Source organism: Chenopodium album, chromosome 12 (genome assembly GCF_948465745.1).
Source record: "Chenopodium album chromosome 12, dcCheAlbu1.1, whole genome shotgun sequence".
In the NCBI taxonomy this organism is placed as follows: Eukaryota; Viridiplantae; Streptophyta; class Magnoliopsida; order Caryophyllales; family Amaranthaceae; genus Chenopodium; species Chenopodium album.
In genome coordinates this window covers 16,699,742-16,770,089 of record NC_137845.1, presented here as the reverse complement: position 1 = coordinate 16,770,089, position 70,348 = coordinate 16,699,742, and the positions used below count along the sequence as shown (strand labels likewise).

At 39.1% G+C, this 70,348-nt stretch overlaps 1 protein-coding gene and 1 long non-coding RNA gene across 2 annotated transcripts; both read left to right on the top strand.

The window, feature by feature from the left end:
* The first annotated feature begins 44,168 nt into the window (after positions 1 to 44,168).
* LOC145572157 (uncharacterized) lies at positions 44,169 to 46,600 on the top strand. Its single transcript, XR_014096694.1, has 3 exons — positions 44,169 to 44,270; positions 45,231 to 45,327; positions 46,515 to 46,600. It is a non-coding gene; the product is annotated as an uncharacterized LOC145572157 (long non-coding RNA).
* Positions 46,601 to 49,977: 3,377 nt separating this feature from the next.
* LOC145572156 (uncharacterized) lies at positions 49,978 to 52,074 on the top strand. The gene is made up of 3 exons (XM_081631176.1): positions 49,978 to 50,077; positions 51,328 to 51,401; positions 51,704 to 52,074. Exons 1-3 carry the CDS (start codon positions 50,020 to 50,022, stop codon positions 51,983 to 51,985), a joined length of 414 nt encoding a protein of 137 aa, XP_081487302.1. The 5' UTR covers positions 49,978 to 50,019; the 3' UTR covers positions 51,986 to 52,074.
* Positions 52,075 to 70,348: the final 18,274 nt, after the last annotated feature.

Below are 70,348 nucleotides of genomic sequence, written 5' to 3'. Positions count from 1 at the left end.
AAGATCACACTCACAATTAATATAATCACAAGACATAATTAACTTAAACAATAAGAATTAAGAAAAGATTAATTACCTTTGATGCGTGCTTCGCTCGTAACCCGAGCTCTTACTTGGGAAAGCTTTTAGTCTCGAACGCGCGAAGACCTCCTACGGAAATCCACCCGCAACTCGACCCCGACAAGGTCCAATGCGTAGAGGTTAGCTAAGCTCGGCCTAATACTCGAGTAATTATATGTGTTTAAAGGTTTTCTCAATGGAGATGCCTTTTCTAACACCATACTCACGTGATTTTTCCCATACCCCAACTTGGGTATTTATAGGGAAAATCATGAGTGAGATTTTCTCTTCCATCAATGTGGGAGAATTGATTATTCCTTTTATTTTTAAATCAAAAATAAAATTAAATATCAAACAACTAATTAATCAATAAGTGGCACATTTAGGAGAAGGGTTAGGTGAGGACCACAATGAGGGGAGGGGACCAAACTTGATCCCCAAGGAGCTCCCTAAGAGCCGGCCACCTACACCCTTCAACCACCAATTGGTGGCTGCCACGTGGCACCCAAAATTGGGCACCAAGGCAGCCGGTTGGGCTGCTGCCAAGGCCCAACTAGCTGCTGCCTTTGCGCAACTTGCGGCTGCAGCCTCGGCCCAACTAGCTGTTGGGCATGGCTTGCGACTTGCGGCTGCAGCCTTGACCTAGCTAGCTGTTAGCCTTGGCTTGCGGCTGCTGCCTTAGCCTGGCTTCCGTGGCTAACACCATGCTAGCCATGGTGCACTAGCACGCACCAGCCAGCCTAGGCTCGACTTGGTGCGTTTGTTAGCCACCTCGGCCATACCAAATGCCCCTAGGCATCGGTTTGCTCGGGGCATTCCGATCCTAGGGGTATTCCGGTAAATTATTGATTAATTAGTGATGTTACCGTCTCGTCTTTTATTATTTCGACTCGACTTCCGACGCTCGGCTTCGGCGTCCAAGCTCGAAATTCCGACGTCTAAATATTAATTACTTGAGTGACTCATTAATTCCTTCCGAATTAATTCGTCGTGTCAGTTCGTTAGTTGCTTTGGTGTGACCCGAAAGGTTCAGTCAAGATTAAGCTGTAATATTATAATTAATATTACTAATCGGAAGCGACCTCCACCTAGGCATTCCGATTACTTGATCTCACTGAATATTTAATAATTTCGAAACCTCTATTGGAATAATACACTTGTTCGAAGGACACCATTCCTATTAGAAACCGTTCCAGAGATGCCACAGTATACCCAGAGCAAAATAAGCCAATTCCAGTTGCAACAAACACCTGTGATTGGGTCTGTTAAAGAAGAAGAAGCTCTAATTGAGGCTTATTTCAACAATTGCACAGACGCAATTATTGGCAAAGATAGAAAATTTGCTGACCTTTGGAGAGACATACATCGAGAATATCATGCGGCTCATCTATCTTGACCACACGAAATTCCAGAGCGGAACAAGAACATGTTGAAGACTCGTTGGAGGAGGATGGCTGCCGACCTACTCATCTGGGCAAGTGTTACGGAAGAAGCTGGTAAAATAACAGGAAGTGGGTACAATGATAGTGATGTGGTAAAAAAATGCCCATAAATTGTTTCGAAGGTCTTGTCAAAATTCACCAAGGAATTTTAAATTTCAATATGTGTGGGGAAAGGTGAACGAATATCCAAAGTGGAGGAAGTTCATGAGGTGGGGTTTGAGTAAGGAAGAAAGAATGAAAGTTGATGTTGAACACAAAGCGGAAAAAGAACTTGAAGAGAGCAGCGGTAGTGGTAAAAGAACTAGAGACGATGCTACTAGTTGCTTTAATTTGCATCTGGAGGTATGAGTCGCCCTGATGGTGTTAAGAAAGACAAAGCCAGAAGAAAAGGTAAAGGGTTAGCATCAGAAGATTTGAATGTTGTTGGTGAACAGATGAAATTTTACAATGATAAACGCGATGCTGAGGTTAGCCTTAAACAAAAGAAACTTGATTTTATAAAAAAGGAAATGAGGAAGCAAAGACAACTGGAGTTGGAGGAAAAAAATCTCCAAATGCAACAAGAGAAGATGGAGGCAAATAAACTTAATCGAAAATTCGATACATTGCAAGTCTTGTTGTCTTAAGACATCGCTTAACGAAATGGAAGAGAAGTTTAAGCAGAAATTACTCCAGAAACTGTACGGGTAAAAATGTACACTTAGTATTTTGTCTTGGCATTGTGTAGTATTGTTTTTTATAGTACCGTGTAATTTTATTTATGGCATTATGTAGTCTTGTTTGTGACATTATGTATCTTAATTATGACATTTGTTTTGGGTGTTTTTGTCCCTTGGGAGAGTTACAACTCGAAGACTGGTCCGGAGGGCTTCTGTACCTGCAAAATCAATGAAGACACCGTTTGGGTGGTGCTCCGCCTCCAACGCTCAAGTTAGTAACTTGAAGGAGAGTAAAAAGTGCGGAATTTAAGGTGGGGATCTGCTTGGATTCCAAGCTCAGGAGTTCTCAAATGAGAGAGAAAATAGGATGTAATAAATGTTTTGTGAATATCTGAATGTCCCCCATTTTGGGGGAATATCTCCCTATTTATAGGGTCCTTGGGAAAGGTGCCCTCCCCTAGGTCATCTGACCTAGGACAGATGGGCTGCGCCGCAATCAATGCGTTTGGGAAATTGGGCCTCTGAAAGCCGCCATTCTGAGAATGTATCTGGGAAGGCCACGTGTCAACTGGGGATAGGTCAGAGGTGACCTGCCAGCCCTTGACACGTGGCAGCCCCTCATTGGTCCACGCAGCTAGGGTAAAAAATCCCCTAATCATTTGCCCCTCACAGGTGCCACGTGGCAGGCCACGCGGTGCCTGTGACACGTGTCACCCTGTGAGGTGAACAGTAAAAACGGCTAGGGTTAACGGTCATTTTTCCGTTTACCCTGCCTATAAATAGGAGTTTACCCCCCCCCCCCCTTTTCTCTTCTCTCACTTCATTCATCATTTTCATTTTCTAGAGAGAGAAGGAGAAGTTTTTAGAGAGAGGTGCTCTAACTCCGACTGTGTACTTACCATTTCAAGATTCCCGCGTGCTCACTCAAGAACACCCGGTCACCGGCTGTAGCTACTTTCAGATTTTTCAGAGCTTTTTTCAAAGTAAGGTAACTATCCGTTTCCTTCCTTCAGTTTTCTTTTACTTGTATACATTCTTTTTTCAAAACAAAATAAATGGACTCTTCATCCACACACACGGCACGGCCTAGGACTCTCAGCCGGTCTCCTGGTACGGCTGAGTCTAGAACCGGGGGTGCCCTTTCCAGACAATCAGATCTCCTTTGCTCATCCCCAAATCCATCCCTCCCTCTCTGTGTCTGTGCAGGACACAATGGCCAGAGTTAAACAAACGGCTATCAAGCCGAGACACCGGCGCGCTAGAAGAGTGCGCGCTGACGAGGTTTCTAGGGAGGAGGGCTATGAGAGTCCGGATGAGCCGGAGATTTCTGAAAGTGGCGCCTCCTCACAAGAAGTGGGTGAGTCAGGCGGCGAAGAGGCCGCCTCATCCTCTGAGCTAGAGGAATGAAATGGGTCAGGCGGCGAAGAGGCTGCTGAGAGATCAGGGTCGGAAGCTTCCGGCTCTGCACAAGAGAACTTCGCGGCCGACTATCAAGTGCCGGCGAAGACTGCATATAAGCCTGACCCTAGAAAAATAAGAATGCTGCCGGCTGACAGGGCCCTACTAAAGAGCAGCTTCAAGGTCTTTAAAGAAAAGCATCCATTTGGGAACGGGTGGTATGTGACGGTTCCGCCTGCGGACGCCGTTATGGCCTGGAAGGATGATATCCCAAATGCAGACAACTACTTCGTCTACTACGAGGCGGTTATTGAAGTCGGCCTCCGATTCCCCCTCCATACTGGGATCAGGAAGATCCTCAAGGGGTATGATCTAGGGGTCTGGCAGTTAACTCCGAATTCGTGGGGGAATATACTCGGGTATATTGCCACCTGCGAATTTCAAGATATAGAGCCTAGTTTTTCGGCCTTTGCTCATATGCACTATTTGAGCAGGGCCCCAGGCGGTCATGGGGCTTGGTATACTCTCACAACCTTGCCCCAATATCAAATAACTTTGGACAAGGTGTCCAAATGGGCTGGATGGAGGGAAAGGTTTTATTTGATTTCCTCTCCATCCCTTGAACACAACCGGACACTGCGCCGGTACAATCAGGAGCCGGCACTCCTAGGCAGGAAATGCGCTCTCCCGGAGCTTTCTCCACGAGCCCGCCGGCAGATCATTGATCCTGGTTTCTTTGAAACCACCACGGCGCACATGGACGACAGGACGGAGATAATTGTCCCTAAGAATTGGATCCCCCATCCGGATTTTTTCAAGGATGAGAGGTTCCTATCTGCCTGTGGGCTTAGCACAATGTTTCCCCAGGGTAGATCCCTATACTTGAAAAACTTTGCCTTGCTTTCAATAATAATTTCTCTTATGTTTTTCTGTGACTGATATTCCGTCTGACTTTGCAGCCGAAGCTAAAAGGATGGTGGATCCAGCAAAGACTCCGGCTAAGCCTGCTGCCCAGCTGCGCAAGGAGCAGCTGATGGCTAAGAAAGCGTCCTTGGAGGCCAAGGATGCAAAGAGAGGCGGGGTAAGACCGCATGCCCCAATGTTCATTTTAATGAATTTGCTCAAGTATTTTGCCGGCTACTAACATTTTGTTTTCCTTGCGGCAGGGCACCAACAAAGTTATTCCACGCTCCTTCACCAAGCACGTAAAAAGGACTGGTGAGGAGCTCAAGACCCCGGCTGCCAAGGTCAGGCGGACCCCTTCCCAGACAACCTCCACTGCCAAACCAGATCGTCCTACGACTGGTGGCAAGTCTCCCTCCAAAGTACAAGCTTTGAGCGAAAGCTCAAAGAAGACGGAGGAGAAAATGTCGGATGCCTCAGAGGAGGCATCGAAGAGTGGCGTGCCACTCAATGCTGCAGCCGGCACTGCAGCGGCTGGGGAGGGTTCCATTCCACAGCCCAGAACTCAAGGTAAGGCTACCATTGAAATCCCTTACCCACTTGACTTTATGAGGGTTAAGACTAAGGTAGACCCATCCGGTGGCTCAGTGAGCAGCTGGGGACGGATGAATGCTGCCTATGCCGCTTCCCTCTCACCAAGTACTTCTTTTGGTGCAGATGCTACCTCCGGGGCACCTGAATTTCCGGGCTTTGCCAAACGGATGGTGAGGACCCTCACCCGGACAGAGAAAGCCTCAGTACCTGATTTACAGGTAGTGGACTTTGACCGGATAATGGGCCAGCTGGCGGAGGTAAACTGTCTTAACTCTTAGGCTTATATTTTCGTTTCATTGTGTTAAGTGCTAACTTTCCCGGCTGGCTTACTCAGGTAATGCTGAGAGTAGACGGGCTCCGAGTGCCCTTCAGGCGGAAGCAAGAAGAGGTAAATGACGCCAAAAGAAGGGCAATCGAAAATCTCAACTCTGCCGAACATGCATATTATATGTCTGAACTTTCAATTAAATTAGTGGAGTTTAAACAGGAGGAGCTGATTCAGACCCTGACAGCTACTAACGAGGCTGCGAACAACCGGGCCAACGACCTTGAGCAGAAATTGAAGACTGCTGAATCTAGCCTCAAGGCGTTGGAAGGTGCTGATACTGAAAATACTCGACTCCGGGCCGATAACTCCCGGTTGGTGGTGGCGCTGGCCAACCAGAAGACTGAGCACCAGGATGAGCTTGCCAAGGAGATTGCCAAGGAGCAAGCCCGTCTGGTCCAGGAGAATGAGAAAGACACAGAAGCCCGCCTGCGGCTAGCCTGGAAACTCCTCAACCCAGAAGTGGACTTCGAATATTACAAGCTGAGGTACGATTATGCCACGGCTGTGTATGATGCTCAAATTCTGGGAGAGGAAGCACCGCCTCGCTTCAAGGTTTGGGCTGATGAGCAAGGATATGATGTCTCCGACGAGGAAGAGGAGCAGGCGGGGGAGCAGGCAGAAGGTCAAATCGAAGAGAACCAGCCTGAAGAGGCTGTGAATGCTGAAGCATACCTTCCCCCGGCGCAGGACCAACCGGAACCCCAGCAGCCAGCGCAGCAACCAGAACAGCAAACTCCCCAAGAATAATCAAACTCTTGGATTCAGCGGCAGTATGCCAACCAATCAAACTTTAATTTTCTTTTGAATTTCCGACCTGCGTGCCGAGTAACTGATGTATCCTTTACCGATCACGGGGTCGGGTAACAATGGTTTCTCTTCCAGATGTATTTCCGGGTAACAATTATTTTGGCCTTTTGAGCCAATTCTATTTATGAAGTATACCGACTCAGTCGGTTTTTCTTATACTTGCAATTTTTCGGTTTTCTCAATTTTTCACTTTTGCATATATACTCAATATATACTTGTGATTGTGAATTTGTCTATCTTATAAAAAGCATGCGGCAGGCACATATCCGGCTGTCCTTGCCCCTAGACGGCTGTGTGGTTGGTTTAATCCAAACAAAGAGAGGATTGATTGCCTTGGAAACTTCTCATACTTAAAAGAGTATGGGATGTTTGTAAGGCAATCAATCACAATGGTGATTGCCCCAAACCAAGTACACAGCCGGCCAAATAACAGGCATGCAACCTCTGCCCCAGTCGGTATCAAACCGTCTGAGTATGCTTTATAGCCATTACGCAAAAAAGGGGTTTGTCCCAAAAGTACGTAACTTGAGGAAAATTTCTCTAAGTAAAAGACTTTCGATGTTATTCCGGCTGATTCTTGTAGACAGCCGGAAAATTCTTAACCAAAAATTACTTAAGAGAAGCAATATGGACAGATAGCTATGAGTTGACTGTTTTAGCCACTCAATTGTTGCCACCGGCATGGGCTTATAGAACAAGCATGGTGGCTGTTCTCTGCGACGATTGCACCCGGAGGGGTGTCGCCGGACGCCTATAGCCATGTTGGAATAGACGAATTTTGAGAAAATGGACAACCATCTGGCCCTTGGCCTCAGGTCTAGCTGTTAGACCGGCTGATAGCTACTAAATGGTTTTGTGCTTAGTTTTAGGATCCGGCTGTTAGCCTCTTGTCACTATGGACTTTTGATTTCATATACTAAGTATCAAACTTAGTTTTTATCTGGCCATTGGCCTCAAGTTATTCACACGTTAAATTTACTATTGTACTTTTTCAACATTAGTATGGGTAAACCCAGACGGAAATAAAAAGACAATACCTGAAACAAAAGCATTTCTCATTAATACTTCTTGTTACAAAAAACTTACAATACTCAGAAGTAGTACTTTTTTAAGTTGTCTACATTCCAAGTTCTAGGCAGGCGTCTACCGTCTGGGGTTTCCAGGCGGTATGTGCCATCCCTAACTTCTTCATAGATCCGGTAGGGGCCTTCCCAATTAGGAGTTAGCTTTCCAAGCTCATTGGCCCTACCGGTTGCCTCCATTTTCCGTAACACAAAATCGTCCACTTTCAAAGGGCGTTTGTGCACTCTTTTGTTGTAGGCTCGCGTCATTCTCAGACGGTATATCTCATGCCTGCGTTCCGGGAGGGAGTCCAATGCCAGCCGCATGGCCTCCCAATTTGCCTCTTCATCATAGAGCATCACTCTGAGCGTAGGCTCATAGTGTTCAATGGGTAAAACGGCTTCAGCCCCGTATACCATGAGAAACGGGGTTTCTCCGGTTGACCCCTTAGCAGTTGTCCGGATGGCCCATAACACATGAATTAACTCTTCAGCCCATAGGCCACCGGCTCTTTCAATTTTCTTTTTGATTCCGTCTGAGATGAGTTTGTTGAATGCCTCAACCTGACCATTTGCTTGAGGACGGCCGACTGAGGCAAAATAACTTGAGATGCCCTGATCTCCTAACCAAGTCTTGAGCTGAGGCGTTTCAAACTGAGGACCATTATCAAACACCATAGACATAGGTACCCCAAACCGGGTGATAATATTCTTCCATATGAAAGAGATGACATCCTTTGTCTTGATATTCTTAACTACCTCCGCCTCCACCCATTTGGTGAAATAATCCACAGCCACCAAAATATAGCGCTTTCCGCCTAGAGCAGGCGTATATGGACCTAATATGTCCATGCCCCATTTAGCAAACGGGACTGGGCTGTGGATTGCCGTCAGATCAGTAGCCGGGCGATGTATTAGCTTGCCAAACCTGTGGCATTTATCACATTTCTTCACAAATTCCTTGGCATCTACCTCAAAGGTAGGCCAAAAAAAATGCCGCCTGGCTCTGACGGCTAGGGACTTGCCGCCTATATGGGAGGCGCAAAATCCCGCATGCAGCTCTTCGAGTACCTCCTTCCCCTTTTCTGGGGTAACACATTTCAACAAGGGCTTGAGAAAACCAGCCTTGAAGAGTTTTCCGTTTCTCAACTCGAAGTTTGCTGCTCTCTTTTTCATGACGGCTGCTTCCTGAGGTGAATCAGGGAGCGTGCCGTCTGCAAGATACGCCCGGATGCCATCCATCCAAGTAGAACTTCGATCCAGAATTCCAATGGGCTCTTCATAAATACTTCGTTTTTCAAGAACTTCCCAAAAGACTGACCGAGGCGTATCATGGCAGGCGGATGATGCCAATTTTGATAGTGCATCCGCCGGGTGGTTATCTGACCGGGGCACTTGATTCAATCTGAACTCCTCAAGTGTCCCAGCCTCATCTTTGACAACCTGAAGATATTTGATCATTGCCGGATGGGTCGCTTCATAAGTGCCCTCATACTGGCTAACAACCAACTGAGAATCAGAGTGGGCGTCAATCTTTGTTGCCCCTGCTGCCTTACACATGCGGATTCCGGCTAGCAAGGCTTCATACTCCGCCTCATTATTCGAGGCCTGAAACTTGAACCGTAGTGCATACTCATATCTATCTCCTTCTGGAGATTCACAAACTATGCCTGCACCACACCCGTTCTTTGTAGAGCTCCCGTCTACATACACCTTCCAAACCTGATCAACATTATCCGGGAGAACCGGACGAGTCATTTCAACAATGAAGTTGGCAAACGCCTAACCTTTCACTACTTTCCTTGGTTCGTAGGAGATTTCAAGACTTTGCATTTCAATAGCCCATTTCAGCATTCTGCCGGATGACTCCAGAGTGGACATTGGCCGCTTGAGGGGCTGGTCGGTGTAGATTACCACCGGATGTGCCAGGAAGTATGGTTTCAACTTTTTGAAGGTCATATATAGAGCAAGACCAAATTTTTCCACCATGGGGTACCTGAGTTCAGCATTTTTTAACACATGGCTAATGAAATATACCGGGAGCTGTGTACCGTCTCGTTCAGCAAGGAGAACGGCACTGAGAGCATGGTCTGAGACGGCTAGGTACATGTACAACTTTTCTCTTGGCAAAGGACTAACAAGTCTTGGCAAAGAGTGCAAGTGTTCTTTCAACTTCTGGAATGCCGCCTCAGCATCATCCCCCCATTCAAATCTAGTCTTCTTCCTGATTTCTTGGAAGAAATAAAGGCATTTGTCACCTGACCGGCTGAGGAACCTCCCCAAGGCGGCCAGGCAACCGGTGAGTCTCTGAACTTCCTTGACAGTGCGGGGTGACTTCATGTCAATTACCGCCTGTATCTTCTCAGGGTTAGCCTCTATCCCCCTTTGATCAATCAGGAATCCGAGAAACTTCCCAGACTCAACACTAAAGACGCATTTCTTAGGATTTAACATAACCTTATTCCGCCTGAGTGTGGTGAAGGTTTCTCGGAGATCAGCAAGATGATCCGCCTGCTGCTTGGATTTGACTACCATGTCATCAATATACGCCTCTACATTCCTCCCAATTTGATTAATCAAGACTGTATTAATCATCCGTTGGAACGTAGCCGGCGCATTCTTCAAGCCAAACGGCATCACAGTATAGCAAAATAACCCCTGATCAGTGACGAAGGTCGTCTTTTCTTGATCTTTTTTCCACAGAGGTATCTGATGGAAGCCGGAGTAGGCATCCATAAAACTCATCAAGGCATGACCGGCTGTTGAATCGACCAAACTGTCAATTTTTGGAAGCGGATAACTATCCTTTGGGCATGCCTTGTTGAGATCTGTGTAATCTACACACATCCGCCAAGTACCATTCGGCTTCTTTACAAGCACAACGTTTGCCACCCAGTCGGGGAAATTACAAGGCCGAATGAACCTGGCATCCAACAGCTTTTTTACTTCGGCAGCTGCCGCCTGACTTCTTTCCTCACCGTGGTTTCTCTTCTTTTGCCGGATGGGCTTCATTTTTGGATCCACAGCGAGTTTGTGGACAGCAAGATCCGGGTTGATGCCTGTCATCTCTTCCACTTCAAAGGCAAACACATTTTTGAACTCTTTCAGCAGGAGGTGCAAGTCTGCACCCAGAACAGCATTAGCAACCGTCCCAACCTTAACAGTTCGCTCTGGACGGCTGTCGTCCAGAACAAGATCAATACTTTCACCAGCCGGTTGGGGACGGAGCTCCTCTGACCGTTCACCGGTCAGTGATTGCTATTTCTTTTCTTTCTTCACCACCACCAGCTCTGCGGCTTTTCTCTTTTTTCCAAGTGCTGGTGGAGGTGAAGGAGCATCCTTGACGTTGTCAAGGTCTATTGGTTCCTTCCCTTGGCCGTCTGCGGCCACAGTATCCTTAACGGCTGAGAGGTAACACTCCCTGGCCGTCTTCTGATCCCCGTTCAGGGAACCAACAGAACCATCATCCCTCTCATACTTGATGAGCATGAGAGAATGGATGATTACAGCCTTGGCTTCGTTGAGGGTTGGCCTGCCAAGAATGATGTTGTAGGCGGTCAACTCCTCAACGACCAAGAATCTGACGACTATATGTCGTCCTTGGCCCTTCTCACCCAGCCGGATGGGTAGGTCAATTCTTCCGGCTGGATAGACCATCCCACCCCCAAAACCAACCAAGGGGTGGGTAACCGGATGCATGCTGCTGGAGTTGTATTTCAGCTTCTGCAAGCACCGGAGACTGATGATGTCCGACGAGCTGCCGGTGTCAATAAGGATACGCCCAACTAACTGGTTGGCGACCTTGCATTCAATGACAACCGGATCGTCATGCGGGCGGCGGACGCTGCCCCTGTCCTTCTCAGTAATGAGGACATTCGGAAAAGTGGAGCTGGCAGACGCCTGCTCCTCATCATCCTTATCCATCTTTCGAAGATGGCTTTTGGTGCCCCAGATGGTAGGGCCACCACAAGAAAATCCGCCTGCTATGGTGAAGACCGGATCCCTGTCGGTTTCCGAACTACTTGCAGGCTGGGAGGCAGCCTTAGAGGACTGACTCTTGTTCTTCTTTTTAGCCCCGGCTGGGGACTTAGAAATATAGGACTTCAAATGTCCTTTGTCAGCCAGACGGTCCAACGTCCGCTGTAAACTGAAGCAGTCGTTGGTGTCATGGCCAACCTCCTCATGGAATTGACAATATTTGTTCTTGTTCCGGGATTGGACGGAACTCTTCATTGGATTCGGCTTCTCAATGGACAGCCGGTCCTTTACCTCCATGAGGATGGAGTTACAATCCTTGTTAAACTCGTACCGGGGAACGTACGGTTTAAACTCTTTTTTCTTTTTCTGGGACGGCTGCTCAGAATCACTGACCGCCCAAACTTCTTTTCTTTTCTTGCTCTCTTCTTTTTTCTTCGCCGGCTGAGCAGACCGGCTCTCTCTTTGTTTGTCAGACTTCTTGGAGTCTGACTGGTTACCAGGCGTACAGAGGTCGGTTGCTTGTATATAGCTTTCCGCCTCCCTCAGGGCCGCCTGTAGCGTGAAAGCCCCTTTTCTGACAAGGTCAAACTTAAAAGTCGACCCGTCTCTCAGACCCTTGAAAAAGTCTGTAAATGCTACCTCGTCAGACAGCCCCTGGATCTGAATTCTGACCAGGTTGAACCGCCTGACATATGAGCGTAGCCCTTCTCTCTCTCCCTGCTTAATGGTGCTCAAGTCTAAACTTGTCTTCTTAGCAGGGATGTTCATTGAGAAGTTGGTGGCAAACAAGAAGGCTAGCTTCTTGAAGCAATCAATAGATCCGGCTGGCAAGTTGCCAAACCATTGCTGGGCAATGCCCTTCAATGTAGCCGGAAAGCAGCGGCACCAGGTGGCATCATCCCAACCTTGTAAACACATTAGGTTGGTGTATGCCATCAGGTGATCTTCAGGGTTGGTGGTGCCATCATAAGCACCAACCAAAATGTTTTTAACCTTGGCCGGCTGAGCCGCCTCGGTTATATTGGCTGCAAAGGCAGACGACTGTTCGCCTAGCCTCATCAGCCGGAGCTGCCAGTCCAGTGACTGGGCATTAGTATATGCCGCCTGACCTCCGAATGGAGGTGGTTGCATGAATTGGAGGCCATATTGCCCATACTGCGCCTGGGGTGCGTATGGCATAGACCCTATCATCAGCTGAGGTTCGGTGTTGACGGATTTACCGCTTGTCCGACTCTCATGCAAGGACATAGAGTTCCTTGCGGAAGCTTGCTTGAAGCTGTCTGGAAAGCTTGAGGTAGAAGCTGACTCAGACTGCTGCTGCCTCCTTCGATTGATGACTTCTCTAGCATCGAAGGTGGACATATTTCTAGCCTCCGGCTGGGGTCGCCGGGGCATCAGAATCTTAGACCAATCAAGTGTTGCGGCTGCCTTCTCCTTTGGGTGGGGAGTTGGCTGCCTGTCCTTGACCGGCTTCTTCTTCTTCCCATCATTGGGAGTCTTTTTAGCCGGCTGACTCTTGGAAGAGCCTGCCTTGTTGTTGATCATCTTCTTGATTTCACCCTTGAAGGAGTTCATGAATTTCATGAGCTCGTTCCGGGTGACTGGAGCTTCTCCTCTGGTCTTCCGGGTTTCCCCATCTGACCTCCCAGTGGGCCGGCTGCTAGGGCCTGCCTGATCCAGATTTCGTTCCAGCTGATCTCTGGAACGGATGGATTTAGAGATGAGAGAACCATCCCTAGAGATGTAAGTCTCAACATCATTGTCTTCTTCTTCATCCTCCTCCTCAGCGAATACCTCTAGCTGAGGCTGAGGTGGAGGCTGGGGGATTTCAAATCCTACTTGCTGAATAACCGGTTGCAAGTCTTCCGGGTTACCCGACTGAGTACCCGGACATAGAGAGGTAGAATTGTGAATCGGTACAGAATTTTGAACCATCTTGAGGCACTCTCCCCACAGACGGCGCCAAATGTTTTGGGTGTTTTTGTCCCTTGGGAGAGTTACAACTCGAAGACTGGTCCGGAGGGCTTCTGTACCTGCAAAATCAACGAAGACACCGTTTGGGTGGTGCTCCGCCTCCAACGCTCAAGTTAGTAACTTGAAGGAGAGTAAAAAGTGCGGAATTTAAGGTGGGGATCTGCTTGGATTCCAAGCTCAGGAGTTCTCTGATGAGAGAGAAAATAGGATGTAATAAATGTTTTGTGAATTTCTGAATGTCCCCCATTTTGGGGGAATATCTCCCTATTTATAGGGTCCTTGGGAAAGGTGCCCTCCCCTAGGTCATCTGACCTAGGACAGATGGGCTGCGCCGCAATCAATGCGTTTGGGAAATTGGGCCTCTAAAAGCCGCCATTCTGAGAATGTATCTGGGAAGGCCACGTGTCAACTGGGGATAGGTCAGAGGTGACCTGCCAGCCCTTGACACGTGGCAGCCCCTCATTGGTCCACGCAGCTAGGGTAAAAAATCCCCTAATCAACATTATGTAGTCTTGTTTATTGCATTGTGTAGTCTTGTTTCTGACATTATGTAGTCTTTTTATGTCATTATGTAGTCTTATTTATGTCATTGTTTAGTCTTATTTATAAAATTGTGTAATCTTTATGGTACTCTGTCATTGTGTAGTCTTATTTATGTCATTTGTTGTCATTATGTAGTCATAATCACCTTAATAACATTGGAAATTTCTAGACCAACTTTTGGAATCGTATTATATGAACAAATGTGCATCATTCATCCTATATAAAGACTATGTGAATGGTTTGCAATACACATTGAAAACATCATCCACATAAATTTACTAAAATTAACACAAATGTTGTTTCAAAAAAGCTCTTCAAGCTCAAGTTCTTCATCTAATAGTAATGAAGAATTTCACCAAGTTATTGACGACCTTGTCAATAATCACTTACCATCTAAATTGTACCCAACACCTCCACCTCAAATCAACATGATAAAACATATGCTCATGTTCGGGTTCAAATGGATATAAATCATGAACAAGGGCAAAACCAATTGTTCAACGACTACTTTGCGTATCCTCCTGTATATAATGAAAGTCAGTTTTGCCTGAGGTTTCGGATGAAATGACCTCTATTTTGTAAGATTGTGAATAAGATTGTGGAAAATGATGAGTTTTCAGCAAAGGCGAAATGCATCTTGGAAGTTGGGGTTGTCTGGACTCCAAAAATGCACGACATCGATGAGAATGTTAGCGTATGGAGTGTCTCCTGACGCTGTTGATGAGTATCTACATATGGTCAAACAACTGCACGGAAATGTCTAAAAAATTCCTGTGAAGGGGTAATCAAGGAATTTGAAGCTAAATATTTACGAAGCTCGACGGAGGAAGACCTACGAAAGATCCTGTATAGAAATGACCAATGAGGTTTTCCAAGGATGATTGGTAGTATTGATTGTATGCATTGGGAGTGGAAGAATTGCCCAAATGCATGGAAAGGTCAATATTGCGGACGAAATAAGAACGCAAACCTCATTTTAGAAGCAGTTGTAGATGAAGATATATGGATATGGCATTCTTTTTTCGGTATTCCAGGTTCTTTTAATGACCTTAATGTACTTTACCGTTCACCAGTTTTTACTGATGTGTTGCAAGGTCGAGCACCTCTAGTGAAGTTTAATGTCAATGGCCATGTATACAACATGGCTTACTACCTAGCTGATGGTATTTATCCGAGTTGGGATACTTTTGTTCAAGGATTTACCAATCCTCAAACGCATAAGCATATGATTTTTGCTGAACGACAAGCTGCTGCACGTAAAGATGTTGAACGTGCATTTGGTGTCCTACAAGAGAGGTTTGCAATTGTACGGTAACCAGCTCTTGCTTTTGATGAAGATGTGCTAGCTGACATTATGAAGGCTTGTATAATAATTCATAACATGATAGTAGAGGATGAACGAGATACTTATAAAAATGCTGAAGTAACAAGAAGATACTATGAAACAGATCGCCCAATGTCGCGTTTAGGAGGTGAAGCTAGTACAAGTGGTACTCCAAATAATGATGAGACATTTCAGTTTCAAGCAGGACGTCCTATCGACATTAATAAATATTTGGAGATAAGGGACGCTATGCGTAATAGACGAACTCATTAATCCTTGAAAGATGACTTGATAGAGCACATTTGGGAAAAGTTTGGTGACAATAATCCTTAAAATCTAATGACGCTTTAATCATCATGTGTCATAATCATATTTCAGTTTTTATTAATGTAACGCATTTCTAGTTTTATTACTTACTATGTCTTCCAATAATTATTATTATTAAATTAGTTCGTAATTAATTAAAGTCACAATTTTAATTAATTACAATTTAATTATTGTCAAGTATATGGGTAGGAAGTATTATGGATAGTAGTTATTATAAAAATTGAAAATAAGTAAGAGAGAGAATATAGTGGGGTATAGTGAAAAGTAAGAAAGAGAGTGTTGAGGGAATTTTTTGGTTTATTGTTGGTGGGATGAAAAAAATTCTTTCTTTAAAAATCTGATGTGGAGGAGAGGGAAAGTTAGAGAGAGAGTGAAGAGGGATTTTTTTCCTCTGCTGATAATGCTCTTAGCGAAGTTAAGTAAGTGTTTTGCTGGTTTGCATGTTTGGTTGCAAAAGGTTTCAATGATACGAAAACAAAATAAGAATAAGGAAAAGATGCCATCAAGCATTCATGAATAGGGATGTTAATTGGGGGGGGGGGTGGGGCGGATTTTGGCCTTTCCATTCCCATCCCCACCTAAAATTTTCATCCCCATCCCCACCCTGGCAGGTACAATTCCAAAACCATCCCCACCCCACCCCTACTTGGATATCCATCCCCGCCTAATCCCCACATGGGACCCGTCTAACCCCCACCTCCCAATACACAATCCAACATATTTAATATAAATCACAACAAAAAAATTATTATTATTATTATTAATATTACACACTTTTTTAGTTATAAAATTAGTGTATTATAAATTATTATATCTACTATTTTATTTTACATATTTTTTTTATTTAAAATAGTATAAAAGTATATTATTTTGTTTTTAAATATATATAGATGTGGGTGTGAGGTGGGATGAGGCGGGTACAAAGTGGGGAGGGTGGGAATGAGGCGGGTACAAAGCGGGGCGGGTGGAGTAGGGCGGGGATGGGGAGGGTACAATGTAAAATCCACCCCCACCCCATCACCCATGGAGGTTATGATTTTTGTCCCCATCCCCGCCCCGACCACCCACAAAACTAAGACTCATGCCCGCCCCACTGGGGCGAGGATGGGGCGGGTCTTTTACTTGACCCGCCAGAAGACCCGCCCCACTGAATTCCTGTTCATGAATATGTAACGGTTGATTTTAGCCTCTTAGTTTAATTCTTTGTTACAATTAAAAATTAATGAAGGTAATCTTGCGAAAAAAAAAGGTACTATGCACTTAAAAAAAAAAATTAAAGTGCAAGATTAAGGTATGTTCTGTTCACCTTATTTCCACTTATCTTAGGGTTAATAAGTTCAGACAAGGGTTAATAAGTTCAGATAAGATAAGTTCAGAATTAGTTTCGTTTCATGCGGCACATATTTTTTTTATTAGTTCATCAGACCATCTCCAATGGTGAGACTCAAATTTGAGTAGTGAAATACAAAATGAGCTGTTTTTTTACCTCCAATGGTGATACCATACTCACTTCTCAATTTAGCAACTCATGTGAAGCCTAATTTCCCAATAATGAGACTCTCTAAAATATACAAATGTCACTTTCAATTTATGGCTAACCAAATCCATTCTTTTTTTATTATCAAATATTGTAACATTAAAAAAAAGGTTAAAACTTAAATAAATTACAAAATATATTAGAATATTGACAAGGGGCCCACACTTTATGTCAAATGAGACTCAAAGTTGAGTATCTAAACTTAGCAACTTTTTTTTGGAGTTGCTAAGTTTAGATACCAACTTATTGGTATACATTGCAAAAAATACTCTCTCTCTCCTAAAAATAGTCACTTGAGTCTCACCATTGGAGAGGGTCTCATAGGAAGGAAATTATGAATTTTGGTACCTCAAAAATGATCCTCTTTTGATTTTTGCACCCGTTTAATTTTTTTTTTTTAAATATTGGTACCCATCAAATTTTAAAACTGTAGCTTTTGGTACCTCCGTTAGTTTTCTGTCCACTTCTTCGTTAGTGGGCCCCACAATTATAACTTACCTCCTTTTACCCTTTCTCATTCTTCGATTCTAATTACCTTCCCTCCTTTTTAACCCTTCTCTCTCTCTGCCTTATTCCACCATACTCAAATCTCCCAACTAATTCATTAACTTCATTGATGAATCTCAACCACAATTTCCTTCTCTCTCTCTTGTCAATTTGAAGCCCTTAATTTTTTTTTTAATTTTTTTATACTGTACTATCTCCAGTTCACTAAAGCTGGAGTGTATTGACTGGAACAACACATCAGCAATTGGGAAAGGTTGGAGCTTGGAGTCGCCATCTCCATGGACAAAAGTAGGATATTCTTCAGACAACGACCAGGTATGATTCCTTCAACTATTTGTAGTGGTCCAATAATGGTGAATTTTGCAATTGTGTAGAAAAGTTTGGGTATTTTTGGAAACTAAAGAAGTAAACCCTAGATTACTGTGTTTAGACTAATTTATGCATTTTACTGTAATTGATTAATAATTCATGGTCATAGAAGCATGTTGTAGGGTAATTGTGTCGGTGAACTTAGTATATGTGGTGCTTTAGTGTTTTGAATTAGGATAAGTTGTTACATGCTTTATTTGGTTAAGTATTAAACACTTGTCTTAGTGTGGATTTATTACTTGATTTGTAGATTACACAAATGGATGAACTTGATAAAAAACTTGATAACGCTGTTGGCATAAAGCTAAGACTGTTTGGGGGTTTTTTGTTCAAGAAAAGAAAGGGGAGTGAATATCAAGTGTATGAGGTTGGTTTTGTGTATTGGAGGTTAGGTGTGCCTGTGTCCTTCATTTCACTAAACCATTTGAGATTTTTATGTGGGGAAGGGTTTAGGGACATGGGGTGGGAAGTGCCTTACATATACAGCATATGGTACAAAGAGAAGGGACATACATGGATGACTGGGAAAAGGAGGATACAGAGTGAGGATGATGTAAAGGGGTTCGTTGAGGCCAAACACAGAGATGGGAACCTAGAGTTGTTCTGTATTGTAGGTGAAGATGGCCTAGCCCAAACTGATCCAGTTCAAACAAAAAGCCCAACATAAAACCAAAAAACTACCCCACCCAAGAACAATGATAATCTCTCTAAGGTGAGCCAAAAATCTAGCCCACCACAATCTACAGTTTCTAAGAAACTTTCCAAAGCCCCACTTCAAACAAGCCCTGCTAAACACACTCCAAAACAAGCATGTAGTTCAATAGCTAAGAGGAGACCCAGGTTAAAATTAGGCAACTTAAGTGAAACTGGAACAACAGTCAGTGAGCCAATAGTTAGGAGGAGTCCTGGGTTTTCAAAGCTATGTGATAAGAAGGTAGGAGTGTCAAAGGAGAAGGTGAAACTTGCAATTGACAAAGGGAAGGGGAAACTGACTGAAATAAACGAGAGATTGAAATCAGAGGGGAAGGGAAAGGGTAAGTGTCAAAAGAAGCTATTCATTGATGAGGACTCTGAATTTGGATCTTCAAGTGAAGATTTAAGTGATATAGATATAGGCTGGTTTCCTGGAAAAGAGGAGGAGGGTGCTTCTGAAGATAAGGATTGGGGTCAGGGTAATGCTGAGATTCTAGGAGCAGTAGAAAACAGTTTGATATAGTGCAGCATACTGGTGTTTTAGGGTAGGGAACAGAGAGGAGTAAGGACAAGTTGGATCAGCTAGTCAAAGATCTTGGTGATAATGAATTTGAACTTAAGGAAGAAAGTAGTGATGAAGATGATTTAAGGAGTTTGCATGGGTCTGATGAAGAGGAAGATGACAACCCATGGTTCAGAGAGGAAACAGATTTCAAGAAGCCAGTGGTGTTTTTGAAGAACCAGAAGTTCAGTAACATTATTGTGCTAAGGAAAGCATTAAGAACTCATGCCATAGAGAATAGATATGAGTTCTATTACCTTCTCAACAATAAGGTAAAAGTGAACACTTTCTGTAGGAGGAGGTGTGGGTGTGAATGAGATTCAAAGAGGAGCAAGCTGCCTATGTGTAAATGCATTGAGGAAGTGAGGAGGTGCAGCTACAAGGTCATTGCTAGGTGTAGGGAATATTTCAAGCATCCTATTCTTCAGCCCCACTGTGATCATACACTTAAGTATGGTGGCGTCCAAAGGGAAGGAAGCTAGAGCAAAAGAGTTGCCAACAAGTTTTAGGAACTTGTAAACCGTTCACAGGGTGAAGGTTACACCCCTTCACGATACATGAGATCGCTAACTCCATAGTGGTCTGGAACCATGACTGGATATTTGGGGATGAAGGTACAAATCTAATCTAAAAGAAATTGAACCTGCCCTAAAAATAGGCCTCTACTTTATTCTTCTCATATTCATGTGCGCTTTCTGACTAACATACAATCATTAGATTAACCCTAAAACCTGTCTAATCTATGTTGGTTGATATTAATTCACAAACAAAACTATTATAGGTGATCACTTAAATTAAAATCATATTAGCCTAAATAAAATTATTAATTATCTTATTAAGCATGATTTCAAGTACAAATTTCCTTTAAACCTGCAAGAGAGGGCGTGATCAAGCAATAACATAATAATATATCAAGCAACATAATATTGATACAACAAATCATCATCATCATAATAATATTCTCATCAAAACATAATATTAGCAAGATCTTAGGCATGATACTGTAGACACCTAAAAATGTCTCCCTAAAACCAAACCCGATTATGAACAACCTTTCACCACCATTATTGGTCGAGTTGAAAATTTAATCTTGGAGTGCTTAAATCTATATTCAATCCCAATACATTTCATAAACCAACCCAATTCCTATCCTATTCCCCCAAACCATAACTCATTTTCCTCTTTTCGTGCCTTTAAACCCAAAATAATTCATTTCGTGTCCCTTAAAATCATTCATTTCAGGTCCTTTTTATAAAACATTTAGACCAGTTTATTTTGGTCCATAATCTGGGTCCAATGACTGAATAGTTGGATAGTTCTTGAAAATATCTTTCCAACAATATATTATAATCCCAAATCCGAGTTATAACAAATAAGTTATGGTTAGAATACTAAACTGAGCCTAAACCGAACCTAAGCCCACCTTACCTACGACCCAATGATCACGTGGAGGGTCCAAAGGATTTAATCCCATTCCTAAACCAATTAAGATTAATTAGAAGCTTCTATAAGTTTCTAAAAGATCTTAATTATATTTTTTGAAAAGATAAGATTAAAGAGTTTGAAATTAAATAAAACTCCACTTTTTGAAAGTCCTAATTCTATTCGAATTGAAAGATGTTCAAAGATAGTAATATATTATTTTCTTAGCTCATATTTTATATCCAAATCTTAGATTTTTGGATATCCCTTGAAATTATCTTTCCAATGATATATTATAATATTAATTCCGAGCTATAACGAAAATGATATGAATGAAATATCAAACTATATCCAAAACTGACATCGTCTCACTATTTCGGTCATATCTTTTATTTTACAAAATATTTTAATCTGATTCCAATTGGATTAGAAATTAGACTTCAAGAGATTTCTAACGATATATTATTTAACTTATTCCAATTTCTGGATCAAAAGATATGATAAAAACAAAAATCGCAAAAACTGCTGTCTATCGCAAGAGTTTTATTCTGATTCGAATTCGGATCTTATCTTAATTCTTTGACCCTTATTTTTTCTTTATAAATAGAAGTCATATCACCCCTTTGTCAATCATCAACAAGATTGTTCAAAAAATCATTATCTTCTCCCTCTTTAGCCTAAACACTAGCCTCCTTATTCTTTCATAATACTTCCCCTAAGCACTCCAAGGAGTTCATACTTGACCAGAAGTTCTTTACTTAAACCAAGGCGTGAAAAGTAGAATTAATTGAGGGTTTGGACCAAATCAACTCTATTTTTTTATTTAATTTAATTTCAATTTGATTTATATCTTTATTGAAGTTACTAACAATTTATTCATGTTGTAGCAATTTAAAGGAGCGCTCGAAATGTGAGTAATTAATTAATTTAATTACTTATTTTATTTTAATATTGCTAGTATCATGATTAGGTTTATTATTATTATTTGATTTGACTAACCATATTATTGTTAAATTGCTTCCAATATTGATGTTATTCTATTATTATTTATGATCACCATATTTCATGTTTAAAAGGAATATGTAATTGAATATCACGCTTAATAAGATAATTTGGACAACCGGTTTAGGTTCCTTTTTAATTTTGTTGTTTAATCAAGTGATCACGATATTTTAGAATTGTGTGTTGAATTAATATTAAACCAATTTAGCATAATAATAGTTTGGACCAAATTGAATCTTTGTTTGCATGCCTTTGAGTTTGCAAGAATCACTTTTCATTATAAGAATCGAGTAGAGGCCAATACGGGCGAATGTGACTCCATGACTCACTTTGTACCATCATCCCCGATCCTCCTTTCGTGGTTTCGAACCATATGGAGTAATCTCATGGATTATGAATGGGGTGTAACCTTCACGGGTCAATCGTTGTTGCCTATCGTGTCCCTTAATCGTGGTTGCCTTAAATGATCCGTGAACAATTTACAAGTTCCTTAAAAACTTGTTGGCGGCTCCCTACTTTCCTTGTCCCTAATCGTTGTCCCTAAACGTATATGTCATATCCCGCTTCCTATGAGTGCCAAGAATATTCATCATATGCTTAACGTAGGCGCACTTCAAATGATGCCTACAAATACTAACAAGATTAATAACAAATCATAGCATGTCACTAAACAATAAAGATCAAAGCTTTATCCCTAACATGATACTAACATGATAGAAAAAAATAGGAAGAAACCTAAACATGATACTAGAAAGCAATAAATAACATCCTAACATGATACTAGGAATTAAAATAATATAAACATGCTTTCTAACGATATAGAGCAATTAAAACAACTTACTTTGTTGCATCGTATCTCTTTCTATTAAAATAATACACACGTTAGTAATTAAATTCAAGGAAAATATTAAATCAAACAATTAATTTAAATAATTGTAATAGGGATTTGGGACCAAACCCTCAGAAATTATCAACCTTTCACGTCTAGGGCGAAGGCAACTTCGAGCTTGGCTAGGTGTGTCTAAGACTCATGAATGCGGTATTGTATTTGTAAAAAAGGCTAGGCTAAAAAGCATGAGGGAGAAAGAATAAGTTATTGCTAAAGATAGAGAAGAGAAAGAAGATTGTTGCTGATCAAGATTGTTGATGCTTGAAAAAGGGGTGATATGACCTCTATTATAAGGGAAAAAGAGGGTCAAAGGAATAGAAAAGAATCCGAATTCGAATGGAAATAAAACTCGACGGTCAGCAGTTTTTGTGGATTTCGTTTTTATGATAACTTTTGATCAAAAGTCCAAATAAGTCATATAATATATTTTTGGAAATATATTCGTCTAATTTCTAACCCAATTAAAATCAGATTAAAATCTTTTGTAAAATAAAAGATATAGACGAAATAGTGGGACGGTGTCAGTTTTGGATAGAGTTTCGTATTTCTTTCATATCTTTTTCGTTATAGCTCGGAATTAATATTATGATATATCATTGGAAAGATAATTTCAAGATCTATCCAAAATTAGAATATTTGGATAGAAATTATGAGGCACGAAAATAATATCTGATCATCTTTGAACGTCTTTCATTTCGAATAGAATTAGGACTTAAAAAAGGAAAGTTTTATCCAATTTCAAACTCTTTGATCTTATTTTTTAAAAAAGGATAATTAAGATCTTTTAGAAACTTATATAAGCTTATAATAAATTCTAATTAGTTTAGGAATAGGATTAAACCTTTGGACCCTCCACATGATCACTGGGCCGTAGGTAAAATCCGGTTTGAGCCCAGTTTAGTATTTTGGCCATAACTTCTTTATTATTCATCGGAATTGGGATTATAATGTATCATTGGAAAGGTCTTTCCAAGCCCCATCCAACTACACAATTATTGGACCCTGATTATGGACTATAATGAACTGGATTAGACGTTTTTCATAAATAGGATATGAAAAGAAATATTTTCGAAAACAGAAATGAATTATTTTTATTAAAACATTTTAGAAAACAGAAGAATTCACGAGACTCTTCACATTTCACCTTGCTCGATATTCAATGACGTGAAAGGTACTCATCACTGGGTTTGGTTTTTGGGGAAACATAATCAAGTGTCTACACTAGGCTTTTATTCCAGAGTTCTGTTTGGAAAATTCAGGATCTCAATTTGCAGCATAACTGTATGAGAAGTAATATGAATGCTAATGTTACTGCAAAGTACTTAGCTGAAAAATATGTAGAAGACTGGAGAAGCAACCCCAGTTGGAAGATTAATAGCTTTAGGGACAGAGTCTTGAGTGACTTGGGTTTTAAGATTGGGTACTACAAGGCATGGCTAGCTAGGGCTAGGGAAAAATTAATGATATATGGATCAGCTTTTGAGTAGTATGGCAGAGTATGGGATTATGGGAAGGCATTGCAGAAGTACAACCCAGGGAGTTGTGTGTGTGTGGTGGTTGACCAGCTTGATAGGCCAGAACCGCCTTTGTTCTTGAGAATGTTTGTGTAAAACCCCAATAATTCTCCCTTTTCCAAACCACTTACTTTAAATAAAAATTAGAGAAGAACCATTGGCATGTTACCTACCGCCATGTGTTAAAACGTTAAGGCTTTATCAAAGTATCCCAACGGAAATCCAACTTAAATCTTAAAATAATATAATTTAGAAAACTAATATGTCAAAGATTACAAATTGGAACCATAAAGGCCCTTATTAAAACCAAACCAATATTCAAAATCCCAAAACATAATTAAAATAGTAAAATATAATTAAGTTCAACACAAAGAACGAATACTCTCAATCACACCAATCCCTTGACAATGCTTATGTCAAATCCCCGAACTTCACATCATCAAGCTAACCTGTGCAATACTGCTCCCCAATAATACATGTGTAATAATTGGATCATCATAGGGTCATTGAAAGGCGAAGGCCATGACCAAAAGTAACACACACAAAAGTACACAATCAACAAAGTTGAGTACATACAAGCTACAACGTACAAAACCTAGCATGCTGAATTAATTACAGTAAATAAACATACAACACGGATTCATTAATCAAGACTCCACACTTAGACAATTCAATTGACTCAACATACTTAATAACCAATTCCAAACACTTGACTCTTTATATTCAATTTTGATTAATTTAATTTGGAGTAAGCAATAGACGAGGTTGTCCAACCCACCAAATCATTTTGGTCCCAATTGACCATTTAAAATATAAGTTTAGCGCAATGCAAGAATGGGCGCGACTCCATTCTCACAAAGTTAGTCTAGGATCCCATCTAACTTTCATTATAAAAATAAAAATGTAAATACCAAAAGAGAAGAAGACATGTTGATCAAACAAGCCTCGAAAAGCCACGGGCTACCACCGTGTACCCCAACCCATAATTGTCAATACTCTAGAAGTGCACACTTTTCAGAGTTTTATTGCTCATCCTTGTTTCACTTTACGTGATTACAAATTTAATAAATAGCCGAATCATTCAAGTAGACCATACATAACAATCATACATCAATTCACTTTTAATCTTATTTAGGACAATGGTGATCACATCACAAATTGACCTTTAGTTCCTTTAAACTCCAAATTATCCAAAATTGTTGAACATAGTCAACCCACCTAGCCATTTTGGCTTAATCCACTTTTACTCAACATACTAACAAGTCATGCTTGAGTAATAAATAAAAGAATAATAACCTTGTGGAATAATTAATAAATTCATTCCACTTAAACCATTTAATTCCAATCCTAGTAATCAAAATATGGTTAATAAACCAATCCAATAAAAACATGCTTGTATCAACATTCCATACAAACAATTAATCCAATATAATTCAACATACTTGCATCCATAATTCCAAACAAACATAATCAATTCCCCAAAACATGTGTCATAAACATAAGCACATGAATTAATTAAATGTATAATCAAACAATTTTCATCCAAGTGTTCTCTAAACATGAAACTAAATTCTTTCCTTTTTGGTACCTAAAATATGATACTACTTACAATGACGTAGACATGTACGTACCTCGTATAAACAATCCTTTGTGCCACTTTTAATCACCTAAAAGTCTCCTAGGGAATAATCACCTCCTAGAAAACAACCAATAATCATAAATTAATACCCAAACAAATTTCCAGCAATATAAATTTGATTAAAACTCCTTAAAATTTGTTTTAAAACATGTTTTTATGCTTAATTAATCATTAGAAATTCAATAGGAACAAAAGCCCCAATTTAATTGCTCATTAGAACCCTAAAATCCCAATTTCAATAAATTAAAACCCTAGGTTTTAAAACTCATAAAATCTGAAAATTTAAAACCATTATATAATCTGAAATTATAACTTTTAATCATCAAAATATAGTTTTTCATACTAATTAAATTATTTCAAATAATAAAACCAAAACCCAAAACAATTAAACAAATTTAGACAAAAATAAAAAGAAAACAAAGGAGGAGGAAGAAAGGGTAAGCCACGTGGGCTGCTGGTGGGCCGGCAGGATCGCCGGCGGTCTGCGGCGGCGGTGGCAGGTGGGTGCGCCAGAGGTGGTAGTGGGCAACAGCAAGGAGAAATAAGGAGGAAGGAAAAAAAGAAAGAAAAAGAAAAGAAAATAAAGAAAAATAAAAGAGAAAGGAAAAAAAAATACTAACCTTTTGTGTGAGGAAATTTTGGGGATGTGTGGGGTATTTATAGGAGAGAGAGTTGTAGGATAAGTAGGAATATTGGGCCTCATAAAATAATGGGCCAATTAGATAAATGAAATGGACTAGGCTTTGTTTGTATGGCATAAATTGTAGAATGAAGTCTCATAAAATAATTTGTACTAAAATAATTTTCGACCCAAATTAATAATTTGAAACTTTTGAAATTAAATTCCGAAAAAAATACAAATACATATTATAAATAAAATAAAATTTCATTTATAAATTATTTAAAATTACGGGGGATTACAGTTTGTCTATCTCTTACCATTGGTTAGGGGTTTCTTGAAAGGGTGCAGGCCATTAATAGGGGTTGATGGATTCATCTAAAGGGTTCTTACCCAAGTCAGATTTTGGTGGCAGTGGGGAAGGATGGGAACAACTGCATATTTCCCTTTGCTTGGGCAACTGTTGAAGTGGAGAATAAGGAAACATGGTGCTGGTTCCTAGAATGCCTGAAGAAGAGCCTTGATGATTTAGCAATGGGAGGTGGCTTCACTTACATGTCAGACAGGCAGAAGGTGAGTTCATTTCATTTTGGTGAGTTAGGCTTCAATTCAGATTCTTATATGATTTAACCTTGTGCTCTGGTGATGTGTGTTAGGGTTTGCTTGAAGTTTTTGAGGAGATGGTGCCCTTTGTTGAGAAGAGGTTTTGTGTGAGGCATATATGGGCCAATTTCAAGCTTCAATTTACATGGTCAACATTCAAAGAACTGTTCTGGAATGCTGCCAGAGCCACAACTTGGGTATGAATGAACATCATTTTTATACTTGTATGTATATGTGTATTTGTATGAGTGTTTACTTGTTCAATTACAATAGTGCTGAAACCTTGCATGTGCTTCAAAAAACAGACTATAAGCCTTGCATTTGTGTTGTCTTATTGTAGGCTCAAGTGCTCAACATTCAAAGCTTATTATATGATTTAACCTTGGATTTGTGTAGTTGTTCCTAATTTGTATGGATTTTGTTGTTTGTAGTGGATTTTGTAGTGCTGAAACATTGAATGTGGATACTTGTTCAATTATTGTAGGGTGATTTTGAAATTGCAATGGAATCCATTAAGTTCCTTAGTGAAAATGCATATGAGTATCTAGTTAACATTCCTACCTACCGTTGGTCTAGGCATGCCTTTTCAACTTCTTGCAAGTCAAACATGCTTCTCAACAATATGTGTGAAACCTTCAATGCATGCATTAGAGATGCTAGAGATTAACCCATACTAACCCAAATGGAATGGTTAAGGAGGTACTTAATGAAAAGGCACAATGATAAGTGGGAAGCAATGAAGAGAATGCAAGGAAAAGTTATGCCTTATGTTACTAAGCTGTTTGAAAGATTGGAGAGGGTTGCTAGGCACTGCATAGTGCAAGTATCTAGAGGTGATACTTATGAGGTGAGACTTTATGATGACCAGGTCACTGTTGACATACAAAACAAAACATGCACATGCTATCATTGGCAATTAACTGGCCTTCCTTGTGTGCATAGGTTTGCTTGCATCCTTGATAAGAGAACTGATCCAGAATAGTATTTGGACCATTATTATACAAGGGAGAGGTATATACAAGCATATGATTTGCTTGTGCAGCCTATGCCAGGTCCTAAGCACTGGGAAAAGGTTTAGAAGAGGGAACCACTACCTTCACCAGTGAGAGTCATGCCTGGCAGGCCTAAGTCCAAAAAGAGAAAGAAGGAAAGGGGTGAGAGTGTACCAGAAGCAGCAGAGGGTAGTAAGCAAAAGAAGCAGAAAAGATGCCAAAAATGTGCACAATTTGGTCACTATGCCAAGACATGCTCCAATATTGCTGAAACAGTACCACAACCTCCTTCACAACCTGGAACAAAAGGGAAGGCTGCTATTAACACTCCATGGGCGGTAGAACAAAGGAGGGTGACAACAGCAAGAGCTCTAAGCAAGGTGAGCATGACTTGATTCTGCTGCTTTATGTATTGAACTTAAATCCATGGTATGCTGCTTTGATAGCATTTGTTGATTTTTTGCATTTGTGTTTGTTTACAGACTGCTCTTGGAGCAACAGCAGGTCCTAACAACATTGGGAATAAAAAATTCCCTTGAGAGGAGGCTAAGAAAAAGGCAACAACTGCAGCATCAGAAGCAGCTGCATCAATAATATAATAGTAGCGACAGCTTCATAAGGAGCAGCAGAAGCATCAGCTTCAGCAGCAGGACCACCACCATCATCTCAGGGACCTACTACAAGGTCAAGGAAGTTTGCAAGACAAGAACAAATCCAGTGCAGCCAAGCATCAACAACTACTACAGCTAAAAAGAAAACTGGTTTTCCAAGCCAAGCAAGACCAAAAAGTAGTTTTAAGTTAGAACTTGTTAAAGTCTTTCCTTTATGAATTTTATATGTCATGTATTCAACATAATCAGCACTTACTAAATTTACTTTGTGACCCAATTGTTGAACATATATATTTCAGTTTGTGTATGACATGAATATTTAGTAGCCAAAGCAATTGTATCCTAATCAAACATATATTTCATTGCTCAAATTCTTGTCATTTCATATAAGGAATGCTACTGTTTTTGCAAACTAACATCAAATGAAACTAAAAAAAAAAAACATTACATCATCAAACTTAGACTATATGTCCTGGCTTCTCCCAAACTCCCCTAAAACAGTTTTATTACTACACTTAATCCTAAAACCATAATAACTACACTAACTGTAACTAATACAACCAAGCGAACCTTGTTAGAATTGCCCTTGCTGCCGTTCATCTTTTTCCTGTCATCAAAGCCTTGTATTTAGTCTTCAATGTGTCAACTTCATTAAGCAAACACCTCCTTTGCCCAACCAGATCATCCACCTCCCTTTGCAAGGAGTTCATCTCAGCTTTCATTAATTTTTTGTCAAGCACCAACTGGTTGATCACTTCCCCTTGCCAATCAGTGCCATCCTTTGAGTCAACCCATTCAAAACATTTGCGTCCCCTTGTCTCAGTGTTTGGATCATAAAATTTGCAAGCCCTAAACTTGCGCCCTAGATTGTCCCTAGTTCAAGATGTCAGCCTTGCAAGTGGCAATCCACAGTTACATTTCTTCTGTTTTGTGGGAGATAAAGTATTCTATGACTCCTGCAAATAGTAAAACAAGAGGCATTAAAACTCATAACATAAAATGGACCACTTGTTACACACATCAAACTCAAACAAACCTTGTCAAATTGGTGGTTAAGCACCATAATAAGGATAACCAGGGGGTGGCCATGTCCCATTCTGTTTCATCCTATACTCCAATATACAGTCAGCTAAGAACCCAGGATCATTAGTGGTCCCAACATGAATAATATATATATCCTTATTAGGCAACCTCCTAATCATTTTGAACACATCACCATCATCTTCTAAACTCCAATATTTCCCTTTATACATCTTTATACACATACTGAAATGTGGGTGCAAGATATCTACTGATCCTTCTATTGGATCATCCATTACACGAAGTCGATCTTCAACCTCTATTGCAATATCCAACAAGTTATCTTTATCTACTATGTATTCCATGTCAACAACTAAACTCATGTACTTAACTCTCAATACCACCATGTTCTCAACCATTCTGCAAATAATTTGCAACAAACATACAACAAAGAATCCCAATTTCAGTTGTATTACTAACATGCAGCCTTAATTTCAATAAACAAAGCTCTAACCAGAATTCCCCAAATTCAATCAAATCAAGAACCCTAATTTTTGTGTTTCATAAAATTACTTTAAAATCAATGATTACAGCCACAATTGGTAGTTCAAACCACAATTTACTAACATATAAACCACAACTACACAGAAATTCGATTAAATCCAACTTTGATTTACGCAATTGTATGGAAAATTATTAAAAATGACCTCTTTTTTCGCCTCTAAAGTGATTCGCAAATGTGTCCAACTCTTCGAAACCCCTTTGCAAATCAGCAATTAACTACAACCCTCAGTTTTAAACAATAGCTTTGAAGAATTAAATTCTCATAATTTTAAGATTTGTGCACAAACAAATTGGGAGAAAAATTAAGGGAGCCGTTGTTTTAAAGGAGGGAATCAACAAACTAGCCCACTAACAGATAAATGGACAAAAAACTGACGGAAGTACCAAAAGCTTTAAACGGATGCGAAAATCAGAAGGTAATTTTTGAGTTACTAAAATTCAAAATTTCCTCATAGGAAATATTCTTCAAAATTTCAAATGTGTGCACTTTCTCTTTAACAACTGATTACTGTGATCAGTAGCTGACTTCAATCTATAATGGGGTTCAGATTCTTCAAGTTAAATCTCATTTACAAGCCATATTTTTCAAGAATTTCCTCAACTACCCATAAAAATTCAATCTTTACTCTTCACAATCCATCCAAAATCAACTCTTTAACCACCCAATTTCAAGAAATTAATGATCCTTCAAATGTCATTATCAACCCCCCAAATTCCCAAATTTTCAAACGTTGGTATTCACATCATCATCATGGCCCATATCATGATTCTAGCAAGAAGAGTGAGGATATTTTTAAGCTTGGACTTGCTGCTGATATTGGTTTGACAGTCGGAAAAGCCGTCACCGGTTACTTCTCCGGTAGCACCGCTATCATTGCCGACGCCGCGCATTCTCTCTTCGATGTGGTAATTTACCAATTTTAATACCTCATTTTATCTTGTAATTTTATGTTGTTTGTGCTATTTATTTGATGGGTTGTTTGAAAATTTGGTATTGGAATTGCAATATGCATGATTATTTTGATGTTTGTGATATTCTATTTGATGGGTTGTTTGGAAATTTGGTATTTTAATTGCAATGTGCATGTTTAGTTTTGATTTTTAATTAGGGGAAGAGGGTTATTTGGTTTCATTAAGAGTACAGTTTACAGTATATTTGTAATGATATTAAGTTTTCGGGTTTTGAAATAGTATGTGACTATGTGCATTTTATGCAGACTGTTGGAGAAGTTTATGAGTGAATTGCCTATTGTTATGTATTAGGAGAATTTTATTTATTTATTTATTTATTTATTTTTACCAGAGTGAGCCAAGGAGCGGAGTTGTGTATGATTTTTTCTCAAAAATTGAATTTTGGGTTTCTGGATTTATGGCTAGGCAAACTTTTGAGGGAAGTTCTACGTCTCGTACGGGTATTATTGATTAATTGTTTAGTGAAGAACAGTGTTGAGTTCTAATATTGAATATTTATTCCAAAAAAGTCTGGGACATGTAAATGGAAGATATTGGGATCTTTCTTTTCCAATAAACTAACTATAAGTTTGTGCCTTACTATGTCTATTGTACTTTCTAATCTTTGTAAGGTTTCTGAAAATGTTGAGTATAATGTGTTGAGGGAAAGAACAGTGTTTTGTGATGATGCTTTATACCATAATGGTAGTAATCAATAAAGACTTGAGGGGTGTGGTTTTGTCATTAGCTAGTTAATGAATGTGTGTCATCTCATTTTCTGAAATGATCTAAACTTACAAGTAAGAATTATAGAGAAAAGTCTTTAGGGGGCATTTGATTCGTAGATTTTAGGTATGAGGTATGGATTTGGCATGAGTAGAACCCATGCCTATTGTCTGGTTGAGAAATTCCAATTTCTAAACTCATACCTCAAACCCACATGGTATAGGGTTTAGAAACCCAAGGGGGGAGGTGGGTAATGTTCATTCCACTCATACCAAACTTCTAGCTATCAGATAAAATAAAATTTATTTCCAAACATGGCATGCTTGAGTAGACCCTTTTTTTCCTGTGTTACAGAAGTGAGAAAGCTAACTATTTGGGAAACATTGCATGGTTTATGATTGTATGTAGGTATGTCTTTGTACTAGCTATTGCCCAATGTGACACATTATGTTGCTGAAATTGAGGAAATTTTGGAAGCTCTTTACCAAACATTTTGAAGTGATCTGACCTATAATAACTATGCTGTCAGTTTGATCCTATTTCGTCGTTGAAAAATAAAACAAATACATACCTCCGAGTTTAACTTAGATGCCACTTGCTTGATATAGGGTGTTAAGAGTTATGTGGAAGTCTACTTAAAACATTCTAGTTTCTACCACTTGCTCAGCAGCTCTTGAAAAGTTTGCGCACATGGTTTAGCAATGACTAACAGTCACAGTGTACTGAGTTCCTAGGTCTTTGTTTGTTTGGTTCTTAGTATTTAAGAGAACTATAAGAGTTGCTTCCTGCATCTTTAATAACCACTAACCAAGAATCTGGAAGTCATTTTAAGAAATTGAGTCAATATACCACAGTCCACCATAACTCTTCGCTATTTTAATCTTTTCCTCTTTGCCATCAGTAATTACTCATCATTTGAAATTCATTGTTAAGGGTATCGTGAACGTGAAGTGTAATATAAAAAGTTTCAAAGATAATTTATTAAATTTAGGAAGGCACCTGTTATTTTCAGTCAAACTAACATAGAAATAGAATATTATGTTGTTTGGTTGACCACCCCTGTAGCTAACTTAATTTCTAGTTGACTTATTTCCTTTGAAACCATTGAAGTTTGAAGCTTGGATCGATAATCAGGAAGGTTAAGTCACACTTTTATAGTTCATCTGTACCTCAATGTATCCTTTTTCATCCTTTAAAGCTATTTTTGTTTGTTAATGGGTTATTATTAATCTGTGCTAACAGCCAAACACGAAAATCGTAATTGTTATCTCATATTTTATGGAAAAGTCTCCTTTGAGGAACTGTTAACTATTTATGGAGCTAGGCTTGTTGAGCAAAACAAGGCTTCTAATGTGTCGAATGACTTGCATAATGGATGAAAACTAGTATGCTGTTTTAGGTGCAATAGGATCTTGCAATTGTTGTGTGATAGTTGATTTTGTGGATTAGAAATGTGTTTTCTCGTACTTAATTATTGTACTCTGACTTGACACTTGATAGTAATGCCTGTGATTGGATTGTAGAATAATTGTTGGTTTGAAACAGGGTTTATAGAATATTTCTCAATATTGGGTGGGCCAAAATACAGTTAAGACTGCCAGATTTTTCACTTAAATTTTCTGAAGTTTGTTACTTTGCTTAATCTGACTGGTAAATACCATGGTATTGGTTTTCAAGTAAAGATTACGACTTAAAATTGCAACATGATTATCAAGAATAATTGTAGATTGAGTTGAAATATAGTATTGGGACTTTGGGAGCAAGATCAAATACAATTTGGCGAGAAGAGGACCCTCAAATGAACCTTAGGTTCCTATTGCTGGCTGGAGTTCCTTTTGTTTCTCTCAATAGATGAGAACATGTCCCTGGAACGGGCTCACTTATTACTTTTATCATGGCAAATTGTCAATCATGCATATATCTGACTTTAAGCTAGTTTAGTACCAGGAAGGAAGCCCTGGCTTACATGCCATGATCTGACTTTTCTTTCTGGTTGAGAGGTGATTGGGAGTTTCATAGATATATGCTAAGAGGTGTATAATTGTAGTTACTGTTGGGGAAATTGGTTTACCGGGTCACAAAAATGACCCGAAATTGAACAAATTAACACTTCGAGGCCTGAACGAAATCAGTTTCCCAAAGTAATATTTCGACCCTGAATTTACACACCGGGTATCACGAAATTACTAGGAGATACAACGAAGACAATCACAACAGTGTGTAGTATGTTTGTGATCTAATGTAACCAAACTTATGATAATTTATGATGATGATAATTGGGTTTGCAATTGGTTTTCAAAAAAATAATCATACTGCTATTTTCTCAAATTTTGTATGAGAAAAATACAAAACTACTTTTTCTTCAAAAATATTTTTCATCATATGCTAATATAACATATATATAGAAGCAATTTTACTCAAGCCAAAAGCCACGAAGTGACTGGCCAAAAATTACAAAGTAACTAACTTTTCCTTTTTTCTCCAACATATGTTAACTAACATATATATATAGTAGCATAATAAACCAACAGTCATCAATAAACTGCCATGCATCAACCACAAAGGAAAAAAACCGTCACTTTCACGCAGCCCAGACCAGGCCCGATCGGGCCTGCCACCGCCCTAACCCGCCGGCTGACCGGCGACGGTACGGTTTCCTCTTTACCGAGTTTGTTCCCTCTATACCGAGTATACTTGCTTCTAATTACTTTGCTATACTTAATTAAACACCTTCACCTATTAACACTTTCACCATTATTAATTAAGCAAAGCAAACATGAAATTTGTCTCATACTCTAAATTACTCAACAGTTACTTGATCACTTGATAGGAGTTAAAATGAAATCACACCTCATCTGCTGCTCCAAGTGATCAAACATATTTTGACCTGTAGTGGAGCTGTATAATCTGAACTAATAATTGTAATGAAGTAATTCGTAGTTTTGTACTAGTATTCTATGCCCCGGGTTACTTGCTGAATTGTGAAAGAAAACTTACTTTTAAACTAATACTGGAGTGGCTTTGTGATCTTATTTTGACACTATGAGAATGGTTAATTAGTAGTTTAGGAGATTAGATATTAGTTAATTCTGAGTTAGCCTATGGCTTTGTTCTTTTCACTTGAAGTAAGGTGTTTTGGTACATATAGATCTTTTCTGATATGAGTTTATTAAGATCAAGTCTAGTCTGATTAAACGTTTACTGTAATATGATGTTAATATTTAATATAAAACATTATCGTGTGGGGTTTTGTTAGATTCGTGTGTAGTTTTTTTATTTTATATTTCTCCCCAAGTAGCTAAAAATCATAACTTTTGCTATTACACAAACAAAGAAATTTTGTACACATTTGTCCCTATTTGTTTGCCCCATTTGAATTCTCACGATTTTCAACATACGTCTTAAAACATAAATATCTCCAATTTTATACACGCAAAAATTAAAAAAATTAGATTTTTTTAAAGTAGACATTGTAATGAATTTAACAAAATCCCACTTGACTATATTATTTCTTATAAATTAGTGAGAAGTTGTGGTCAGTTTTAAAGTTTGAACCCAAATTAAACAATGAGGCAAACAAATAGTGACGGAGGGAGTATTAAGTTAACCGGAGTAAGAAGATATGGTCTAATTGTGATATGGAACAAGTAATAAGTTCCTGAAATTTAGTGATAAGATTATAAGAACATAGTCTAAGGGAAATGCTGGGTGTGTGAATGAAAGTTGAAACCTCCTATGGGAATTAACAGATCTTTGTGTTGATCTGAGTTATTGAGATGTTAATTTGCCTAAAAGAATAAATATACCTTGCTTACACTATTGATTACATTAAAATGGTTATCTATGGAATAACAAACTTGCCAAAGGTGTTTCCTGCTCCCTCCCTCCTGTCTTTTGTATTGTGGTCAAGGGAGACAGAAGAAAGAAGAAGACAGTCAGATATCATAAAATTGTTTATCTTTTGAACAAATAATTGTCCGAGTATTGTTTGTTTAGCTTGCATTGTCTACATCATATGAATTTTTGTCTTAGTTGTGTTGATGGTGAAATATATTTGTGTGCTTACTTTAATTGGTATCTGTATTGCAGGTTCTCAGCAGCGTTGCTTTACTCTCATATAAAGCTGTGAGAGTGCCTAGAGACAAAGACCGCCCATATGGTAGATTTTTTAACCTCTTTGATACCCATGTGCCGACCCCATCTTTTGGATTAAGGCTTTGATTGTTGTTTATTATCATTACTATGCATGTTTATGGCATTTTATATGTCTTTACCCATTATGAATTTGTTTTCTGACATATATTTTTTGAATTTTTTTATTTTTTACAATCTTTTTCTGTAATATAACAGTAATGGTTATTTTTCATATTCCTTTGACCCTTCATCTCTCACTACCCATTAGTTTATGGTATATATTCACCAACCATAGCCGTGTGATTTCACTTTGCTTTTCACCACATTTGTGGTGTAAGGTAGTCCTTTTGGCATCCTGTTGTGGAGCTGTAATACACAATGTCCTTTGGTGCTTTAGGTTTTTACTTTTATATTTTAATCTAAACTATTCATAGATAGTATCCTGAATATTTTTATACGAAATAAAAATCTACCTTATATCTTCCAATTATGAAAAGCCAATGCATATTCTAAATGTTCCTTTTTATTTTTATTTTATCAGTGAGATCATTAGGTTTCCTTCACCTGCCTCCTGCTATGCCTTTCACTTGTTTTTCATCTTATCCAATGAGATTTTTTTTTTTTTCCCTTGTATTAAAAAAGAAACTTAGTCAGAGAAGAGCTTTAGTTTGATTGGTTGTTTGATTTGTGGTCAAAGTTAGAATATAATTCTCCTATGATCTTGCACAATTGATAGTTAGGATTACGATTACCTTTTTTTTTTTTTAAAAAAAAGTTTCTTAGACGTGACAAGGACCTTTAACATTTACTTTTTATGGAGAGAGGGGGTTCACAAATTACCTTAGAGTTGCATAAGGGTAAGGTTCTCTAATGACTTTAGGCTGGTAGATTGGATAACATTAGAACAAACTTTTGTGACATTGTAAGCATTCTAATAACCCCTACTTGGCTAACTTATGCCAATTGTCGTTTGTAGTTTTATCAGTATGTTCAAATTGAGTTATTTGAATAAGACAAGAAAGCACAATTTTGAAAGAAAACAAAGACTAAAAAAGAGAGAAAGAAAAAAGAAGCAACTTTTGTTGCTATACAAAGGAGAAGCATAATCTATTCAACTAAGGTTTCTAATTCTTGTTTGAAGCTTCCGTAAGTGTCTATAATGTGTGAAAGGTTAGAACCAAGACTATTAGGCGAGGAGATATCAAACATTGAATTAGAGAACTTAAAGGAAACAAAAACTCACCAAGTGATACACAATCATTGAGCTTGATGATACATTGAGAAGCGAGCTGAGAGTGACCAACCTCTTCTAGAGAAAGTTCAATTAGTGAACTTGGTGAGAAGCAAGTGACCAACCACCTTTAGGGAAGTTTCACGGGATCTTCTAGGGAATTACCTTCATTTTTAAACATTTTCTCTCACCTTTTGTGCCATATTGATTTGCAAAGAGTTTTTTCAACCGGGAGCTTCAATTTTTTGTCGACTACAGCCGAACATCATCTTGATTCACTCCGTCCAAGAATTTGATTCAGGATCATGCTCATTTGACATTCAATGTAGGTTGATTGTTGGATTATGATTTATTGCGAAATCCTTTGAAATTACAGCACTGATGGATCTTCCAAAAGCTTTTTGCCAACATCTCCATATACTTGCTATATAACCTATAATTACAAAATTAAAAGTGTTAAGAGTTGGAAAAATATTAAATATACTAATTTATCACAAAACATGAGATTTAAGACATGAAGTCCGCTTACATCTTTATGTTCAACCTTATGAAACAACTACAAGAAGTAAGGTTTATGAGGATGCTGTCATTGACAATGCTGCAAATGGTATTATGATGTTATCTAATCTCCGGCACAAAGTCACCTACGTTAGAGACCCTTTTGCAATTCTCAGGCAAATGGAAAGGTAATTTGTGAACCCCTCTTTATAAAAAGAAATTATATGTATTTGCATCATTGTCGAAGGGTTAATGCTAAAGGTTCCTGTTAGGCCGCCTGGGAAACAAAAAAGGTAATTCCAATTTTCAATTTTGCTAGATTGTGGGAATTCATAGTTTCCTCAACACAGAAGTGGTGATCAAGTCAGAAAGGATTAGAAAAGATTCCAAAACTGGTAAGTTTTGTAAGCCGGTTTTGGGAAACATTTTGACGTCCACAAGCAGATGAAGGCTTTTTGAGTTTAATCCAATTTTAATGCATCCCAACCATTCGCCCAAGTTAAATAAATATAGCCATGTAATTAAGTTTACTACTCTCAAGAGCTGTTTGTTTTGGCATTAAATAGATTTTATACTTTCTAAGTAGCATCCTTTTGCAGCTTCCATTGGGGAATAAATAAATGGGGAAAAAGAAAGATGAAAACTTAATTTTCTTTTGTGGTGAAAGGATATGTCACTTAAATTTACAGACCTCATTTTTCTGTATATACCACAGGCCACGGTACACTTGAGATGCTAGGAGCACTAGGAATCTCTGGCATGCTCCTTGTAACTGCAGTAGGTATTGCATGGCATGCTGCTGATATTTTGCTGGTAGGACCTATCACTTTGTTTCCCTCTCTCCCAATCCCTTCTTTTCATTCCCAGGTTTATTTCTGTATGTTTGTGTACTTTGCATGAAAGTTAGTGCTTCTTCCATGAAATAATATAGTTGTCACCTGTCGCAATCATTGTTATCATGGCATAGGTAATGGGTTGTGGCATCCCAAGGATATTAAGGAAATTCTGATGGGATTAATCGTTGCCGAGTGAAGTTTACTCCTAAGGCACTAAATCTTCCTAATTTACTAATTGAACTCGAGGTTGAGAATTCATGTGATATAATATTCTTTGCTAGGTTATATACTAATATAGTAATATGAGTATAAAATACAATCTGATTATATATTGGAGAAGTAAGGAGCAGGGTTTTTAAATAGAAACTAATGAAAAAACGCGTAAATTAGGTTGCTAGCCTTTTTTTTTCCTGTTCTTTCAGCCATTGAAAGAAGTTATCTAAAGGGATGGATATTTGATATAGAGGATCAAAGATGTTTTTTAGGATGAAGCTATTGGAAAAATAAAGTGGGCTGATTTAATTGAATGCCCGTTTTAAGTAAGACAGGATACACCACTATAGAAAATCATACAGAGGCATCAAACAATTTAGCCCCACAAATATTCCTGCTGGTAGTATACCTTGATACGTATGGACGGTATAGGTAACTTGCTAAGCTGTCTGTCATAATGATGTCCTTCTATGCCTTTAAAATCTGATCTATTGCATCTGAAAATGCTCCATGAGGATTTCCATAAGCCCATAAGACCTGTGTTGCTCTATGGTACCAAATGTTAAGGTTACGGAAATGAGCATGTTAAGAGGTTATTCACAAGAAAGTGGGTGTGGCAAGCATTACTGACAAACTAAGGGGAAATCGCCTGCATTGGTTTGGGCATGTAAGACGGAGACCCGAGGGTGCACCGGTACGAAGAGTGAAAGAGTAGGACCATGGAGGGGTTAAACGGTGGTGATAATCCCAGATCAGCATGGATAGAATTCTAGCTTGGAATGTAAGGGAGGCAAACAAGATCAGTAAGCAGAAAGAGATTAAAAAGGTTTCCAAACCTATAATTGTGGTCTTGTTGGGCTCCTTGAAACTAAGGTAAAGTCCTCCAAATTTGGGAACTTATACCTTAATGTTGATGGGTGGTGTTTTTCTTGCAATAATAGTGTGCATCCTGGAGGAAGAATTGCAATTGGGGGGAAACCTGGTTCTTTTTTAAATATTGTCATGAGCACCAGTCAACTCATGTCAGGTGTGGCCTAAGAATAGGGATCAGTGTTTTAGTTGTACTTTTGTTCATGGTTTTAATACAGTAAGAGGAAGGATAGATCTCTGGAATGATTTAAAGGATGTCCACTCATTGATAGAGGGTCCTTGGATTATTCTAGGGGATTTCAATTGTATCTTGAATGCAGAAGAAAGAATGGGAGCTCCTGTTAGGGAAAGACAAATCGAAGATTTCAGAGCTTGTATGAACACTGTGAGATGCAGGACATCAAGTATAGTGGTAATTTTTTCACATGGAATAATAAGCAAGAGGGGACAACAAGAGTGTTCTCAAAGATTGACAGAGGGATGGTGAATGATCAATGGCGCGGTCTCATTTTGAACACTCAGAATGGTGTTTTTTAATAAGGGAGAATTTGATCACTGTCCTCCTGTGGTTGGAAACATGAAAAAACCTTTTTGATATTTTAATATGTGGGGTAAACTTCCTGGTTTCCAAGAATTGGTTGAGGAAGCTTGGAAATGTGAAGTTCAAGGGACTAAGATGTATAAAGTCTCTCAGAAATTGAAAAAAGTGAAAGCTGCCCTCGGTGAAAATGAATAAAAATGGGAATGCTAATATTGAGGTGAGATTCTGTAAAGCAAAGGAAGAGCTGGATAAACAGCGGACTTTGTTGCACACTCATCCTCAAGATATGAATGCAAGAGAGGCTGAGAAGGAAGCTAGAGAGGAATACAACTTAGCTCAAGAATTACATTTCTCATTTATGAGGCAAAAAGCTAAAGTGCACTGATGAGGGAGATCAGAACACTGCTTTTTTCCACAAAGCTCTGAAGAAGAGACAGATGGAGAATAGGATATACTCAATAAAGGATATATTTGGGGAATGGATTGATGATCATCTTGGAGTTCCTGATGCTTTCTTGGAGTACTATGTAAAATTGCTAGGTACTGCAGCTACAAATAGGAAATCAGTTGACTTGGCAGTTGTTAGAAGTGGTCCTATTTTAACTCAAGATATGGCTGAGAGTTTAATAGGTGTTTTTACCAGAGATGAAGTGAGGAAAGCTATGTTTAATATTGATATTAATAAGGCTCCGGGCCTGATGGGTTTGGAAGCTCTTTCTATAAGGAATCTTGGGGTATAGTGGGAGAGGAGGTATGTGATGTAGTGCTGGATTTCTTAGAGCATAAAAAATTGCTAAGAGAGATTAATACTGCATCTATAATTCTGGTCCCAAAAACTAAGTCTCCTGGTAGTGTGACAGAAATTCCGGCCCATAGCATGTTGTTATGTAATATATAAATGCATTTCAAAAGTGCTTTGTGAGAGACTCAAGAAGGTTCTACCTGCTGTCATTGCTGAAAATCAGAGTGCGTTTGTTCATAGCAGGTTTATCATTCATAACATTATGGTCTGCCAAGATCTAGTGAGACAGTATGGAAGAGGAAATGCTGCTGCTAGTTGTCTGATTAAATTGGACCTAAAAAAGGCATATGATACTGTGGAATGGAGCTTTATAGAAGAAATGATGGTGGTTTTGCAGTTTCCTAAGAAATTTATTGATTTGATCATGGTTTGTGTTACAACTCCCAAATTCTCACTCATGATAAATGGAACTCTTCATGGGTTCTTTGCTTCTAAAAGGGGGTTAAGGCAGGGAGATCCTTTCTCTCCCTTGCTCTTTGTGTTATGCATAGAATACCTCTCTAGGATTCTAAAGATTTTGAGCAAAGTGGAAGGCTTTAAGTTTCACCCCAGATGCAGATTAGTTGGCTTAACACATTTGTGTTTTGCAGATGACTTTATGCTTTGTTGTAAAGGGAAACTAAAGTCGATTAAACTGCTTATGAAAGGTTTTGAAGCTTTCTCTAGATCTACAGGTCTGCAAGCAAGTCCTGAGAAAACATTCATTTACTGCAATGTTATGGATGATGCAGAAATAAAAGAGGTGCTTGAATTTACAGGCTTCACCAAGGGGAAGATGCCTTTCATGTATTTGGGAGTTCCAATATGTTCAAAGAGAATCTCAGCTGCTGAATGTGAACTTCTTACTGAAAAGATGTGTACCAGAATCAAAACTTGGAGCAGTCGAAATCTTTCCTTTGCAGCCAGACTTACACTGGTAAAATCAGTTTTAATGAGTATTCAAGTGTATTGGGCTCAGATTATGATCCTGCCCAAGAATGTTTTTGAGAAGATCAATGCAATCTGCAGGGATTTTCTTTGGTATGGGAATGTCTGCAATAAACCAGGTTATATTGCCTGGAATAAGATATGTTGTAAGAAAAAATCTGGAGGCTTGGGTCTTAGAAACATTGAAGTATGGAATGCTGCAACCTTAGGAAAGCATGTATGGGCAATAGCACAGAAGCAGGACAATTTGTGGGTCAAATGGATAAATGCTGTGTACTAGAAAGGCAAGAATTGGCAACCGAAAGCAGACTGTAGTTGGTATTGGAAGCAAATATGCTTGGTGAAGGATAGAATGAAGAGTGTGATGCATCCTGCCTCGATTGGGCAGGGTATTTACAGAATTAGCAGGTGTTATGACTTGTTAACTGAGGAAAGGGAGAAATGCAGATGGGATAAACTGGTCTGGGAGAGAAGAGCTGTCCCTAAACACAAATTTATTGCTTGGCTGGCAATGCAAGGGAAGCTGAAGACCAGAAATAGGCTGCACAAGCTTAAGCTAATTCAGAACAAAGATTGTCTGCTATGTGGTGAGTTTGATGAGACACATGAGCATTTATTTTTCAAGTGTAAATACAGTAGAGAAGTTTGGAAAGAGATCAGGAATTGGATTGGGGCAGGTCCAGATCTGATTGAATTGAATAAAGCTGTTAAACAAACTGAGAAGGCTGGTTCTGTCTTCATGAGAAGAATTCTTTATACTTGTATAATAGCTGCAGTTTACCACATTTGGAGGGTCAGGAATGTGGCATTATGGGAAAACAAGGTTTTTTGCATTTCAGCGGTTTTGAAGATCATGAAGTTCGAGATAAAATGCAGAATTCAGGACTTGAATAATTTGAAGATTAGTGTACAGCAAAAGAATTGGGTACATAGTTTGTAATTGTTGATATATAGAGTTTTGTTGTGATGTATAGGGTGTTTTGAGGCTGTTTTGGCCTTTAGTTTCCCATTGTGGGATTTTGGTTGTAAAAAGCTATTTTGATCAATAAAATTTTTGCTTACTGATCAAAATAAAAATTAGGAAGGATATGATGCATATGGATTTGCGTGATAATAAGACACTTGATCGTAAGGGATGTGGAGGAAGTTTTATGTCGATGACTACATGAAATAATCACTTTTGGTTCATGTAGCTGACCCCACTTATGGGATTAAGGCTTTGATTGATTGATTGGAAAACAACCTCTTGCATGATAAGGATGCTAAGTTTGCCAACCCACAATGGCAATAGATAAGGCTTTGAGAAATTGATTCTTCTCACTACTGAAACAATAGACATGCACATTTAGAGATTGACATTTAGCGGGTCTTTGTTTCTGCAAAGTATCAATATTGTTGAGCTTGTTCAAACATGTAAGTGATGTAATCCGCTAAATTACCTTAGTATTTTGAGGCATATTGGTTTAGACTCTTAGTAAACTTAAATTGGAAAAAATGTGTTTGATTGCTCAATTATTAAATCTAATGATTTAGTAATCCTAGAATTTGTGAAGTTGGAACTCTAGGCAAAAAAATCTTTGTAGAAATTTGATAAAGTCCAAGTAGTAATTGTGTCAAGTTTAGCAACAGTATCTTATCTCATAGTAGCCAGTTATGGATGTTATACTTATACAATGATTTTGAAAATTCAAAATTGGGTCACATAACAGCTTGAAAGTTTGGAGACTGAATAACATAATTCTGGCTGGAATGTGTTTATTTTTCTTAAGGATCTATGGGGAAATATGGGAGTAACTGATGATTATTGCAGTGTTAAATCTTAATTGTTCATGGCAAGGTTGGTTATGATGGTTAAAATCTTTGCTGCTGGTCCACTGAGGCAAAAATTTCAAAATCTCCCTATGTCAGTCAAATGTGTATCGTTCTAGTTTCTTCTCTTTTCCCTTAATCCTCCTCAATTTTAAAGTTTTGTAATAAATAATAAGATTTAACAATTAAAGAAACTTTGGCTAAAGTATTAGGTTGTCTCGGAGTTATTTTTTGTTATGTAGCTATATTACTATATTTTTATTAATAGATCAAATGCTGTCTGATTTCCTAACAAAACTATAATGTTGTTTTGCAGGGTTTGCTTACAGCATCCCCTGAAGCTGTTAGTCAATCCTTGATGCATGAGCATGGTCATCATAGTGGGCATGACCATAAGATCGATATGGATCACCCGATTCTAGCATTGAATATGGCTATTTTATCCATCGCTGTAAAAGATGGGTATATTTATTTTATTCTATGACTTATCCAATCTATAGAAGCTTGGCTAGCTCCTTTCACTTTGCTGTTATCCTTTTGGATTGTTTGGCCTTCCCCTTTTTTATAGTCTTATATGCTTCTTCAATCACTATCTGATAATCCTGTTTTGTATTTCATGGATCTCATCCACCCTTGTTGGCTTATTGATATTAATATGTTCTATTATAGTTGCAGTCTTTTTTGGATAACAAAGAGAGCTGGGGAAAAAGAAGGCAGTGGGCTCATGATAGCAAATGCATAGCATCATAGGGCTGATGCTATCTCTTCTTTCGTTGCTCTTATTGGGGTAGGTAAGAACTGTCTATTGTGAATGTGTTAGCCTATAGATGAATTTTAATCCCCACAGCCTAAGTTTATTTCACAACTTCGAAGTTTTCAGTACCACCATCATTTCGATATCAAACTTCTGCAGTAATTGAGTAAAGAAAAGCCAGCAAGCTTGGTGTGGTAAATTAGGCAGATCTCACACTTATAGATACATGTCATGATTGGTTAGCATACACGGAGTATATTATCCTACATAGTCTTTGAAACTGATGCCAGAAGCTTTAGCGTTTATTTTGTGTATTAAAGCAGGGCCTCTGCCACTTTTCTTACTCTTATCCAGTATTCTATTGTGCTGCTCAGCACTGCTCTCAGTTGACAAGTGCTACTTATTTATTTACCCTCGGTTCATGTATTGCAAAATAAAACGCTAGTGCTGCTTACTGTTACTTTGTTAGCTCTCAGCTATTTGCCCCTTACCTAGGCACCGACCCTATTATTCTCTATTTTTTCTGGAGATCATTATTAGTTACGTGCCAAGGTACATTTGTCTCATGACTGTCATTTGCATCAAGCTGGAAAAACCTTATGCTGCTTTTTTCTTGCCACTAACCCAAGTCAGGTTGACTTGTGCAAGGAAGACCCTATCTGCTACAGGTTATTAGCTTTTGAAAGTTGGTGTCTTTCTCAAGAATGTTACTGGAAGAGTTATAGACTTAACTGTTCAAAGAGGGCTGGCTTATAACCTGTTGACCTGTTGTGATCATTACTCTTATCATTTCACTTACAACTTTTTTTGAACCAATCATTTCACTTACTTTATTATAATATACAAAGTACAAAATATGAAGTATAATATATCATCATTTTAAAAATTTGTTATGATTATGAAATTAATGACGAAAATAATGTGATCATATTGCATTGTTTTGTTCTTTTGACTGACAGAATTGTTGCTAACAAGTGTCTTTTAATTTTGTCATCAGGAGGATCCATTCTTGGTGTAAAGTCTTTTGATCCCCTTGCTGGACTTCTTGTGTCTGGCATGATTCTAAAAGCAGGTCTGGAAACTGGTTACCGTAGGTATGCTATTTGTCAACCTTTATAGATTGATGTCTAGATTTTATCTGGATTTCTTTATTTCTTTATTTTTATAACAAGTAAAATCGGTATTTAAACTTTTAAAATATAAATTTTGATGGAGAAAAGGCAAAATAAGAAAGACTGGTGGAAGTTGTGCAGTTTCTAACCTCGAACGTATTTGTATTTTTTTTTTTTTTACCCCTTTATGCAAGATGTGATGTTAAATTGATGATAAGTATGATGTATGAATGTCGATTAGTTACATTGAAAAGTAAAACACATTACACAAAGAATTGTTTAGATATTTTCTCGGTATATTTCAGGTGTTTTTTTTTTTAAAAAAAAAAAAAAAAAAATTATTCGAGTATTTTTTATCTTATTATGTATGATATATTTCATAGCTTGTTACTAGTTTGGATAAGTTTATGGATTAATCAAATCAATTTTGGGCCACTTTATACTACTAGTCTACAACCACTGTTGATCAATTTTTTACTAGCATGTATTGATATACGTTTTTTAAAATCCGAAACCCGAAATATTTTGGAAAATTTTCATATTTCCTCAATTCTTTTAATATTGCACCATAAGGGTTGGGCACAAATTTTTTGGTAGTGGGAAAAAGGAAGAGAGAAAGGTAAAAGTACAAAATTGCCCTCGTGATTGTAAACATAAATTAAAAAATTAAGTATTATAGGTAAGAGTATATAGGGTATTTGTAGTGTAAACACAAATATTTGCTTCCCAAGAATGGATATGGTGCAATATTTGTGAAACTTCCTTAAAAGGCAAGTAGTGCAATATTTGAAAAAAAAATGGAGGAAGTATATCGGACGAAAACCGAATAACTGAGTAATTATTGGTTCGGATATCCGATCCGAAATTAATATTGGTTGGGCATCCTAAATTATCAGATCGGATGCTCATTGGATCTTCGGGTATTCAAATCTTCGGATATTTTATTTAGCCCCGAGTAAAACCATCAACGATCTGAACTAACTTGTCATTTGTAAAATTTATACTATTAACAGACATGTTGCTTGACTCGCTTCTGAGAAAACTTATTGATCTTCCACAGTTGAAGTATGATTTTGTGAAGATTGAGTCTAGGGTGTTAATTCAAGTTGACAAACATGTGGATAATATATTGGCTAAGTTGATTAACACTTTTTCGTTCAAAACTGTAGTGTTTTAGAGCTGGTGGATGCTGCGATTCCACAGCAGCTGTTGGACCCTCATCGAGAAACGATTCTACAGGTTGAAGAAGTGAAGGTAAATTTTATCCTTATAAATTCAAGTTAAGGTGTAGTTCCTTTGCAAATCTGAATGAATGGGCACTTAGTGCAGAACTAATCAGCTTAATGCTGCATGAGAATAGTTACCTAGGCTTCTTCTACGTCACCTGAGAGTGTTACAGTATAATGGCGACAGAACAACCACGTGGTCATTTAGATATGTGATAGAGGACTCATTTTGCTCTTGGTTGTGGTGGTCATGTAGAAACCGTTTCTAAAGCTTTTACCAAAAGAGTTGCAATGTCATTGTCATAATAGCTACTAGTCTACTACTCTTGAAATTTGAATCTTGACATCTTAGCTTGGGGGTTTGGGACCAAGAAAAATTCATTCCCATATGTAAAGGCCATTATGCATTGTACTTAGACCTAGCAAAATAGACCTGACCCAAAAGACCCAATTTTTACTCGAAAGTGATAACCTGAAATAAATTTAACACCCAAAATAACGAACCAAACCCGACCCGAAAATTTCAAACTAGGAACCAACCCGACCTTAAATTGACCTGAACCGAATTCAACCCGACCCTAAACCACCCCAAATTGAATTATATTGATAGTTGGTGTATTGATAGTCTGTTAATGATTCAAATCACCATCCAAAAGTTGCTGATTCTTTTAATTTCAAATCGCATCCTAGATACACCTATAATCCTTCTGTTGCTCCGACGTACACATAATTTATTTGCTAAATGATACCGTTGATTATGTGTTTAGGGATGTCACCACCTGAGGGGAAGAATGGTTGGCTCGTTTTTGCACCTTGATGTACACATATAGCTATTATACCTTCTCAATGTTTTCTAATTGAACTTGGACATGTGCATCATGATATTTCTGGAATTGTTGTCAACAAGCTATTGATAATGTTTAGTGATTTTACAGCTTGTTTATTTGAATTTTATCAATCAATGAATGCCATTTTGTCCATGTAACAATCCACTACATTAAGTGCCACTGTTAAAAGATAAAACATAACTTTAATTCAATGGATGACATAAATGATAAAATTCACCAGTGCCCAAAAAAAAAAAAAAACATCTATGTACACCAATATAATAAAAATTAGTGCTTTTTAGTTTTTACTCACTAATTACCTTTATTTCATCAATACTACTACTGTCATGTTTAAAGCTTTGTTTGACTGAATTGCATTTTAAATTTAATTTTTACTCCATCAATAATTTTAAATAGATTGTCTTTTGGTCATACTAAAAAAAATTGGATGTGAAGCATTGGCCATCAATGGGTTTTTTATGGTAGTCCTTGATTTCACAGGTTTCTTTTCTAGTCTTTTTGGTGAGTTACAAGCTAGGTGATGGTGCATAATTTTCCATTTGGAAAGTATCCTAAGAGTAGAGATGCCTTCTCAAATCGTTGTATTGAATTAATCTTTTCTATGCTTATGCTTGCTACAACAATCCTCCATAGGAGCTTTCAGGGATTGGGAGATAGGGAAGCTCATTGATTTGCCGAGCACTTATAAGTTGATAGTCAAAATAACGAGTGTGAATGGAAGATTCTTGTGTATGTCATGTTTAAAATTCCTCTTGTTCTCATTCTTTCCTTGTCACAACAACATTTGGAGGTGAATATCTTTCGTATAGGGGAAGCCTTTAGTTGGAACTTAGTGTTGGATAAATTCAATGATACTGAAATTACTGATGAACACGTCAAATCACTGCCCAAATAAGGCCTTTTTTCTTAATGTGTCTCTGATGCTGTTAATAGCAGATTGAGACCACATAGATTGTATTATATACTTATGGTAGTTTTTCCTACTGTTGACAACAAATCAACATATATCATTTTCGAAACAACAAATATTATCTATGAATAAAGATACAAAAGTACCTTTTATTTTTTTTCTCAGTACTTATGTACTTCGTATTGTTAGTACATAAATTAATGATATCCTACGTTAAGGGATTATGCTTCTTATAGAATAATATTTATATCAACGATGTATGTTACGATTTAACATTTAGACTAAAAGTTTTTCCCAAAATCGAATCAACAACTTAGGGCATCTAACGGGCACAAAACTAGTTTTCTTATAATATAAATCTAGGAGGGGGGTTGGTGGTGGTGGTATTGTAAATTTAAATTGCGTTCGCCTACCTAATTTTGTTCTGTGTATTTTCCTAGAGAAGAGAAATATGTTAGTTTTTAATTTTTCGGTAATTGACTGACCGTTGCAAATCTACCATATGTAAAGTAAAGATTTGCAAATATCAAGTGTATGTTATAGTGGGTTGAATTGATAGTTCATTATATCTTTCAGAATCTAGAGGAATATGCAAGTTACATAAATGAACAAAAAATTGACACACTACCCGCTTCCCAATAAATTAAACAAATTCTGAATTACAATATATTAAAAGGCGTTTCTAACAAAGTCAGACCCTTTCACTTACGTCATGTCACCTATTCAAACTCACATTATGCCACATCACCATTCAATCATCAACCTTAATCATTATGCCATGTCACTATTACTCCATATAAAAACATGAGCATAAAGAGATTCGAACACCCAACCACTTGTAGGAAAGATGGTTATTTAACCATCTAAGCCAATTAGCAACCACGCTATAAATATGAAAGTAAATGTATATAATTGAAAATCACAAGAACCAAAAAAAAAAAAAAAAAAAAAAAAAAAAAAAAAAAAAAATCTCCCGGTGCCAGGCCACACACTAGTTAGCTGTATTAAATTGTGTTGCGCACTTGTCCTTTTAGTTTTAAACAAATTTTTGTAAATTCAGATTAGTCTAATGTATTATTTTCAAGGATCAAACACTTGAATATAGAATATGCACCTGTATCAGATTTAAATTCCCGGGTCTAAGTATCCTTGAATATTATCTATCTTTGAAAAGGAGAAAATTTAGTTTAACTTTATGGTACAAAAATTTTGAGGCTGTGTATTTGGAGTGGATCTGTCCACTAGTCTTAGGATATTGAAGATTTCTTAAGTTGGATATGGTATGAATATGGTGTTTTTGCATCTGTTTATCTTGTGTTGTGGTTACTAGTTAGAGAGGAATAATGAGATTTTTAAAAGTAATTAGATCTCAATGCGAATCATATATATTCCTATATTTGTTTTTGTCATATCGATATTTAGTGTAAATTGCTCTTTTTTTTTCAAGTTTTTCTTTTTTCAACTTTATATCATGGAACTGAATCTTTTGTGTTTTCTTTGTTTACCTAGTTTGAGATCTCTTTGTTGTAAAGCTCTTTTATCTGTTACTGTTCTTTTGTTATCTAAAATACAAGGGAGACTTGCTGAAAGAGTAGAGAGTGAACATTGTGGATTTAAGTTGGAGCCTTGTTCTATCTCTTGCAGGTTGATCCTTTCACCAGTGTCAGCGCTGCTCACCATATCAGTGAGCATGTTAGGCACCGAATCCACGAGTCTCATCCTGAAGTGGCTAAAGTCTTCATACAAAGGTATATACTTTTACTCAATTCCCATATGGGCATAACATAGATTATCTTTGCTGATGCAATTTGAAGCATTAGCTTTGGTTTTATATGAAATAACTGAATAATGAAATAAACTTTTTGTTTTTTTTCTGTGCATTGATTGGATTCTGGAAAAGCATAATGGATCTTATGATAAACTTACCAGTTTGAAATTGTGCTGGCATTACTGCATAGTGCTTGCTTTGAAAATAAACTTATCAGTTTGAAAATTGCGTTCTATGGTTGTAATATTGGACAGATATCAAGCCTATGTCATTGACCACTCTGACTTCATTTTACTAAAGTTGTTTAGGTTAGGCTGAAGCTAGTTATGTATAAGGTGAAAATACAAATGGATTATTAAATATGTTGAATAAGTAAAAGTGCAACTGTGCAAGAGTACAAAGAGTATCGCGAGCCCACAGTGGTGGTGTGGACTATAACTGGAAAATTACTAAATGAGCACATTTGGTTCAAATAATTTTTATTTTTTTTTTGTTGTAAATTTGGCTTGAATAATATGCACATCATGTTGGAGTTAAGAATTAAAAAAATTAAAAAATTAAAAATTGCACGTTTAATTTCAAAATTGTGCACGTCAATTCTTTCTCATCCTTCTCATTTTAACATCTTTCTCACTTGACCTTGAATTGATGCTTTCAAAATCTCTCACTGAAACCCTTGGTTGAAAAGTTTTTTACTCCAGCTGTTTAGAGAGGAAGGTTTTCCTTTAAATTTTGTCTTAGTGTAATACAAAAGTGTATGTGAAAGATTATTAATAGAATTTTTTACTTTTTGTTATGAACATAGATTATTTAAATGATTTTAGTGATTTTGAATATCCTCCAAGTAGTCTGAAAGAGTAAAGATGGCTATATTCTAGGTTGCCTGTCTAAAAAGAGGGAGCAGTGTAGCTGCGTAGGGGGTAATGTGCCCATCTAGCCTCTGTTTTGCTTGGTCAAGGAAATTTTTTTGTTAGCCGTTTTCTTTACGTTCTACGACTACTGCAATGCAAATTCAGTTTTCTGAAGTTGTACACTTATTAGGCACAGCTGCTTTAAAGCTCAACGTCTTCAAACTGTCTTTTGTAACCTGTTTTAGCGTCTGAAATACTGAAACCAATCAAACCATTGGCATTGCATGTTTTTGTTAATATATAGTATAGCAGTTGCTTTACCTTTATTCTCGATCCTGTTTCCTTGTGGGTTCATTTTACGTTGGAACTTCTATTGCAGATCCTTCTGTCTCCTTTAAGGACAAAGACTTTGATCATATCATCACTAATATATTCGCTTCACCGTTTCCAAAGGTTAAGTGTTTTTCTTCTATTCAGCTCAGGCTAAAGCAAATATTTGTGTTTCATAAATGATTCGACAGACCAAATCAAATAATGTCAAATTATAAAAATTTCATATCTGAAAAGTATGCTGTTTTTCTTAACAATTGGTGTGCAAATAAGATCTAATATCCTTGCTTCTTTGAAAGCACTTTTACAACTAGTTCAACCTAGACTGTTTGTGGCTCATTTGCCAAGCCATGTTACTAAGAAGGATTTATAAGCATAAAACATTTTGTAAATCCACATTTTTGTCATGTATATTCGTTCCTCAGGTCACAAGAGATTCTGTACAAATGTCAAGGACACAAACACAAAATGCTGATTTGGAGCGACATAACATCTTCCATACCGAGTGCTTGATTGGTTCTAAGGTGTGCTCTTTGATAGTGGATAGCGGTTCTTGCACTAATGTTGTGGACAGCAAGCTAGTTGATGAGTTAAAATTGCAAACTCGTGTTCATGAGCGACCATTTAAGGTTTTGGGGATAAGTGAGGGGAATAGCATAAATGTTACAAAACAAGCCCTAGTCAATTTCGTGTTGGGTGAGTACTAGGATGCTATTTGGTGTGATGTTATCCCATTGACCCCTTCTGATATCCTTTTGGGGCGTCCATGGAAATTTGATCGAGAGGTTTTGCATCATGGGAGAGAGAACATATGTTCGGTCAAGTTTGGGATGAAGTGTTTCAACTTAACCCCTTTACCTCCTAAGGTGTTATATTAGCATAATTATTTAATTCAATCATTAATATTATTTTTTAGTAGATTATATGTAGTGCTGTCAAATTTCAAACCGAAATCGTTTAACTGCCCGAAACAAACCGACCCAAATGAGAATCGAACCGATTAAAAACCGTTTTTTTGAAACCGAAAACCGACCCGAACCGTATGTGAATGAACCCGAAACCGAACCGATCCGAATAATGTTACACCGTATAAGAACCGAACCCGTTAATGAACCGAATCAGTTCTAAACCGAATTGAAATCAAACCGAACCGAAAAAGAACCGAACTGTTTTTAACCCGAAATCGCTTTCAACCCGGAACCGTTTGAATCGGGATAAAAACCGTTTACACCGAACCATTAATAACTCGCGACCCGTTTGCACCAAACTGTATATAAACCGAACCGTTTGCAAATCGAATCATTTATGAACCGGACCGCTTATAAACGAATCGGCTACAAACTGCTTACTATAAAAAGAATATTAAAATCAAGTTAAAAGGTGTTTTAAATGAAATTTAATTATCATAGTACTCCCTCCGTCCTCGAAAGAACAACCTTTTGGGTTGATTTCGCGGGTATTAATAAAGTTAAATAAAATAAAGTAAAAGTATATTGGAAAAATAATTTATATGGAATTTACAAAAAAGTAGAGAGAGATAGTAATAAAGTATATGGAAAAATAAAATTTTATATGGGGAACCTAATTTTGCACAAATATTGTTGTAAATTGGTGGGTATTTTAATGCTAATGGGTCATTCTTTTTGGGGCTATAATTAAACCAAATGGGTCGTTCTTTCGGGGACAGAGGGAGTACAAAAATTCTTCCTGCCAAATTAATATTTATTGAAAATTTATTATCATAGTATAAAATATCTTCCTGCCAAATTATTATCATAGTATAAAATATCTTCCTGCCACTAAAAATCCTCCTGCCATAAATTGAATCGAAAAAGAACCGAACCAGTTATAAACTGAACTGAAAAAGAATCGAACCAATTATAAACTGAAGCGAAAAAGAACCGAACTAGTTATAAACTGAACCGAAAAAGAACCGAACTGTTTCTAACCCGAAACCGTTTCCAACCCGAAACTGTTTGAACCAGGATAAAAACCGTTTTCACCGAACCATTAACAAACTGCAACCCGTCTGCACTGAACCATTTACTACCCGGATTGTTTACAACCCAAACCAAATTAAAACCGCTTAAGATTAAACCGAAACCAAATCGAACCGATAACTATTTAAACCGAACTGGAACCGACCCGCGAGACACTTAAACTGATTTCAAACCGGCCCGATTTAATACCGAACCAATTTCAAACCAAACCGAACCCGAACTGTCTAACCGTTTTGACAGTGCTAATTATATGTCATCGTATTGGTGTATGGAAATTTATCTAGGGTTAATATGTTACTTGAATAACATATATAAAAGGAATATTGTATTATTTTGTGCTTAAACCTAATTGAGAGGATTCTTCTTAAGAAATTGTTAACCTAAAATTTAGTGTAGTTGCCATTAACTTCAACCTTAATTCAAAAAATAAAATTGTTAAACTAAATTTAGTGTCGTAGCCAATTTATAATTCACCCGATTTATTTTTTAATAATAATTTTTTTTTTTTTTTTTTTTTTTTTTTTTTTTTTTTTTTTTTTTTTTTTTTGTGAACTTAATCAAATCATTGATAAAAAGTTATATGACATATACAAATGAAGTCTTTTGAGCTTCTGGGCAGAGCAGAGCATGGGTCAGCAGAGCAGATTTCAGGATAGCAGAGCAGAGCCGAGCCGAGCATAGCAGATTTCAACATTACTACTACTACTACTACTACTACTGTTATTATTATTATTATTATTATTATTATTATTATTATTATTATTATTATTATTATTATTATTATTATTATTATTATTATTATTATTATTATTATTATTATTATTATGTGCATACGCCATTGATTTAGGTGAGTGAAAACATAAATAAATGTGTACCATATTTAACATATGTTAATAGTATAAAGATAAAAGACAACATTTTACATATATTCATTTCTCAAAAATTTTAAAATAAAATGATTTAATGAGTAATAATGATTTTACTTATAAATATGTCTTAATCATATATTTTTAACCCTCAAAATAATAATGATATACAAAGTACTACTTGAAAACAACCTCTTTTTTTTAATTCTTAAATTGTATGGAAAGATTTGAAAAATAATTCAACTCAATGAACTAACAATCAATACCTACATAAAATGTTTCTATATATTGTGATTCTAATATCAAATGTTTATAAAAAGAAATTGTTATTAATTGTTATTCTTATTATTTATTTTTTTGAAAAAATTGTTATAATTATTAGAAATTATTAATTAATAATATTATTAAATATTAATTCTTAATAATTTGAATTATTAAATATTATTATTGATAATTATTATTATGATTAATAAATATTAATTATTATTAATATTAATAATTATTATAATTATTTTTAATATTAATAATTATTATAATTATTTAAAATAATTAATTATTATCATCAATACAATATTAATTATTATCATCAATACAATATTAATTATTATTATTATTGAATATTAATTATTATTGTTATTATTAATTATTATTTGAAAATAGAGCAAAGCAGAGCAGGGCAGAGTAGAGCAGATTTCTTTTGAGCAGAGTACGGCTCAGCAGAGCAGAGCAAAGCAGAGCAGTTCTAAAGAACGGGGCCTTAACCAACTTTATAGTTGTCAAAAAAAAAACCAACTTTATAAGTAGAATCAAACAAAGGTTTATGTTATCAAAGCTACGATCGTTGATTAGATCTCATAATGTGGTACATCTCTCAAATATATCGTTGGAATATACAGTCTTTTAAGAGAGATAGTCTAACGATTTGTTGTAGTCTTGAGGATGATTTCCATCTAATTCACTCGAACACACTTGAAATTTGACAACTGTTGTGATCCTGTACAAATATATATTTACAAACGAGCCAATAATAAGGTAAAAGAATGAAAGATGCATGATTACTTTTTTCAGATAAATCCTAACACACAAAGTTTATTCCCTACGGGTAAATGAACAACTAAACCAACAATAACCAACAACTCCACCATAAGGAAAACTTTACCATTGGGAATTTGGGAGACAGATGAACATCTACACTACATGAGTAGATTTATTGAAATCTAAATTGGGAACCTTAAAAAAAAAAGAGAAAAGGGTGGAAAATAGTCTAATTTTCGAAGAACTTTAAAAAAATAAAATAAATAAAAAATAAATAAAAAAAAAAGCACTGGCTTTAATTGAATATAGGAAAATTTGCGAGAAAGGTATTTTTAAGTGGTCGATCTTGTGAGAAAGACCCTTTTATAAAAGAAAAAAAAAAAAAAAAAAAAAAAAAAAAAAAAAGGTGACACAAAAGGTCCTTATATCCCATTTGGGTTGTGGGGAGGGTCCGTTGACCAAACTCCGGTGTTGACTAGAATTTTTCCGGCCAAATAAAGTCTTGACCACTTTAGTTACCTTTTTTTTCCCCTTTATCCTCTTTTCCCCTCGATTTCACCCTTTTCCCCCTTTTGAAACCCTAATTTCAGACCCAAAGTAATCACAAATCTTGAATTCTTATCCTTGAAATTACTTTGTGATTACTTTAGGTTTGAAATTAGGGTTTCATAGGGGGGAAAAGGGGGGAAATCGAGGAAAAAAGAGGGAAAAGGAAAAAAAAAAAAAAGGTAACTAAAGTTGTCACGTGCTATGCACGTGACTTTATTTGGCCAGAAAAATCTAGTCAACGCCGGAGTTTAGTCAACGGACCCTTCCTACAACCCAAATGGGATATAAGGACCTTTTGTGCTGAACGATTTGCCCAATTGGTGTTAAAAAATAAATAAATTACTAAAATAGTGTTCACTTAAAAATATTTCTCAAAGTAGTGTTTATGTAGGTTCGGAAATTACAAAGCTAGGAATTAAAAATTAATGGCTAATACAATCCAAATATATATATGTATACCATTAAATTCTTTATTTTTAACGCTTACAGTATCTTGACCAGAGTATGGATTATGAATTTCGAAGTAATATAAATGTTTAAAAATTTCTAGCATTTTTGTTATGGACATAACCTTGTCAAAAAACGTATATATAACATGATATATAATGCATTATTTAGACGGATTTAAATTATCAAAGGGAACTCAATCACCATTCTTGAAACCAACTGCTAGTTCTACAATGCAATATCAATTTGGATTGGAGATGGTATTACTTTATTACAAAATAGCTCAAAACATGTCATACTAGCTAAATAAAAAAAATCAATTTAGCACCATTTTTTATGAATTTGGAGATGATGATCGAACAACCTTCAAAGTACAGATGTGTGCTCATGCTTCAAATGAAAATTTGAAGAGTCATGTTGACCAAGAAGTAGAGTTGGAAACTCCATTTGATCTGTTAAAAAGTAGACATGCAACATTATTAGTAAGAAAAGTAATTCCATTTGAACAACTATATATACATATAAGAAATTTAATAATCTTAAAAAATTAGCTAACCTTGACGAACAATTTTTTTTATTGTGTCCCTTTGTCGACAAACACTACATGTCACCTTTGCTCGATTACCTTCATCCATCTCATTTCGTAATCTTTGGGAAGGAGGTCGTCCGGGACTACGCTTGAGACTAGCATCAACAACAACTTTCGGTACATTATAATGTGTCCAATAGTCTTTGTCAGGGATAGGATTAAGTACTACTCCGTAAAGATATACTCATATACATTACCATAAAGAATTTAATGGTATACATATATATATATATATATATATATATTTGGATTATATTAGCCGTTATTTTTTAATTCCTAACTTTGTAATTTCCGAACCTACATGAACTCTACTTTGAGAAATATTTTTAAGTGAACACTATTTTTGTAATTAATTTATTTTTTAACACCAATTGGGAAAATCGGTCTTTTGTGCTACCTTTTTTTATAAAAGGGTCTTCCTCACAAAGTTGACCACTTAAAAAGACCTTCCTCGCAAATTTTCCTTGAATATATGTATGAAAGTTACTTGATTCACTTTCTTTTAACTTATTATCTTATACAATAACATTTAATTGTCACCCTTTCTTCTTCTATATAAACTATTCATTTTTCAATTAAAATATAATATAAATAAAAATTTATATTGTATACCTATATACATACCGTGCATTGCACGGAGCAAAAGGCTAGTCAACTTATAAAAACTCTATTAAAGTTGTACTGTAAATTAAACTACAACATCTTTTGCAAAATATTGTAAATACAAATTTTATTTATAAACATTATATAATAATCGTTAAAAATATATTGGCGGGGAGAAGCTAGCATAGGACTAATAATGCTTAGGTCGGTAAAAGTCTTACTGAAAAAGGAAAACAGTTGCACTAAAAAAAGTAACCTAAGATTCTGAGTAGTTTGCTTTATAATCATTAATTAATTTATAATTAAAACGAAGTATATAATATTTAAAGGTTCATTAAACCTATTAGAAGCATAAGCATAAGCATATTGTTAGACCTCAACAAAACACATATTGTATGTCTATATACTCCGTATTATATAGTATCTAAAAGCAATTACACCTTAGGTAAGTCTTTTTATATACACGTAAAAAAAAAAAGGTTTTTTACATACAGTATTTTGTAAGATACCCACTTTTCTTTTTCTTTTTTTTTTTTAAATTATTATTATTATTATTATTATTATTATTATTATTATTATTATTATTATTATTATTATTATTAACGTTGCAAAATCTTCATGTTTAATTTAAGTAGTACCTATCAATCTATCGTGCATTGGACCACATTTCCATTTAATTAGCACAAAAAAAGAAGGTTAAAATAATTATGTCTTGGATGTACTCGTTTATGGATTTGGTTGAACTTCGTACACAATATACCCTGGAACAATTTCTTAACACTCCATATTGTAGAGTGATGATTCTTGTCATTAAAAGTAATAGTGCGAAGAAAAACTATATTGTATTATTGTAAGAAGTATATCTGATTGGATTTTCACATAGGTTAATTAAGACGGGTTTAACAAGCGTTAGATCATGTGAGAATAAGACAAGTAAATGTAAATAGATTATCAACACCATCTTTAAAATACCTAAAGTGAGTTTGTAGTAGGAAATAAATTAAAGATATTGCTAGGAATTTCATTAGGAAAATAACTTTTCATAAAATATAATTTCTTACAAAAATTTATTTTCCATGTAAACCAAACGCATATTATTAATGCAACATAAACAAGAGTTTAAAACTTTGATAGACGAGACAGGAAGGAAAAAAAAAAAAAAAAAAAAAACCAAAATGGATCGAGCCATTCTCTGTATAGCACTTGATGACTTGATAGTTGAAAGTAGCCTTTTAGTTTTGTACTGATGGTTGGCCTGTAAAGCAAAGTTGTGTCTCTAGCATGATCATACTAAACTTCAAAGTTGAAAAAAGTGGTTGTATTACCATGTGTTTCGGGTAAAAACAATGGGACCTTGCCGAAGGTCCAATAAGGTGGTGAAGACTGGGCTCGATCCGTATGATGATGAACCGAGGGTTTCCTGCACAGCAAACACACGTAAACTAGCCCCGGGGGTGTTGCCGAGGAAGGCCCCTCCGATGCTAAAGTTAGTACAATGCGTAGGGAGAGAAAGCTATGCAAGAGAATTAATTGCTTGAGGCTTTGTTGTGTTGTGTACAAATGTAATATTGATGGCTTTTATACCTTGGCATACATGAGAGAAATGGGCTCGGGCCCAATTGACTTGCCTTGTGGACTGATCTTGACTTTAGCATTATTTGGAGAGTTGAACCTTGACCTTGGGCCTTTAATTGGATCATTTAATGACTTGGCCCAATTGGACTAAATTGGACCCAAACAACTTGCCCCCCAGACCCGATTTGGAAGAATGACGATTCGGGTTTAATTAACCAGAAAATGGAGGGAAGTAAATGATCTAATTAATCCAAAAAGATTTAAATTTAAACCGCCATTAACGAGATAACGGCTGACGGATGGATCATTTGTGGAAGTTGGACGGATAATGGGTAGTTAATCATTGGGACGTGTGTTTAACGGTTACTTAGTGAGGTATTTAAGAAGAAATTAAAAGCGCGGCCCCTTAAATTCCATTTCTGGAGATAAAACTAAAGAGGCGCACTATCTCTCCTCACTTTTTCACAAACACGAGCCCGAAATTCTCAAGAGAACTCAAGAATCCGCATCAAAACTTCGTCGATTCCCCGAGTATTAAGCTTAGAAACTGAAATTCGTCGCTCCGAACTCATAGATCGGCAAATTCCGCTTCAAAATAAGGTAATTTCCTTTGACTTTTGTTTAATTTCCTTCGAATCCGATCTCTTCCCCCTTTTTCGACTTTTTTCTCAAAAAATCAACAATGGTGAGAGGAGTTAGAGGTAGAGCCCGTGCTCCAAGAAGAGCAAGGCAATTTCCCGACCCCAGAAACAGGACTGGGACCTGGAACGGACAAGGAGTGGGGTCTGACCCTGCTGAAGGAATTAGGGCGACCCCAATTTCATCGGCGCCTCCTGAAGGAACGGAGGAGCCGAGCGTCTCTGGGCAGGACGAAGTAGTTCCCGCTCAACTTTGGGATGTCCTTCCTGGATTTCAGGAGTGGCAGGACGCTGAAGTAGCTTCAGCCATGATAAAGAACTGCCCCTACCATTGGTGGGTACAGCACGCCGAGGTGTATCGGTTTGCTGAACAAATAGATCTGCACTACGGCATAATGGAAGCTGATGGGTACTGGTGCAGAATGCCCGTTGCATCTGATAGAATCCATCGTCCGCCCCCGGGGTACGTGGGGGTATACACGAGACAGCTTCAGTATGGGCTGAGGTTTCCTCTGGACACATTTGTCCGAGACTTGCTGATCCACTACAGGGTCTCCCTGTGCCAGCTAACTCCCGTCAGCATCCGAAGGGTGATGACGTACTTGTGGGTCTGCAAGTTTTTCAGATATGTGCCGAACCTCCACTGCTTCAAAAAGCTTCATCGGCTAATGCCAAACATTCAAAGTGGGCACGGTAATCATGGTCCTGGGTGGTATCGAATTGAGTCTCGGCCTCAGTATTTAACCATGTGGCCGAATGACTCCTCAGACAAGGAATGGAGGAGTCAATGGATCCGGGTTAGGGCGCCCACAGATCCTGCCCATCCTTACGTCTTCAGCGCTCCCAGGTATCTATCTGAGCCTGACCCTGAGATGGGAAGCCTGGGCCCTCCCGAAGATAGAGGCCCAGATCTGCACCTTAATCAGCAAAATATTTTCGGCCGAATGCTGAACCCTGGGGGTGCTGGAGGCCGAATGAAGTATATCCCGGAGACTTGGCTCCCGGATAACCACTATATTTTCCAAGAGCACATGTTGGCAGCTGTCGGCCTCAGCCGAAAGTTCAGGGATGGTAAGCTTCTTCGGCTGGGGCCGAGGCCTTTATTATTTATTCTTAGCAAGAATTTTGTTTTGCACTTTCCTGCTGAGCCGGTCCAGCATTTTTATTTTGCCGAACTGACCTTTGTTCTTTTCTTATGCTCAGAGCGGAACGAGACAAACGTCGGCATTGACTACAATCGTCTCGGCGTCAGCCAAGAGCGACTTATTATCGATCGGGCCCCCGCTATCACTGATTCAAAGCACAGGGAGGTCCATCTAGATCAGCATCATCTCCAAATCGAGGCTGTTGCCCTTTATCAGAGGCTGAAGCCTTGGTGGAAGAAGAGAGATCCTTGGCTTCAACTGCTAGCTGAGGAGCTTGAAGCCGCCCGTACAGCCGAGGAGGTTGCACGGGCTATTGAAGCTTGTGAAGGAGGAGAAGGGTCCTCCAGGGCTGCTGAAGAAAAAGCAGCAGCGAGGGCGGCTGAAGAAGAGGACGAGGCTTTGCTGGAGACCTCGGTGAGTTACACTTAACTTTTTGCTTTGAAATCTCTTCTCTTTTTTTTTTTTTTTTTTTTTTTTTTTTTTTGTACTCACACTCTTCCTGCCCCCCCCCCTGTTTTTTGCAGTCTGAAGGGAGCAAAAGGCAGAGAGAAGGAAAAGCCCCTGTTCGTCCAGAAGATCAAATCCAGGAAGACTCCGAAGAATCGGATATGGATGAACAGCCCCTTCAGAAAAGGAGGAGACGGATGGCCATCATCGGCCCTCATGACTTCCCAATGGGGCCGAGGCCGGCCGGCATCAGCATCAGAGAGCCCGGCGAAGGCGGCGAATTGCCGAGGGTTCCCCCACCACCACCACGATCTCCACCGAAGACCCCTTCCCCACCTCCTGAGATGGAGGTGGACCAAAAGACTCCTGATCCCAAGGGAGGGGTCCCAGCCGAGGGAATGGTAGATAGTGCCGAAGGGCACAATGCTGAGAGTGCTGAGAAGCCCGCTGCTGAGGGTTTCTCAGCTGATATTGCTAGAGAGGTTGAGGCTTTCGTTCTCAACCCCAAAGAGGGAGCAGAGGTCATTGTCATCGACTCTGCTGAGAAGGAAGAGAAGACTGCTGAAGAAGAAGAAGTTGAACCTCCAAGGGTTCATGAAGCTCCTGAGTCTTCCTTCCCCTCCTTCCAGACGCTGCACTCTGGAGAGATGGGGTTCTCGGCCTCCCGAATTCCAATTCCAGATCACATCTGGGACGTCATATGGGGCCAGAACCGAGAAGGTGCAGAAGCCTACTTCGGCAATTTTGCTGGAATGTCCGAAGTAGACAGGGCAAGGGCCTGGTCGCTGAAGGCCACTGCTGGGATGGGTGAATCCAGCAGATCTGTCCCAGACCCTGTAAGGACGAATCAACTGCTGATGATGCAGGTAAATCCTTACTCTTGTTTCTATTTTTCTGTTCAGCTCTTCAGCTCCAAGTTATTATGTTGTTGTTTGTTTTTTTTTTACTGAGTTGTGCCTCTGCTTTCAGTTTGTGCACAATCAGACTCTCACTGTAGAGCTGATAGACACCCTACAAGATAGGGTGGACGAGGCCGAGCATGCTCAGAAGGTGGCTGTTGAAGAGCTAAAGCTTGCTCAGATGAGGCAGGCAGCAGCTGAAGAAAAGCAGAGGGAAGGGGAGGAATACGAAAGGAAGGCCGCTGAAGCCCTCCAGACCTTCTGCTCTGCTATGGAGAGGGAGGTTTTCCCCCCACTAATAGAAGGGGAGAACTTTCTCCGAGATCACATGGGAGTGGACGTTACCAAATTCAAGGCTGCCATCGAAAGCCGAATCAAGGATGGAGCTACTGCACAGGCTGAGGTGCAGCAGAAATTGGAAGCTTCAGAAGCCAGTAGGATGGCTGCTGAAGAACAGCTCCAAGCCCAAAACGTCCAACTCTCAGAGGCTGTTGCTGCTGCCGAAGCTGAGAGAGGCTGAGGATCAGCTAAGGGTCAAAAATGACGAGCTGACCCAACTGAAGGCTGAAGCATCAGAGGTTCAGCAAGAGCTGAACAAGCAGAAGGGTGCCTCTTCCAAGCTCGCTGAAGAGCTAAATCAATCCAAGAAAAACTTGGAGGAGGTACAGAAGCAGCTAGCAGATGCTAAAGCCCTGCTCAAGACCCGTATTTATACTCAAGAGGAGTACGAAATGGGATTTAAGAACGGGTTCAGAGTATGCCGAAGACTTTGTCTCCATGCTGAGCCGAATCTGGACTGGTCTAAGTGTGCTGAATGGGGCCAGGATCCAGAAGATCCTCATATGAAGTTCCCTACTCAAGCCGAAGCTGAGATTCTTGCAGCTGAGGAAGCTGAGGAAGAAGAAGAGAGGAGGGAAGCTCAGCAGGGTGCACAGCCTGCTTCATCTGCTGCTGGAGCTGAAGCCAGCATTGCTGACCAGTCTGATCCTCGGGCTGAAGCATAGGAACTCGGGCAGTCGTCTTCAGAATCTTGCGGTTCATCATGCGCTCAATTTTAGACTTGCCGCTTCTGAAAAAAATTGTTTTGCCTTGTTTTTTGCTTCAGCTTGCCTTGATGTACAAACTGCTTTATTTGTTTTTGTATTGTACCTCGGCAGCTGTATTTTTCCGCTTGTGGGCGGCTGCCGATATTTCGTTATGTCCTAGACAATTCTGAATTCTGTAGCTCATTTCCTGAGCCTTGACTTTTATCTGATGCATTTCTCTTCAACTGCTTTGCCTTATTTTGAATGCTTTGCTTTTTTCTCAAAAACTTGCTAAGTACAAAGCTTTCAGCTTGAAGAATACTGCTGGAGATAAACTTGCGCTGACAGTGCTTCCTGCCTCCCTCAGCAATCTGAAGACTCAGGTCTTTGGATTACTGAATCGGATTTCTGTCTAACTTTAAAAATGGGTATTTGAAACACAAGGCCAACTGAAGGCAATGTTTCGAATGATGGCTTTCTGGGATACAAGGCTCAGTTAAGGCAATATCCAGACTTGTCCACAGATTTAGGCCTTTGGAGAACAAGTCTTGCTGAAATTTGACCTCAGCTGAAAGACCAGAGTTCTTTTGAAAGGCGAGTTCGTCAGCAATCTGAAACCCAGTTACCCGTAGGCGAAGGTTTCAGACGAGGCTGGATAAATATTTTATGATAGTTGCCGCTATCCTTGGTTTTCTCTCTATCTTTAAAAATGGATATCTGAAACACAGGGCCAACTGAAGGCAATGTTTCAAACAATGGCTCTCTGGGATACAAGGCTCAGCTAAGGCAATATCCCAGACTTGTCCATGGACTCATGTCTTAGGAGAACAAGTCTTGCTGAAGTTTTAGCTTCAGCTGAAAGACCAGAGTTCTTTGAAAAGACGGGTTTGTCAGCAATCTGAAACCCGGTTACCCGAAGGCGAAGGTTTCAGACGAGGCTGGATTAAAACCCTTAAAGAGTAGATAGAATGAAGAAAATTTAAAAGAATAAAAAGTTGCAAGATTTTATAGAAATGGTGGCTCTGAGGCCTTTCATTAATAATTCAAAATGTACTTACAAAGATTGTTCTGCCCCGAAGGGTTTACACATGGTATTTCTTAAGTACATCAGCGTTCCAGTGATTTTTCAGCTCAGTTCCATCTAACTGGCGAAGTCTGTATGTCCCTGGCTGAAGCTCATCATAAATTTCATAAGGTCCCTCCCATGCAGCTGAGAGTTTCCCATGGATTCGGCCTTTCTGAACTGCAGCAGCATTCCGAAGGACAAGATCTCCAATTTTGAGGGGCCTTGCATGGACCCTTCGGTTGTAAAATTTGCTGATTCTCTGCTTGTAAGCAGCCATTCTGTCTCGGGCTGAGTCTCTCACTTCATCAAGGAAATCAAGGGATTCCTTCATAAGTTGCTCGTTCTCGGCCGAGAAGTGGTGCACTCTTAAACTTTCAGAACCGATTTCCACTGGAAGAACGGCTTCGGCACCGTACACCAACTCAAAAGGTGAATGGCCCGTTGCCTCTTTTTCAGTTGTCCGGAGTGACCAGAGGGTTCCTGGAAGCTCCTCTATCCACTTGGACTTTTGGTCTTCAACCCTTTTCTTCAAGGCGTTGAGGATTTGTTTATTTGCAGCTTCGGCTTGGCCATTACTTTGTGGATGACACACTGCGGAATAAGCCAGTTTGATGCCGAACTGATCTGTGTACCGCCTCAGCGGTAGATTATCAAATTGCCTTCCATGATCAAAGACAAAAACCCTCGGAATACCAAAGCGAGTAATAATATTCTGCCAGATAAATTTCCTGACGGTTTGCTCTGTGACATTCGAGGCTGCTTCAGCCTCAATCCATTTGCTGAAATAGTCGATGCCGACTATTAACCATCTTTTTTGGTAGGGTGCATCTGGAAATGGCACCAGAATATCCAGCCCCCATTGGGCGAACGGAAGCGGATTTAGGATCGGCTGAAGATTTCTAGCTGGCTGATGGATAACTGGTGCGAATTTTTGGCATTTCTCGCACTTCCTGACCAGCTCCTTGGCGTCAGAGACCATGGTGGGCCAGTAATATCCGGCCCTCAATGCCTTGAGGGCTAGGGTCCTTCCCCCAATGTGGTTTCCACAGATGCCGAGGTGAATTTCCCGAAGGATATAATCTGCATTTGTTGGTCCCACGCATTTCAGCAATGGGGCTGAGAAGGACTTTTTCAGAAGCTCTCCTCTGAAGACGATGAACCTTGAGCTAGTTCTCTTCAGCTTGGAAGCCATAATTTTGTCTTCGGGAATTTCTCCCCGAAGCTTGAAAGCTAAGATGGGGTCCATCCAGCTGGGCTCTGGGTCGGCACAGCACACTTCGGGTGCTTCGTCGACACTTCTTTCTCGGCGCACCTCCACGTATACAGATCTGTTCAGCTCGGTGAGAGTCGAACTGGCAAGTTTGGAGAGTGCGTCGGCTTGAGCATTCTGACCCCTTGGGATCAGCTGCACTTCGAAAGTTCTCAGCTTTGCAATAACCGACTTGATCTTGGCAAGATAATTTACCATGGAGGGCTCTTTGGCCTCGTAACTGCCACCAATCTGATATGCAACTAGCTGAGAGTCTGTTTTCAGACAGACATGCTCGGCTTTCAGAGAGATGCACAATTCTAGGCCTGCAATTGCTGCCTCGTATTCAGCCTCGTTGTTCGAAGCCTTGAAAGAAAATTTTAGTGCATACTCAAAGGATTTGCCTTCGGGAGAGGTTATCAATACCCCTTCCCCCGAACCATTTACGGTGGAGGATCCATCCGTAAACACGGTCCAGATTTTCTTTTCATCGTCTAACGTCTCCTGGTACGAGCATTCGGCCAGGAAGTCCGCTAGAGCTTGAGCCTTGATGGCTGCTCTCGGCTGGTAGCTGATGCTGAATTCGGTGAGCTCAAAGGCCCACTTGGCCAGCCTACCCGATTTTTCTAATCTGCCGAGAACTTTTTCCAGCGGCTGATCAGTGAAAACCACTATCTGATGGCAATCAAAATAGGGCCTCAACTTCCGAGCGGCTACCACTACTGCAAAGGCAATTTTTTCGAGTAGAGGGTAACGAGTCTCGGCATCTGTCAGAGTGTGACTGACGAAATAGATCGGTTGCTGAACTTTATTTTCTTCCCTCAGCAGCACTGCACTGATGGTGGCCGGGCTAACATCCACGTACAGATATAAAGTTTCTCCATCCACTGGACTAGCCAGAGTTGGGAGCTGAGCCAGATGCTCCCGAAGCTGCTTGAAGGCCTCTTTTTGCTCTCCTTCCCAAATGAGCTCCTTTGTTTTTGGAAGTTTCAGGGCTTTGAAGAAGGGTAACCCCTTGTCCGAAGCTCTTGAAATGAACCTCGAGAGGGCTGCCATTCTTCCGGTGAGCCGCTGAACGTACCTTTTTGTTTTTGGCTCAGGAAGATCTAGAGCTGCTTTAACTTTGGAGGGATTGGCATCAATCCCCCTCTTGCTGACCATGAATCCAAGGAATTTCCCTGACTTCACCCCGAAGACACACTTCTTCGGATTCAGCTTCATTTGATGTTTTCTTAAGGTGCCGAAGGTTTCAGCCAGGTCCTTAACATGGTCTCCAGATTTCTTGCTTTTGACGATTGAATCGTCAACATAGACTTCCATGTTTCGGCCTTTTTGATCGGCAAAAACCTGATCCACCAGCCTTTGATATGTTGCCCCCGCATTTTTCAATCCGAAGGGCATCATTTTGTAATTGTACACCCCGGCGTTCGTGACAAATGTCGTCTTTGCTCGGTCGTCGGGGTGCATGAAGATCTGATGATACCCCGAGAATGCGTCCATGAAACTAAGCAAGGCGTGACCGCTCGTCAAGTCGACTAGCTGATCGATTCTCGGCAAGGGATAGAAATCCTTCGGACAAGCCTTATTTAGGTCCGTGAAGTCAACGCACATTCTCCAGGTACCATTGGAATTCTGAACCATCACCACATTGGCCAGCCATTCTGGATACTGACAAGGCTCGATGAAACCTGCGTCCAGCAATTTTTTGACCTCGGCTGTGATGTCTCGGTTCTTATTTGCGGAGTAATTCCGCTTCTTTTGCTTAACTGGCCGACACGTTGGGTCGACGTTAAGCTTATGAGAGATGAGGTCTGGACTTATCCCAGGCATATCGGCTGCCGAGAAAGCAAACACATCTCTGTTGTCCCGAAGGAGTTGAATAAGTTCACAACAGGTGTTCGGATCAAGGTCCATCCCGATTGTTACACATCTCTCAGCATCTCCTTCGGTCAATTCGACCGTTTCAGTCTGATGATCCATGTCCATTGTTGATGGACTGGATTCTTCACAATCCGGCCTGCTGTCTATATCGGCAGGCATCCCAGACTTCTTTTTCTTCGGCTGGCTCTCTGAGTCTTTCGGCTCAGATGAAGAGCTTGCCTTCTCTTTTTCTGACCCTTTTTCTTTGGGTACGGAACCTTGCGCTGAAGCACTTAGGCCTTTCGGCTTCTTCATGTTCGGCTCTTTTTCTTTTTCTTTCTCCTCCTCATCCTCATCATCGTCCTCTGGGCGACTAGTGGATGGCTTGAGGTAGTTGCATCTTCGGGCTTCCTTTTGGCTGCCCTGGATCCTTTCGGGGAAGCCGGCGTCTGAAACGTATATCATCAGCTGATGATAAGTTGAGACAACCCCTTGGATCTCGTGAATTAGGGGTCTCCCCAAAATCACGTTATACACTGAAGGAGCATCAATGACCAAAAATTCGGTCATGACATTCCTAGCTGCTTCGTCGCAGCCGATGGTGACAGGAAGTAGGACCTTCCCATCAGGGTAAGTTGAAGCCCCATTGAATCCGGATACTGGGTAGGATACCGGCGTGAGGTGCTTGGGCTTCAGCTTGATTTGATTATAGGCCTTCCGAAACAAAATATTTGCCCCGCTGCCACCGTCAATTAAGGCTTTGCTGACGTCGTGGTTGGCCACCGTGGCGATTATCACCAACGGGTCCTCGTGAGGGTACGTCACCCCCCGACAGTCAGCGGCTGTGAACGTCATGTTCGGCACCGGTGACTGGGGTGGCTGTATATCAGCATGGTTCACCTGATGGGTCAGAGCCCTGAGGTGACGTTTGTGCTCCCTCCGAGAGCATGTTCCTCCCGAGATAACATGGATTGGAGGGAATTTTCCTTCCGCAGTTTTGCTGTTCTTTCGGGGGAAGTCAATTTCTTGCCGAGAGTCTTTCTCAAGCTTCTCGGCCTCTTTTTTCTCGCGGTGATCCGCGATATATTTTTTCAAGTACCCTTTCCGGACCATATCCTCGATTTGGTCCTTCAGCTGGATACATTCTTCAGTGTTGTGTCCCGGTGATTCATGGAACTCACACCACTGATTTTTATTCTTGCGCTGATACCACTCTGGGAGCGGTCTCGGCTTTCTGTAACTCTGCTCCTCCTTCGTTACACTGTAGATCTTAGCGCGCGGAAGGGAGAGCGGAGTGTAAGACTCGTACTTGCCCGTGAAAGGAGCAGATTTTTCCTTCTTCGACTCGCTGGCCGAAGAATGTTCCGAGGCTTTCGCCTTTCCCTTTGCCTTCTGGCCTTGGCCTTCAGACGAGGGTGCTTGTTTTTGTTTCCCTCCCCCAGATTGGGGTTGGGTTTTTGCTTTGTTCCACTCCTCAGCTCGGATGAACTTGTCCGAGGCATTCAATGCCTCCTCCAGGGTCTGAGGTGAATTCATGACCATGAAGTCGGAGAATGGCCCAGTTCTGAGACCGTGCTGAAGGGCGAAGACTGCCAGCCCTTGGTCCAGCTGAGAAATGTTGGATGACTCGTTGCTGAAACGAGTCAGATAGTCTCGGAGGCTCTCGGCCTCACCTTGCTGCAGGCCCATGAGCTCTGCGGTAGTCTTTTCTCGGCGATTTGCCGTGGAAAACTTGCTCTTGAACTTGGAGGACAGATCGTCCCACCCAGTAATTGAGCCTTCTTTAACTCCCTTGGAGATCCACGCTTGCGCGACCCCCTTGAGAGTGGTCGGAAAATATTTGCACCAAGTCGCTTCGGACCTGGGGCAAAGGTGCATATGAGCCTCGTACGAGGCAATATGGTCCTTCGGATCCGAAGTTCCATCATAAGTAATGTGCGACGGGATTTTGACCGTCGGCACATGTGACTCCAGTATCCATTGCTCAAACGGAGAACTGGAGGGCAGCATCACGGCTTTGCCCTTATTCCCAGCCGAAGGGACCGCGCTCCGCCCTCTCAGAGAGGTAGAAGTGGTTTTCGTCCCGGGCTGGGAGGTCTGGGCCTCGGCTGCTGGATAGGAGAGGCGACTGTGCACACTCCGTTCCCTCTCGCCGAGCCGGTCGTGAACGCTTCAGCGAGCAGTTTCTGGCCGAGAGGCAGAACTGCTGCTTTTATGGGTTCGACTCGTGGCGAGCTGAATGGAGGAATCCCTGAAAAAGTGAGAGTTCTTGTTTTTCTCTCTCTCGGTTCTCCAAGTATCCTCTTCCCATTCGCCAAGCTCCTTAAAAGAGGAGAGTTTTCCCCCCTCCTGGCCGAGGCACCTCCGCTGGTTTCTGGTTTGCGGAGGGGTTCGGCCGCGTGGAGGTGGCACGTTTTGGGCCTTCATGGCTTCCATGAGGACCGCTAGGGCTCTCACTACCTCTTCCGAGTTGGGTCCCGTCAAGGGTGTCCTCGGCTGAGAGCGAGAGTTGGTGCGAATGCTCCGAGATTGGCTCCGGGCATGAGATTGAGTCCTTTGACTGGACCAGTCGTCCTCATTTGACCGAGGTGGGCTCGGCGGATGATTGGACTGGATGATAGGAGATTCGGATCTCTCCCTAGGCTCCTCCCGAGAGTCGGGTCCCGCGGAGGGGCTCCTATCCCGAGGAGGAGATAGGCTAGGAGTGGGGCGTTCCGAGGGACCCCCTCCTAGTGACTTTCGGCGTTTTCTCGTGGGAGAAACCCCGTCGTTTTTGTTCTTGCGATTCTTAGTCATTGGAACTAAGATTGAGGTAGGACGATTGAAATTGGCTTAAGGATTTTTTGAAAGTCTTCCCCACAGACGGCGCCAAATTGTTTCGGGTAAAAACAATGGGACCTTGCCGAAGGTCCAATAAGGTGGTGAAGACTGGGCTCGATCCGTATGATGATGAACCGAGGGTTTCCTGCACAGCAAACACACGTAAACTAGCCCCGGGGGTGTTGCCGAGGAAGGCCCCTCCGATGCTAAAGTTAGTACAATGCGTAGGGAGAGAAAGCTATGCAAGAGAATTAATT

Bases quoted from the DNA above. Each gene is read 5' to 3' on its own strand.
- LOC145572156 (XM_081631176.1), top strand. From the start codon at position 50,020: ATGTTAGGCACCGAATCCACGAGTCTCATCCTGAAGTGGCTAAAGTCT. The intron at 50,078-51,327 runs GTATATACTTTT...CTTCTATTGCAG, and splicing joins GCTAAAGTCTTCATACAAAG to ATCCTTCTGTCTCCTTTAAG. The intron at 51,402-51,703 runs GTTAAGTGTTTT...TTCGTTCCTCAG, and splicing joins TCGCTTCACCGTTTCCAAAG to GTCACAAGAGATTCTGTACA.